The sequence below is a fragment of the Arctopsyche grandis genome, chromosome 9, assembly GCF_051622035.1.
Source record: "Arctopsyche grandis isolate Sample6627 chromosome 9, ASM5162203v2, whole genome shotgun sequence".
Classification (NCBI taxonomy): domain Eukaryota; kingdom Metazoa; phylum Arthropoda; class Insecta; order Trichoptera; family Hydropsychidae; genus Arctopsyche; species Arctopsyche grandis.
The window spans coordinates 6,248,110-6,309,057 of record NC_135363.1 but is presented as its reverse complement, the minus strand read 5'-3'; the positions used below and the strand labels follow the sequence as shown (position 1 = coordinate 6,309,057).

Below are 60,948 nucleotides of genomic sequence, written 5' to 3'. Positions count from 1 at the left end.
TACGTCGTCACTGGCAAAATGCATCGATCGAAGATCTTTTTCTTCAGGCGGAGTGACATTTTTGATTTAAAAACAACATTCATTCGTCCTAATTTCATGCGTCTCCTTATTTCTTCTTCTTTACTACCGGACATGTCTATTTTTTGACCTAAATATAAATAATTATTTACTACTATTTTATTACTATTTTATCATCTAATGAAATGTTATCAGGCATGCAATAACTATTGAACAATAGACTAAACCTATATAAAAATTTTATTCATTAGTCATTTGGTCTTCAATATAGATATGTATTTGAAAATACAACAAACAATGAATGTAAACATCCTCAAGTTAATTAGTTTCTTAAATTTAACAACAAATTTAAGTTCTTATTGGCAGATTATTATCATAATAATAAAAAATGAAAACAATATCTTTTCAAATAACAAGAAGATATATTACGTAACATTTTAATTAAAAAACAAACGGTACAATGGTTTTCATCGTGTTAATGTATCGCGATCATGATTATGGTCGTTGACAGAAAATTTAGAAAAAATATTATCCAAGTGCTACATTAAAACAACATGATAAAAATCATGTTCAAACACAATCTTGATATTTAAACGAATCCAATTGCATAAAAGAAACTATTTCGAAATTCGATTTATTTTAAAAATTAAATATTTATTACTTAAATATCTGGAAGACTGAGCTTCAAGATAATAATCGTAAGTGAAGCTAAAAGGAGGTTTATAAAAAGCAATTCATTGAGACGAGAGATAACACATTTAAGAGAGCAAGTTGATGTCCATAAAATCAATTAAAATACAAGATGTTCTAACTTTGTGTATAATCTCTTTATGTAAAACTATATTGATACATTGATATTTTGCGCGGTCATAAATCTGGAATTTTAACCCTACAGTGCATAGTGATTCATATATGAACAGCTGTGCATTTTTGCATATAACTTTGGCAAAGATTTCAATTGTGAACCATCCATTCGCCAGATTCTAAGTCATAAAAATAATCCCTTAACCTTTTCTGACCCTTTTGGTTCTATCTTTCCAATGGTCAACACGGGTAGTGACTTCATGCTACTTTGCAAATAAATAACCCTTTACGCCTTCAAGGTATGTCCAATTTTTTTAATTGTATATGTATATATAATATATCCTAGAGAATTATATCGTGATGTTCGATCTAGCGTTGAATTGTATTTATTTTTCTTATACCTCAAATACAGGATGATTAATTTATGAATCAGCATGCAATTGAATATGCTTATATTTAGTACTTTAGTTAGAATACAATTTTTAAATTTTAGACAAATTAGATAGTGATGCCTTATTCGAATTAATCGAAAACATAGCTGTAGGCAGTGATGACGAATTAGATGACTCAAGCGATGAAGAAGATAATCTTATTGTTTCGGAGACATTGTTAGATAATTATTTAGAAAACCATAATATTTCTGAATTTACAATTATTGTGCCTCCATTAAATACTCATTGACATTCAGCGAATGGACATACAAGTCAGCAAAACAATCTCAAAACAAATATGTAAGATTCTTATTTAGGAACCAAATTGACGAAAAAAATCTTTCTATTGATTTCGGGAGTGCACTCTAGATTCTGATTAGTACGCTGGTCGTTCGAAACTACTACGTAACTTAGAGGGAGCGTTGCTAATGACTACAATGTTCTATTTTAAAGTTGCACTACAGTAAACGGTTCGGTGATTATTGGTCACATAACACTCGCCCAAAAGTCACTAAAATCTCTATAACGGAACATTTGGCAGCCGAAAAGTCCATCACACTAACGATAACTATCATACTAACGAGAACTCGAGTGCCAAATATTCCGTATTCACGATTTTCATGGCAAAAATTGTCTTTTGGGCGAGCGCAATGTGACTAATAATCCAATTACCATTTTTTAAATTGTTTTTAATAAAAACATTTAGTATTATTTGTGATAACTTAACCCTTTGACTGCTACAACAACGATAAATCGTTGTTTTGAAATCGGCGAAGATTGCTACGACGATCGTTGTTGACGTCATTAATTGTCGTATTTCAATACTTTCTTTGAGCCACCAGCGCATCAGTGGCACGAAACATTTTTTTTATATACGTATTTATATTTATTTTTCAATCAAGCTTTATAAATATTTATCAATTTTTTAAATAAAAGCTCTTCAATTTCGGGTTCATCATCAAAGTAAATTTCGGGTTCGTTGTCAATGTCATATAAGGAGTTATTACTTGGGAATTGATTATTGTCGATAAATTCATTTTCAGAATCAGTAGAGCTGCTGATTTGTCGAGTTCCTCGGCGAGGAGCTATTATTTCGCTTTCATCACTTTCACTGTCCGATATCATTTTGCAGAGTTAAAATAAATGGCAAAAAACAATAGAAATCCGCTTTCAATTATATAGGTCACGAGACGTCACGAATTCATGCAATCAATCAAATGCAACTGAAATGCATACAAAATGTTTATGATACATGTTGAAAAATTATTTGATTATTAGAAACTTCGCATCCTTGTGTGTCTTGCTCACACGTACACAATTAAAACCAAGAAAGAAAGAGAGAGAGACCGCTACCTGTTTCGAATATATCGCATGTTGTAAGGATACATCGATATCTAAAAATAGATTATTGAAAAGAATAAAGCCTCGGAAAACAATCGTCAAAACTTATTTAGTGTATATATGTAGGTATCTCTTTCGCACGCACGCATGTAAAAGCAAGACAGAAAGAGAGAGCACGAGTCCACGACTGCTTCTTAAAAATGTATATAAAGTATTATAAAAATTACGAGTGTTCGGCGAAGTAAGTATGTAAAAAAAATATTATATTTTTTTTTTTTCAAAATAATTACAAATGTTAGCATTTTTCGCTTGGACATTGAAAAACCTCGTAGCAGCCAAAGGGTTAAATAAATCACACTTCAGATAAAATATTTACAACAGCATACATGTATATATATATATATATATATATATATATATATATATATATATATATATATATATATATATATATATATCAGTGGCGGACGGTGGGTGTTAATACCGGGTGTGCTGTGTATGCCGTAGGGCATAGGGTATAAAATTAGCAATTAAAAAAAAATACTCGTTTTGCATTACAAAAATGTTTAATTTATTAGTTATTTATACATAAGTTCAATGCGACGTTTCTGAGACATAAACTTTTCAATCACGTCTGCATAGAATGTGTCTTTCTGTTTTAATTCCACCAATAACTTTTTTTCTATTGAAATTAAGCTAAGGCCACATAATCTATCTTGACCTTGCGTACCTCTATAGCAAGTTTTTATTCTTTTCAGCGCCGAAAAAGAACGTTCTGCTGAAGCTGTACTGCTTGGTATCGTTAATATTAATTCTCCCAGCTTAAACACCTCTTTAAAACCAGATTCGAGGTTATTTTTTGTCATGAATTGTATTAATTCATGAACAGGTTTCTCTGAAAATTCAGAGCTGGAATATAGCACAATGAGTTCGTTTTTCAATCGAATATAATCAAACAGTGATCCATAAAAATCTTTTAATTTATTAATTAAAACATTTGGAAAATTTTCTTTATATTCGTCATATTTATCATTACAAAGAAGGTGAAAATATTCTAATTTGGAAAGTGAAGAATATCTACATTCGACTTGTGCGATTATGCTATCAACTATTTTGAAATATAATTGACGAAATGAAGTTTTATCTTCTACTTCTGAATAATTTTTTAATCTTTGTGGCCTACGATCATGATCATCATTTTTTTCATTTAAATAATTATTCCATAACATTTCAAAATTATTATCCCTTTCGTATTTCAGTTGCTGCAAAACATCATTAATTTTTTTACAACAATATAAAACGTCCGAAGATTTAGATTGAAGAATGTTATACAAAACATCAGTTATTCCAAACAGTTTTGAAAAAAATTGAAGAAGTTTAATTGTTTGAAAATCCTCTAAAAAGCCTAAAAACCCTCGTGCTTTTATAACAGTATCTGTGTCCCATAATTCACAATTTTCTATAACATGTCGAAAAAAATCTGTAAATTGACTTCTGTATTGTTGTACTGTGCTACTTAAACGAGATGTAAAATTCCACCTTGTGGGTGAATACTCTTTTGGAAGATTTTGAAAAGTATGTAGACAATCCATTTAAAGTTTGAAAAAATGATTTACTTTCTTTAATATCAGAAAGACCTTGCTGCAATACTAAATTCAATACATGAGCATAACAGTGTGTAAAAAGAGCAAAAGGATAAGCATTGAGGACTTTGGATTGCAAACCATTTACGTGTCCACTCATTACACTTGCTCCATCATAAGTCTGTCCAACCAATTTGTCTTGAATTTTAAATTCTTCAACTATGTTCACCACGTGACGGAATAGACCATTAGATGTTTTATCAGCACTAACGTCTGTAAAACTAATAAACCGTTCATGTACATTGCCTTTACATACAAAACGTAAAACTGTTGAGAGCTGTGATTTTGTCATTATATCTGAAGTTTCATCGAGAATAATAGCAACAAAACTTGCTGACTCTACTTCATTTTTTATATGAACTTTAATAACATGAGCGATTGCTTCGATTATGTCATTTTGTATACTTGGAGAAGTACCACGAAAGGTAGTAGCAGTATTTAAATGAGTATCTAAAACAGAATCATATTCTCGAAGAGCATTTAGATATTCAATGTAATTGCCTTTGTTTACGGAATTACATGACTCGTCGTGACCTCGCAGGGACAGTTCTTGTTTTCCTAGATAGATTATTGCGTTAATAATTCGTTTTAAAACATCTCTATTTTTATTTACTTGTTCATTATGTCGACTTATTTCGGCTTTACGTTGACTGTCAATTAATACGTCGATTCGTTGTTTGCCAAACATTTGTATGGAAAGAAATGATTGAACGTGTGCCTGCGATCCTTCGTGTTTCTTCAGTGCTGCTGTCAAATGGTTGAGATCAGCAAATCCTTCTTTGTTCCACACATTAATATCTTTGGAGAACAATAAACATGGCCAGCAGAAAAGTTTGGATCGAATTTCACAGCCTGTAATCCATTCGAATTTTTTATAATTTGAAACGCAAAAATGTCTAGTGTAAACTTTTGTTTTTTCTTTATGCAAACTGGATAAATTTGGAAGAGACGGACACGGTTTCCCATCTTTAATTATTTTTAATTTTATCTCAAAACTTCTATTTGAAAACGGAATAGTTAAAATGTCTTGAACACTGTTAGCCATTATTAGTTATTAGAGGTAATAATATGACCATAAAAATACGAATGTGCGAAAAAGTACGAGACCACGTGTCGCATCGCATTCGGTCAATTGCCGAGTGGTGCGGTGCGGTGCGCGGTGCTCTGAAGTCGTAGCACACCGTGCGTCTTAATATCGCGAACAAACCTATACAAGCGAATATCCGCCTGCACACTCCAACCAAACCCACCAATTTGCTGCACGGCATAGGTATTCTCTCGTCGCGGCGCACAAACTACATACACACATCACACAACACGCTGCAGACTGCACACCACACCATACACCACACCATACATTTAGCGCACGCGGTAAATACACCATACACATCAATGCCTGTTTATACAACAACACATTATTTTGTATTAAAATACTACTTTATGTGGTCTTTGGTTTTCACGGGTGTGCGCCGCACACCTAGCACACACCCAATATACGCCACTGATATATATATGTATATATATATTCAATAAAAAAATCATTTTATGGGCACACGTCGATCATGGTCACTATTTTAGCCAAATATGGCAACGATTCGAGTGGTATAACTGCGAGCTGTCAAACTGTCACACAAACCGGCCTCAAGATGATGGCACTTCGAGCTGCGGCTGGTGCGACCACGAAGAAATGGATAGCAGCCCAAGAGGTGTCCCTCCTGATGGGGCAATGTGTGCCAACTTCTAAATCCAACGCCTCAAAATTGCGCATCAAACGACTAGAGCTAGACACCAACTTACTCATGGTAACATAACCCCAAAATGAGACACATCAAACCCGTACTATTTATAAACCGTCGTTTCATTTCAGTATTTTCGAAAGGACGAATACATTTACATCACAGACCCCAACAAAAATTGCAAAACCGGAGACATAGTACTAGTGAAAAAACTACCGGAGAAACTCACCAAGCTGGTGACCCACGAGCTGGTCGAGATCGTACACAAACTCGGAGACGTGACGTGTCCGTTGACTAATAAGAAAGTCGTCGGTACCAATTATCGAGACGATATTGAATTTAAGAAAGAATTGTACGGCAAATCGCCGACGGCCTTCGACTATGGAAACGCCCCACCCAGGGGTTGGCAAGAAGGCAAGAGAGACTTCACAGACAAACCGACCTACAAAAAGTTCCACGTATTCCCCGAAGAAGATCCGTATACAGTGTATTAAACTAATCATAATCAAATAGTGTAGACCTCGAATAAATATTGTTAATTTTTATTGTTTATATATTTTTTACTTATAACAGTTTCCAAATTCCTTCCAATAGCAATAGCAATAATATATAATTTTGACTGCACCAGGGCTCCTTAGAACAAGCCACCCCTGCCCACATCCCTTCCATTTTTATATATATTATTTTATCTTATACTATAGTTTAAATACAATAAGCCTAATTGTATACAAATTTTAGCCCAAACATTAAATTGTTTACAAAACGAATAAAAGAACGTCAAAACGGCAAAGGTCATGCAATATAATAATAAACACGGCTTTTAAAAAAATATTCTTTTAATCGAGAAATACTTATTTTACTATTTATTACTTTTTTATTTAACTTAATAATTAACATCAATAATTAATACTATGTATTGTACAATTTATACAAACATCACTGGTTTCACATCAATTATTGCATTTTCTTTCTATTTATTAAAATAATGGAAAAACAAACATTCACTTATCGAGTCCCAAAAATTCTCTTTCTAAAGCGGCACCCATCATGTTCCACTCGCCGTCATCAATATCGTCCGGCGCTTCGGCAGAACCGTTAGTATCTGAATCGTTATGATCGGGACCGTCTGATGGGAGATCCCCACCCCTTCTAAACTTTTCACTAGGATATTCTTCACAAGTCGACTCTTCCATAGCATCGCTCTCGGTGATTTGCAACGAATCTATCTCCTTCGGCTGCTTAGGGGGGCTTACAGAATTTGTACTATCTTCGATTGTCAAAGGTGAACTAGAACGTCGTCTCTTACGATTCTCTTCTGGATTCCAACCGCGAGGATGATCACCTTAACAATAAATAACAACAAACACATTAAAATCAATAAGGCCACTATTCAACCGTTCAAAATACAATCGATTTTACCTCCAGATAAACTTTCTATTGATTCACTACTGCTAGATATATTCCCTAAATCATCGCTTAAATTATTTTCTTTAAGATTATCATCAGGAACAGTCTCCGGAAGTCTTTCTTCGCCTGCGTTACCATTTTTAGACACAATCGCATCGTCCGATTCACTTTCATCCGATTCGTTTATTATATCTTCGACCTGAAGTACGTGTATATATATATATGAAAAATTAACGACATCCTCAAAACGAAGAATAAATTACCACAAGATAAACAATCATTTACATGTATTACTTGCCTCCTTGTCCATATCGGCAATGTCGTCGCTTGAAAATGAAAGTAACGGATTGATCGTATCCATGAAGCGACCGCTGGGCGTCCGGCGTCGAGAAGTCGTCGTCGGATGATGAGGTATCCTAGGTGGAGATCCGCAATGCGGCGGAGGCCGACGAGGATACCGAGCGCCTCCTCGAAGCGGGAACAGAGTCTCTTCGACGTGTTGCCAACGCTCGGCGCAACACCACAACCAAGCTGGAGTGACAGTATGAGGACTCGGTCTCTCCGTACTAGAAGAGGCCTTTCGACACGCGTGAACTTTGGCAGTACCTGCAAACCGACCACGATTATACAAACACATAATGATTAAAATAATATGTCCTCCTCGCATCTGTCTGCCGTATAAAGCTCGATATATATCGGCAGTCATCAGAAGGAGTGTATGGTGTTCGGGTTAATAGTGGTCGGTAGTTTGATTCTTTGCAAACACCGACGAATCTGAAACCCGGATTATGTGTCGAGTATTACCTGGCCTGACGGCGACTAGGTGAGTCGTCCTCTCGGTGAAGTCTTGCGTGACTTCGGCGCCGAGGCTCTGCGCGACCATGTATGCACGAGAGTGCTCCAATTTTTGATGCGTGGGCACGAGACCGGAAAACACTAAGCTAGTTCCTGCTAGCACTTTGCTCTGTAAATTTATACGCAATTTTTAAACGCTACAAAATTGGGCAGTTAATAACATTACAATGACATATTCAGATATTTTACTTTGACTTCAGGTATAACCGTTTTCAGATCGGGCACCAGTCCGGCCTCCATCGAATCGTACATTTCGTAGAACGACTTGTGAATCCGCTGCAGAACCTCCTCCAAGTACAGTAAGTAGTCGTCGCTGTCTTCGACGTCGATCATTCCATCGTCGGTAATTTTCCACTGCGTGGAAGCATTTTTGGTGCCTTCTTCGGAATTGGATACAGGCGTCGTTGAATCGCATTCAATATTGCTAACTTTATCGGCGGGATCTTTGACTTTACTCAACGGGTCTGGTTCGCTTTTTTTTTCACTTATAGTCGAATCGGCATTTATAAAATTTTCCGTAACTTGAGTAACTACTTTTTCTATATCTTTTACTATTGCTTTTTCAGGAATTATTTCTACAGAATCACTATCTAGTTTAATTTCGTTGCTTTGGACATTCTCTACTTGACTCTCGACTTTTAACGTCGACTCTACCTCCATTACTTCTTCTTTCGGACTTTCTGCTGCATCTTTTTCGTTTTGCGTCGAGTCCGGTTTAGTCTCTAGCCCACTCGCATCAAGTGCAGGCAATTCTTCAGCCTTTGCACTCTGTTCCACTTCAGAATTTGCCTTTTTTTTTAATTTTAAATCTAAAACAATAAATTATAACTAAAAAAAACTGGGCCTGGTTTGGAAAACATTTTTTTGTACATACCTCGCAAGTTTAATTACAAAATATGTGGATGAATTTTCAATTTACAAGGCTTTCATATGTTTTTCACTATTTCAACAATGAAGTTTTGACAGATCTAATCTTCGACATGTGGGATTACAAAAACGAAATAGGATGACTTTAAATGATGATATAAAGTTATAAGCGTTTAAACAATCAAAATCTGACAACACGGATGGTTGGCGGAAAGTCAAACATATAAAACACAAATCCGTGCTCTACTAATACGAATTTTTTGCTCGCAATTTTACATATTTAAAATTCACCACACATCCAATTAAACGAAAACAAAAAATAGTGTGGCCAGAACACTATCCTAATAAAAATGTTTCACTAGAAAATACTCAATATATTAACAGTGGGAAAAAATCCCAAGTGAAAATACGTAATTTTGACTTTTGATTTGAACTGGACAACTACTTAGAGAGATTTAATAGAATAAGCTTATCTAAAACATATAAAAAAATTTATAGGTTGGAAATCGCTTCAAAACAAGTGAAACACGACCAAAATGCAGCCAATACGTTTTTCCCCATTTTTATACATTTCGCAAATAATTTCAATATTTCAATAAACACGTAGCAAAAATTCATAGTTTCTTCTGTTTTAATCTCCTTATGATCCTTATCATCGTTTAATAAATGTTTGTACTGAGAATATCGCCATATATAAGAGTAAAATCAAATTTCATAGAAAAACGCAAATGCGGCTTTTTTTTTTGTCGCTCACTGTATGTACTTTTGATTTGAACTGAACGACTATTTAGAGAGATTTTTAAGCTGAAAAGTACTACAAATGAAAGATAAAATACCTGACTATACCGAACATACCTGACTATACCGAAATCGACCGAACAACACCAAGATATAGAAAAATCGCGCGATTTAAATAACACGTATATCTCCGAATCTCGAGCCAATCAACACTTTTTATTACCAGATTCGTGTTCACTGGACATATATCTATAAGAAAAGTCATATCTATTTTCTGAACCAAAAAAAAAGTCGTCATTTGTCGAACAGTGTTATTTTTCGCCATCAAACTATCAGAGTCGATTTAAACTTCAATCGGTGACCAAACCGCGCAAAATAGCAAAGCTTCAAGAATGTGCGAGTATTGCCCGGATCATTAGCGAAGTGAAACATAGCATAGCCTTGTAAAAAAATCAAAACCACCGTGTGCACAACATTAAATACGCAAAGCAACTAAATTTTACCTTTCAAATGAACTCCTTGACCTTCTACGTCTCGCTCAGTTTTTCCTAGCCCCGGTGGGGCATTTATATCGCCGGTATGCTCAAAAAAATGATACGGTTTCACTTGAATAAGATTCGAAGCTCTATTCCAAACGTCCTCCCTATCGTCGATAATGCACACAAGATTGTCTCCGCACGGAAAGAGTGCTCTGAAATCATAACATCCTCCCATCACGAATCAACGACGACATAAAAACGACCAGTGAAAAAAAAAAATCCACGAAACCTAAGATTCGGCGTTTTGGTATGTATGTCGAAACATTCATCTCTAGAAAGGATCCTGTGCGAGAAGAGCTGACCGTGTGGATCCAACAGTTCGGCGACCTTGTGCGCGTAGGCTCTAGCTCCGAAAGTACAAATGTGCAACTCGTACGTGGCGGAGATCGATTTCAAGAATTTGATAGTCCCGGGACGTAAGCGAGTGTGATACCAACGGCCGCCCCCTCCCGGGCACCAGCTACGTAATTGAAAATGGTGCACGTCCTAAAACACACAAATACACAAGTCGTAAAAACACACATGTACTTCAGATCGTATCGTGCATGCGTCGTACCTTAAGATTTGGTGGGACGTGATCATTGGTGGTGTGGATTAAGGTCTGATCTAAATCTACGAGGAGAACGAGCTTTCGGTCTCTCAATAGGATCTCGCTGTCTTTTTTACCTAGTTCCTGGGCCAATTCCGCGTTCACCTAAACAGAACAAAATGGTGAGCAAAAAATCGTAATCGACACAATCGACGCACGTTTGATTGAAATAGTACTTTTAATTCAGGCACTGAATGAACCATCGGAATCGATGCAATATTAGTCGGAGCTATGTCGTCTCTGCTCAAATCCGTGCCGCAGTCTGCACACATGTCTTTCATTGCCGTGGGATGGGTACATTCTTCTATTTCTAATATGACTTGTCTGAAATTGAACAACAATTCTCATTAGTAATATGAATGTGTGCTACTCGTTGGTTATACGAGCGCACCGTGGAATCGTGTCATAGTGTATTTTTTTTTATAGGAACTGAATATTTTCATATTTTTAGTCGATTGTGTGATTTGTATAGAAAAAGTAGCCCCAAGTTTTATATTGTTCCCCTCCTGTAACAATTTTTTCCCACGGCAAGTATGAAATAAGGGGTTTGTGGATACATTGTTGTATGAAAAGGTTGGAATAGCTTTTGCTGAATCAAAAAATAAATATGCAGTACTACTGCTTTGCTGTAATAATAAAAAGAATTTCATTACAACGAATTATCCCTAAATAAAACTATTAAAAATTAGTTTTTAGTATATAATGAAATATATACTAGTGTTGTGCCCGATGAAATATCATCGCATAGGTTACCACATATTAAGCTATCAATTAAAAGAAATGTATCAATTCTGTATTTGATCGGCATGCGGTCGTATTTTTTTTAAATATATTTAATTTATTATTTATATTTAATTTTTTAATATGAAAAAAAAAATGGTAAAAACTACCTATGAACATATATACAATATAAAACACCAATAGAATAATGAATTAATTAAATAAATTTTCAATAGATGACGCTAAATGCTCAGAGACTTATTATCCTAGAAGAGACATTGGTAGCAAACAGTATATATATATATATATATATATATATATATATATAGAAGTTTTTTGTTGATCTGTTATTATGTTCGTACGTTTTGTTGGTAGTGTTTTAGCTGTGACGTACATATGTCGAATCGAAACGACTATTATACTACGGCGAGTGTTATCGCACATAGATTACCGCTATTATATATATATATATATATATATATATATATATATATATATATATATATATATATATATATATATATATATATATATATATATATATATATATATATATATATATATATATATATATATATATATATATATATATATATAATGAAACAATTTAATAGACAGTAATTGTAATGAAATTTGACTGTATTATTATTTGCACAACTAACAAAATAATACTGTTACGTACGCATCGGATTGAGCGAATTGCACTTAGACCAACGGATATCTGTTATCGGATTAACTAATTGCTTGCACTTACTTCCAAGGATTATATCTGGACTCTAAGTGCATTTAGACTAAACAATGACCGTTATTAGTTATTTCTCAGAATCGGTACGGGGAGACCCAATGTCGTGGAAACACATATCCGAATACGTGACTATACAACAGGTAAACAGATTAGGCGTCCTGAGAGATCTACCCTTTATAAGGCGGTACGTAGGCGATATCATGTCATTCTGGACGGGGAGCAGTGACAGTGCGTGTATCTCCTGAATCATCAATAAATGCTGTGAAACGACTGTTGGCCTTTTACTTGGATCCTCCACCCACCCCTACGCAACAATATACTATAAATAACATTAATATTAATAATTCACGATTTTCATAACAAAAATTGTCTTTTGGGCGATCACAAAGCGAATAATAATCCAATTACCTTCTACTACATGTAAAAATGATTCGATAAGTGGTTTGGGAGATAATTGAATTAAAAAACTAAAAAAAAAAAAAAGAGCACACCTATAAGGGGAGGTACCATTTCCGGTCAACTTAAAAATTTGAAAAAAATTCACGTCGTATTGATAAAAATTTCAGTAACCAATGCTAAATTTCAGTTCGATATGACTAAACGGTATTCAAAAAATACACAGACATTAAGAAAACGTGATTTCGAATCAGTCAAAATGTTCGCATGATCACAAAACTTCATCTATCGTACATAGATAAAGTAAATAGAAATACATAGCACGTAGTGTCAGTGTGTGTAGACAATGTAAACAAGACGTTGTGCAAAAGTGACAAGCGACGTAATAGTGGAGTGGAGTGTAGGTGTTATTGTTTGTAGGTTATGTGTGTACCCGGGCTGCAGTCGGTCGCCCTCGCTGACGCAGAGGCGCGCCACGCAGCCGGCCGCCAGCGCTCTGACGCGGAGGGGCGCCGCAACGGGGGGCGCAGGCGCGGGGGGCGCGGGCGGCAGGACGCGGCACTCGGCCACCACCTGGCCGGTCCTCACGGGCGCCCCCAGCTTCACCCGCCAGCGCGCCAACTCGCACTCGCCCTTCGAGGGGCACACCACCCCGCGCAGCTCGGCCCCCGCGCCCACCCCCTTGCCCCGGCCCTCCGCCCCGGCTCCAGCGGCCGCCACCGTCACCGCCACCGCCACTGCCCCCGCCGAGGACATGTCAACACTGAAAGCCACTGCCACTTCTGCCGCCGCTCCTCTCCCGCCTGCCGCTACACAAGCGCACGTCCACCAACGTCACCACGGCTGCCACACCACACCACACCACACCACACCACACACCGCTACTGCCATTTCAACCTGTCAAATACGGTAAACGGATTACTAGTCATATGTGAACTAGTCACAGGACAACCGGTCGCTCTAGATCGGTCACACCCTAAAATCGGTCAACCAGTTTTCTCGTGACCGATTTTAGGGTGTGTACAGTTTTAGTGTGACGGGTGATCACGTGTGACTGATCTAGAGCGACCGGTTGTACTGTGACCGGTTCACATTTGACTAGTAATCACCGAACCGTCAAATACTACATATTACACGGGTCTACCTCACGCCACCGAAAGTGGAAAGGCCTATAGAGGATGAACGAATGAGACGACTGGCATGTTAATGCACGTGTTTATTATATGACAGCTGAAGACAGAATGAATAGTGGCTCTCCGAACCCAGCCGGATTGGTCTCCACTCGCAGGAAGGCAACCAAACTCGACCATGTCATATAAGCGAGCCGCCACATCACTCCCCCCCCCCCCCCAGCATCAGCGATACCAAAATTACAAAGAAACAAATTTTATAATAGAAAAAAAATTATTGTTACACAAAGAAAGAGAAAAAAATTATTGAGTGGGGAGAAAAAAAATTGTTGACGTGGGTCATCCGCTGTGTAGGTGTACCGCCCTGAATGGTCGGTAGATTCGAGGGCGGTGACGTCGCGAGCAGGACGGTGGCTGGTCCGATGGTCGCGCCGATGCGATGCTGCGGCGGCGCCGCTCTTCCGAGGCTGATGTCGGTTGGTGGGGTGGCGGGGGCGGCAGGGGCATCGATGTGGTTGATGATACTCCGAGCTGGACTGTGAGTCGTTGTGGCTCGTGGAGGTGCTGTAGCGCTACCGCCCGTCTCGGCGTGACGACGCTCGTGGGGACGGACGGGGCCTTGATGATGATGTTGGTGCTGAGGTGGTGTATGTCTTGTGGTGCTGGATGACCGTTCTATGTGTAGTGGATCGCGCATGACTCCACATCCAGCTGTCAAGATCGTCGTCTCATTCGCTCCCCTATTTTTTTAAGCACCTGTCATCGACGTTGTGGCTGGACTCATGTCGATAGGTAGGTAGGTAGGTAGGTAGCCGTGTCTGCTCGTTTATTGTCACCCGCGGGCCGCGGCGTGCTGTGTTGATGGCGATGGGGGCGCGGCGGGCAGCTTTCCCGCCTGGCTCGGCGAGGCAGGGATGAGCGGCATGTTGAAATTGATCGAGGCTGCGTGGCTCGATGTCGGGGGTCACCAGTATAGAGGATGAACGAATGAGACGACTGGCATGTTAATGCACGTGTTTATTATATGACAGCTGAAGACAGAGTGAGTAGTGGCTCTCCGAACCCAGCCGGCTTGGTCCCCAACCAAACTCGACCATGTCATATAAGCGAGCCGCCACAGGCCTATAGAGGGGTTGAAGGTTTTGGACCGTTTCCCAGCCTATGGAAATTCAGTTGAATTTTGAAGAGGATCTTTATTACTCGATTAATACAGGTGTATTTGTATGTACAGCGAAGTAGGTAAAGGATTCACTGGAACGAGCTAGGTCGAGTTCCTGAAGCTCACTGGCATCTGGGGACGATGCACTGGTTTATAAATGTGTTGCTTGAGCAACGCGTAGCTGGGCTGGTGAGATCACGTTCTGGAAGATTCCGACGGGGTCGAGGTCTTCCTTTGTGTTCGATGTTTGATGCGTAGTTGCGTAGCTCCTTGGGATTTCCCGTGTACTCGTGATTGCGTATCTGGAGCGAGTCGAATCGCCTTTATGGGTAAGCTGGACGAAGTATTTCGGCCACGGCTAACTTTCGTGTACGAGAAGAGGACACGATGATGTTATGGAGGATGAACGAATGAGACGACTGGCATGTTAATGCACGTGTTTATTATATGACAGCTGAAGACAGAGTGAGTAGTAGCTCTCCGAACCCAGCCGGGTTGGTCCCCACTCGCAGGAAGGCAACCAAACTCGACCATGTCGTATAAGCGAGCTGCCACAATGTCATTTGTACAGATTAAGTTCGATGAGGGAAATAGGTGATATCACAAGTCGTGCTATATCTCTACAGGCCGAAAAAGCAAATATCCGAAGGCAAAGATCAGTGGTGTAGTGAAGGGGGGCCCTGGGGGGTCTGGACCACCCCCCCCTTGACGGATCGCAGTCGGCGGCAAGATATCCCACTCCTATCGCAATTGATCGGTCGATTGTATCATACAGTTCAGTTAGCAGTTAGCTTTACTTTATTTTTATATTTTGTGATTTTATATTAATTAAATATAAATTATATAAATTATCTTGCCTTTTTTCCAGTCAAACCCCCCCCCCCCCCTTTGAAAAAATCCTGGCTACGCCACTGAGTGGGATGTGGTGAAATTATCTCTAGTTTTGTCATACAGCCTTGTTTAATGTGCGCGCGCAGATACGGGAGGAAAAGCCTGTTCCTCTTGTTCCTGTTGTATCCTGCTCGCGCAAATTAAGTGAGGATGTACGAAAGGGAGAGAGAGACTTTTACCGCACGCCACTGATATATATATATATATATATATATATATATATATATATATATATATATATATATATATATATATATATATATATATATATATATATATATATATATATATATATATATACTAACCGTTTTTCATATGTATGCATGATAAACGAGTATTTTCGACTTTTTCACGGTCACCCATATTACACCTACTGTTACAATTCGTCGCTTCGTTACAACAATTAGGAGAGTCTCGTGGTACAGCACCTGGAAACTTTGTACAATAGCAAGAACGCCATTTCAGCTTTTTTCAGAAGGGGGCAAAATCTAGCCAGTTTGTTGTTTATTTATTTATTTACATTTAGAACATTTAATGTCTGACCGCATCAAGCGAACTGTCGAGTCTGCGTCAACCGAACTATCCGACACTTCACAACAATACGCGACCAAATATTGTTTGTATGAAATTGTATGAGACATGATGCACCGCGCGACAGTCACATGACGTAGAACGACATCGTGCGTCAAAGTTGACTTTCCGACCAACTTTGACGCAAGGTGTCGTTCGCAACGTGACGCAGTGTCGTCGAGGCGGGTTGCCTTGCGACAATTATTCTCCTTCTTCATATTATGACTTTGAAATAGCATGTAGCCATAATCTTTTGACTTTTCTCAACTGTTCTTCTTCCTCGCATATGAAAAATACTATAATAGCGTGCGTTTCGTCCATCTTGCTCCACGGTACCGAACGAATGATTGACACAATTTACTACGTAGTGTCACATCGCTGTCGTTCAAGTGCGGTTTACCTAATATTGTCGTACACTGTTGTGAAGTGTTGTGTCATTCGATTGACGTTATGGAGGATGAACGAATGAGACGACTGGCATGTTAATGCACGTGTTTATTATATGACAGCTGAAGACAGAGTGAGTAGTAGCTCTCCGAACCCAGCCGAGTTGGTTCCCACTCGCAGGAAGGCAACCAAACTCGACCATGTCGTATAAGCGAGCCGCCACATCACTCCCCCCCCAGCATCAGCGATACCAAAATTACAAAGAAACAAATTTTACAAAAGAAAAAAATTATTGTTACACAAAGAGAAAAAATTATTACGTGGGGAGAAAAAAAATTGTTGACGTGGGTCATCCGCTGTGTACATAGGTGTACCGCCCTGAATGGTCGGTAGATTCGAGGGCGGTGACGTCGCGAGCAGGACGGTGGCTGGTCCGATGGTCGCGCCGATGCGATGCGATGCTGCGGCGGCGCCGCTCTTCCGAGGCTGATGTCGGTTGGTGGGGCGGCGGGGGCGGCAGGGGCATCGATGTGGTTGATGATACTCCGAGCTGGACTGTGAGTCGTTGTGGCTCGTGGAGGTGTTGTAGCGCTACCGCCCGTCTCGGCGTGACGACGCTCGTGGGGACGGACGGGGCCTTGATGATGATGATGATGATGGTGCTGAGGTGGTGTATGTCTTGTGGTGCTGGATGACCGTTCTATGTGTAGTGGATCGCGCATGACTCCACATCCAGCTGTCAAGATCGTCATCTCATTCGCTACCCCATTTTATTAAAGCACCTGTCGTCGACGTTGTGGCTGGACGTCGGTAGGTAGGTAGCCGTGTCTGCTCGTTTATTGTCACCCGCGGGCCGCGGCGTGCTGTGTTGATGGCGATGAGGGCGCGGCGGGTAGCTTTCCCGCCTGGCTCGGCGAGGCAGGGATGAGCGGCATGTTGAAATTGATCGAGGCTGCGTGGCTCGATGTCGGGGGTCACCAGTATTGGAGGATGAACGAATGAGACGACTGGCATGTTAATGCACGTGTTTATTATATGACAGCTGAAGACAGAGTGAGTAGTAGCTCTCCGAACCCAGCCGATTTGGTTCCCACTCGCAGGAAGGCAACCAAACTCGACCATGTCGTATAAGCGAGCCGCCACAACGTATAGTGCGGTCAGACCTTTAGGAGAGCCTCGTTGTAGAACACCATGAAATTTTGTATAATAGCAGGGAAGTCATTTCAGTTTTTTTCCAGATGGGGGCAAAATCTAGCCAGTTTGTTGTTTATTTATTCATTTACATTTAGAACATTTAGGGTGCGGGAAGATTTTATGACCAGTGATCCGGCCTATAGAAACTCAGTCGAGTTTTCGTTAGTACAATATTTCACATGGGTGAATTTCGATTGATGGAATTTTTGGATGCCAGATGTTTCGTGATCGAGATTTTAGTGTCTTGCGCGAGATCACTTTTTGTGGAATAAATAATCACCGAACTATTTGTAAATAAAGTCATATACGCTAAAATTTGATTTGACGAGTTTTTAACATGGATTAATATCTTACAAATTTACTTTTATGATATCTAACAATAATAATTAATCAATATCAACATGAATTAATAAAAAATAGACACAAAATTATTTCGTCAAATTACGACTGAACGGTAAACGGACTACTGTAAACCAGTCACAGGACAACCGGTCGCTCTAGATCGGTCACATGTGATCACCCGTCACACTAAAACTGGTCACGAGAAAACTGGTCACACCCTAAAATCGGTCAACCAGTTTTCTCGTGACCGATTTTAGGGTGTGACCAGTTTTCTCGTAACCAGTTTTAGTGTGACCAGTTTTAGTGTGACGGGTGATCACGTGTGACAGATCTAGAGCAACCGGTTGTCCTGTGACCGGTTCACATTTGACTAGTAATCACCGAACCGGCGAAGGCACTGCCTGACGTTTAATTATTTTCTACACGGGCAACACCGAGTAACGGTCGTTTGTTTGCGAGTAGCTCGCGTCACTTCGTTTGTATTGACTTGATATATCTATTGAGAAACATTATTGGTGAATAAAACCATTCCACAATGTATTTGCACTGAAAATTAAATTTCTCACTGTTCTTATTACTCGACAACTTAACAATTTCAAATTAAAAGATATATTATTCGTTTCAGAACATTATAAAATATGGCGAAAAAGCCTAGATTAACAATACCAGAGATCGACTGCACCACAACCCGTCTGTCCAGTTTTCGATGTTCCACTCAAAGAACCAGGACTTCCATCATCCCCCAATATTCAATAAGCATAAACGGAAACGTAAACGACTCCCAAGTAGACGACGAGGATCAAAACGACGCTCTGACAGGTCTCAATCCAATTCACAATTTCGCGCAAATTTCCAAATATGTGCACACACTAATCAATTGTTTTCAGCCTTCATATTGAAACCGATGTGGAACATATGCAGAGTATCGCCGCTACACAACATGCACTACAATCAAACCAAGTTCAAACAGTACGCACTGAAATTGAAACAAAATTTAGCGGCCAATGTCAAAAGCAGTTCCACAGTAAAGTACAAAGTCGATTTTAAAGTTATTAAAAATCTCAAACTAGAAGTAAATCATTCCGATGCCGTACAGGTACACATTCTTACTAATACACAATGTAACAATAAATTCAATTGCCGTGACAATAAACGATTTCATTCTCAGGTTAAAGTATCATCTTCCGATGACACTAAAGAGAACGATGCCAGAATAGTCTACGAGGGGATTTTGTTCTCGTGGGGCAAGTTCGCCGCTCACGAGGATGTCAACGTCACCCACCTCCCCTTGTTGATGGACAATGGTCGTGCTAATATTGCCGTTTCCGTCAGACAGTGTCTGATGAAATTGTTCGATTGTGTCATTACTCCGTTGACGTTTACGCAGGTTGATTTTAATCGCCGATGGTGAATTTAAATATGTATTTTTCGATTTTTTTATGTGAGTTTTTGTTTCAGAGTGACCTATTATTCTTCAGTGCGCTTTTAAGCAGCTTCATGCCGACCGAAGGCAGTAAACTAGTCAATTTTTTATATAATGTACCCGTTACGAGGAACGCAACAACGATTGATATATCAATGACGGCAAAAGATGTTCACAATATATGGTTGAGGTAGTTTTCACAAATTTATATACTACATGTAATACAATGTTGAACTGATAGTTTAATAATAGCATCCTAATAATGCCAATTCATACTAATACAACTCTTTCAATAAGCTTTTAACCGTTTGCCCGCGGCCGTCTTCTATGGAAGCTTTGGGCGACAAGTCTGTAGCGCGGCTGTCTTCCATTGAATTTCTGAACTTTGCACGGGATTTTGAGGCTTATATGCGCCTGTTTCAACTGTTTTAAGGTTCAAAATTGGTTGGATATATTACTGAGTTGAATGCCATCTATTCAATTTGCTTAAAATGAATATATACCAGTCAAAAATTAGTTTTTTGTGGAACCATACTGAAACCTCGTTTATGTGACGTCACGTCTTCATACAATTATGAAGAATGATTATTTGACAATTATTCCAAAACTACGAGATATATTATGTATTTTATTGTTTAAAATAATACTTTATGTGTTAATTAACATATCTGGTTACTTGAGTAAATATTAAAATCTGTATTTAAGGTCGAAAACTCGATTGCCAAATTCGCGAAAAAGGTGCCGCCGCGTACAAGGCTTGTTCGCTATATTTATTGCCGCGGGCAAAGGGTTAAAATGCACCAGCCGAAGAATTTTTTACTTTGATGAAGAATATATAGTCTAGTTATAAAATGAAATTGAATGTTGAAACCTTAAAATGTTTGCTAATCACTCAGTATAATGTTAACCAGTCTTGTGTAGAATTTTATAAGAGCATTCAAGAAAATGAATTCATTATTTTTTACATACCTCCTTTATTCATTAATCCATGCGTCCATGATTCTTTAATCTTCGTTTTTACCCTTTGAATGCTGACCAACGCCGATCGGCGTTTTGCCAACAAGCTCTTGGTCCTGTAAAACATCGATAGGCTTTGTATTTTGCTATCCTTTCCAGATAGCATTGAAAAAACATAGATAAAGTAAAAAATGCATTGATCATGGGTCGTGCAACCCGTGTCATTCATTTGTCAACGTTTATAAAGACTGGTTTACATTAGAATTTCTGAATTTCTAATCTGCTTCCACTCCTCCAGGTCCTGTGCCAAGTTGAAAGCAGTGCTTAGGGACGATCTCGTCAGTTTTTTAATTTGATCTGACCATATTATGGAAGTCCATCCTCTCACTTGCCTTCCCTCTAGGGTTCCGGTGACTAACAGCTTCTCTAGACTCTCCACATCTATCCTGGCAATATGGCCAAAGTTTGAAAGAATCCTTTTTTTCTCTGAAACTGCAAAATCTTTCATGATGGAGATATTGCGCAGCATCCGCTTCCAGTATCACATTTCGAAGGCATCAAATATATCCCTTTCTCTCTTTTTACTAGCTTAGATTCTATACAATGCAATCGAGATCACCAGAGATCACACCAGACGAATTTTCGTTTCGGCTATCATAGAATGGTTTTCCATAACTTTGTCAGACTGTTTATCGCCGATTTCGCCATTACTAATCTTCTGCAAATTTATGATTTGCCTCCTTCTCTTGAGATCAAGGCGCCTAGCCAAGTGTAATCGTTGACTTCCTCATAGTTCATAAATTGAGTCATTTTTGAGCGTCCATGTCTTTACTCCATATGGGGATCACCAGATACTGAGTTTCACTTTCGTCATTACAAAACGGTTTTTCCATATCTTTGTCACACTGATCGTCATTTTCGCCATTCGTATTCTTCTGTGGATTTCTGATTGGCATACTCCTCATTGGCTTCCTCACATTCTTTTAGGAATGCAATACAGCTTTTACGATCTCGAATCAAGATCGGTGATCTCATATTTTATTCCAAAGCCGCACGATTGCATTTCTGTACGAGCATGCAGAGCCAATCTTAGCCAAAATATTTTGTTCACGTCAAAGGCAAATACACAATTCAACTCGTTCCAGATTAACAACCTCGAGTCCACAGGAGCCCCTGAGAGCATGATCTCATCCTACAGCTAAGAACCAAGCAACCTTGAGGCACAGCTACTCAAAGAATGTCCAACCCGTAGGAACTCCCGAAAGCATAATCACTCAATCAATATATAAAATATCGCACCAGCCCCATAGACCAGGATACAGTCAAAACATAACCACCCATCCTATAGGCTTTTAACCCTTTGCCTGCGGCAATAAATATAGCGAACAAGCCTTGTATGCGGTACCTTTTTCGCGTATTTGGCAATCGAGTTTTCGACATTAAATACAGATTTTAATATTTACTCAAGTAACCAGATATGTTAATTAACACAAAGTATTATTTTAAACAATAAAATACATAATATATCTCGTAGTTTTGGCTTAATTGTCAAATAATCATTCTTCATACAATTGAGACGTATCGTCACCATTGTTCAACAGACGTGACGTCACATAAACGAGGTTTCAGTATGGTTCCACAAAAAACTAATTTTGACTGGTATATATTCATTTTAAGCAAATTGAATAGATGGCATTCAACTCTCAGTAATATATTCAACCAATTTTGAAACTTAAAACAGTTGAAATGGGCGTATATAAGCCTCAAAATCTCGTGCAAAGTTCAGAAATTCTATGGAAGACAGCCGCGCTACAGACTTGTCGCCCAAAGCTTCCATAGAAGACGGCCGCGGGCAAACAGTTAAAGCACTAGGCTTTATGAGAGACTCTGCCGCCTATTGCTACGCAACCTTAAAATCCGTCCAGTACTCTTCTCATTATGTATTCCTCAAATATATGAAAAAGATCAGGAGGAATTATGTACTGTGTATTTATCATTCTATTGTAAATAACAATAGAATGAAATTTGTATGTAATTAGACATTTTGTTTATTTTTCAAACTTTCAACAGTTGCTTTCCGAACGGAGAAGGGCCCAAAAACATCCTCGTCGAGCAAAGTTCCGTGTATTTCTTCAACGCGTTTCAAAAATTTATCGAATACGTGTACGAGTTCAACGTGGGCCGCCTAGAGCTGATCAACGTGAAGTACCCGAGCGTCACCATCCACAACAAAGGCAAGATTCAGCTGAAGGACCCCGTCACCGCCAAATACACGCTACGAATACTATGCGAAATGGCCGTCATACTCAAAGGACCCATACCTAAATTGGCATCAGACTATGATTGAATCTCGTGTAAAATATTATTAATTATTTGTAATGCATTAGTCGACGTGATATTTATATGTGTTTTAATTATTTTTTTTGTACCATTTTTACATAACAAGCAATTGACTTGTTTGCGATTAAATATGAAATGGAAATGTGGATGTTTGTTTGACCAGGGATTGGAGGATTAATAAAACTAACAGTCTCTTGCACATTTACTGTATGAAATACTGTCAATATATTTAAAACTTTCTTACATATTGATTATAATAATATAATTGATGGTTCCGATATCAGCGACCCCTCCCTTCTGCCCCCCCATTAAAATGCACGTATATTAAGATAATATTACTGAGAAAAAAAATTGTTTAAATTTATACGTTTAAGTTTATAGAGCCGTTTTAAATTACAGAAATGAATCGTCGAAATTATAATGCAAATCATACCGAAAGCTACACTAATAACGTTCTACGATTATTACTGGAAAAAATTTCAAAGTAGTGTTCATTATAAGTATGTTTTTTTTTATATAAGTGTAAAAAAAATGATAGTTATAATGATACAAAAATATTAATTTCACGACTGATATTTGAAAGGTGTAGATTTTCAGATCAAAAGGTGCATACAAAATATATATATATATGGATTATTATATATTTATAAAAACATAACATTCAACACAACAAACTTAACTTTACGCTATGTACAAATCATAGTAAGTAATTTTTTTAAATTTTTTCACTGTAAACTCGTATCACATCGTTTCAGATTTGGTGATCTATCACAAGGTTGTGGGATTTCATCTTAAGTATTTGACACTGACTGATGATTGTGTAACCCGTAATACTCAAAGCACGAATACAGTTTGAATGGTATCGTAGACTATTTTGTAATGATTTAAAGAATTATAAACACACCGATCGAACTGTTTCAATACAGAGAAATAAAATAATGTTACGACTTAACTAATTATAAGTAAGGTATAGGTATCGTTTATATATATTATAATTATTAGCAGTGGATCTTCTTTGTATACATTTGTGCTGTGATTATTTAGGAATTTGATTAAAAAATTATTGAAAAGTAGTCCGTGTAGAAATTTATATAAGTATTCCTCACACAAATGCACGCTACGGCCGTTTTAACGGCTACCGGCGAATATGACGTAATATTCCCTACATATTACACACAATGAATGGTTTTCTTTTACTTAATCAAATATAAATTAAATATATATACTTAAAAGGGACATGACAAAATAACACAGTTATCACTAATGTTTTTTTTTTTTCAACATATTGTACACAATAGTCGAGGGATCATATTTTTTTTAGGTTCAATTCAAATCATTGTTCGTTAATAATAAAAACCTAAGTTAAAAAAAAATAAATATATATTCTTTTAATTAATCGTAGAAGTTGACAAGCTACATATTTATAACTTATTTGTTTTCAAGATCTTATATGACATGTTTTCATATTTAAATACCATTCAATAATTAATATTTAGCTATATATATGTATAATGTTTGACATGTTCCACGTGCCTGACCACAGGCAATCTAAAATTTCAGTCAATCGGTTTCCCTCGTATTATATATATATGTATATATATTGTACTTTTTTTTTCCTTGAAGGTTTTCGATCTTCAGTTTTCACTTAAATCTAAAAACATAAAAAATATATTATATATACCGTATAAAATTTTCATATGTATATAAATTAAATATAGGATCTTACTTATTATGTGGTCATTAGTAGAAGGAACGGCACGTGGTTGGGGCGGCCTAACAGCAACCACCCCCAGCAGCCCCTCCTGCGCCCGAAGCACCCCCTGCACCAGGACTTCCTGCCAGAGAGTGCTGCGCTCCGATCTTGATACCATTTGCCTTTAAAAAAAAAAATCAGTCACATCAATTTATATGAAATATCAGGAAGACCAAACTTTGCTCGGTATTATTATAGAGTGATTTGTTTGTAACAGTCTAATGGTAAGAACACACAAAAGTGGGGCACGGCACGTCTAGGTAGACTCCTCAATGTCTATTCATACTATCCAGCACTGCAAGACGACCTCACGACAAATCACTCACGGACTTAACACTCAACGGCGAACAGCAGTGCACATTCAGACTTGTTTTGGCGTAGCGCAAGGCAGAATCGGCTTGCATGTACATTACAAGTCTGTTACTGAGAGTTGGCGCGTTCTCATACTAACGCACATGCACGCAAAAGAGAGAGCATCTTTTTATTATTGAATGCAGTATGACAACGTGCTATACACCTATTCACAGACACTACAAAAGCGCATTTTTTCGCGCCAACTCTCCGTAACCTATACAGAGCACGACAATATGGCGCAATATTGTTTGCTTCGTATCGTCAAGTCAATATTCATATGCGCATGCGCTCTTTAGTTAGAATGTGAGCACTCGCTACTGTGACGTCACGTGCATGAATATTTGCAGTGACCAAATAAAACCGGTTTTGCTTTATACGTTATGGTTATAATATGCTGCCTTAATTCGTACGACTTATTATTTCGAAAAGTTTGTTCTACATCTCTTCAAATACCGATCACTATCAAACCTATGTTAATATATGTATAAAATTACACCGAAAACAGTCCAGAGAGTGAGTTTTGGAAAGGATCGCGTCGGTATGGATTAGGCATGCCAGCGTTTTTTTTTTGCATGTTTAAAACTACCTAAAAAACACGTACCACATGCCGATCTGGACATCTTCAACTTTATGGTTGATAAGGTTCTTGTATAAACGTGGCTGTCATCATAAATTTTGTTCAGATATATGTATACAAGGTGCGCAGCTTGCATTCCACTAGCGCACGGAACTACTTACGTGCGTGCGAGCAGGATGCAAGGCTGCAGTTATGTCGAAATGACACCGGTTACAAAGATAATTTAACTCTCTGAATGTGTACTTACAAGTTCGAAACCTTTTCTATTAGAAATTTTAGGCTAGAAATAGGGGACATGAAGAATTTCGGTAAAATCGTTTGAAAAAAATTGATAAGATTAAAAAATATGCTATGTTATATAAGATTAGCTCGTTTTAAATAATAATATATGTATAATAAATCGTAGCATTTGACAAATCTAGATTATGCTTGAATGACACCGTCCAATTCGATTCATAGTAAGTTCGTTTATTTAAATATTGTCAAACTAAATAAAATTGGGTACAAGCAGTGATGTACTGCTATCATACAAGCTCGATAGAGACGGATGCTAAAAAAAATTTAGTCCATACAACCGGCTCCACGCTATGAAAGTAGGTGTTCCCCAAACTGCATTCCGGTGTAGTTGCACGTGCAGAGTGCATATTTTTCTCCTACATTTCTTCAAATATAGGACCGTTATTGATCACTGTCAAGAGAGGATAAAATATCACCGAAAACACTCCAGGGGGTGATTTTTGGTATTGTGTACCATGAATATGGTCTAGGGATGCTGCGTTTTTTCGCATGTTTAAAAGTATCTTAAAAAAAAACACATACCACGTACCACTCGGTGTGTTTTTGCCCTAAATTATTTCAGGCTCAGATTATTAATAGACTCGCTTTTTATAATTGAATAAATTGAGGATGAATAAAAAATTGAAAACAAAGATGTGAATTACTTCATTGTTAATATCGAAGACGCCTTCTTGTATCTTTCCATAGATTTCTTTAGCCGTGTCGATGAACGCTTCTTCGACATTAGCAGCGGTCTTCGCCGAAGTTTCCATGAATACAAGTCCGTGTTCTCGCGCGAAAGCCTCGCCTTCTTCCTTTTTAACTTCCCGTCTAGATTCCAAATCACTGAAAACAACACATGTATTAATTGACTCGGGTGAACCAACTTCGCTTGAAAGCTTATCACTAATTAACCTCAAAACTACACACATACGGGCGATAAGATCGAGAGCGCAATCGCGTACAATTTACCTTTTGTTGCCGATTAGCATAATGACCATATTTGAGTTTGAATGCTGACGAGCGTCTTCTAACCAAGTAGACAGGTGATTGAATGTGTCCCGTCGGGTGATGTCGTATACGAGGAGAGCACCTGCAGCACCTCGATAGTAGGAACGAGTGATTGATCTAAAGAATAATGGTCACAATAAATAAAAATTGCAAATTCGACTATGTATTCCATAGCTATGCTCATTCGTAAAACTTATACCTGAAAGCCTCTTGACCGGCAGTGTCCCATATTTGAAGTTTGATCTGTTTACCGTCGATTGTAATCATACGAGCGCCGAATTCGACTCCTATAGTTAAATCATGTACTGGCTGGAAGCGTTTGTCGGTAAATTGCAGCAAAACGCATGATTTGCCTACCCCTGAAATCAAAAAGTGGAAGAGTTTAAGTGGCGATGTTTTTGAAAGTGCCGGTAGGGGAAGTTTAGGGGGACCTTCAGATTGGCGTCGGGCCGATGATAAAACTATGCATATGAATAAATTTACGATAGCCGGCTTGATAAGATAATACATTTCTCCCCGTGTAACGTTAATGCTTTACATGCAAGGTGTGATTAACAAATGTGGTGAACGTATTATAAAAGAGGTATTACAAAAAAAAAAAAAACACTATCAGGAGTTCATAAGAATAATGCAGGAGATTGCTTCGTGAACACTGACAAGGGCATATAAACGAAGGCATATACTCATTTATATGTAGACGGCCAGGCGAGTCGCAGGAGTTTATAAGAATGATACATACTCATGCTTATTAGTACGCGGACGGCTGGGCGAGCGTGTGGGGATGGAATGAGGGGCAGCGCGAGGGCTGTGCATGTTGAAACCGCTAGCGACAATAGCCTCTAGCGTGGTTTATGTATCAACGGGCACAATACTAGTAAATGATTTAATCTTTTTAGTTTAAGCAATCATAATTAAACATTGGATGGTCATTAGGGCAATACCAAAGTACAATACACTAATTAAAAAAGATTTTTTTACGAAGTTAGCAGTAGCCATAATGGCTCAAAAGCAACAGCGTAGTGCACTGATAGAGCTGTTGCATACTAGTAGAGGTCGTGGGTTCAATTCCCGGCGAGATACGCTGCTGGCGAGATCTTGTGGTTACTAAGCCCGCTTTGAAGGTTAAGGAATTTGACCCTTAAAGCCCTCAACAAGAGGCCCCCCAACGAATACAGTCTAAGAGACCCTTTCGTCGGAGAAGGAGACGGTTGTTCATGAATATCGCACAAGAACAACTGCACATCACTGTTCAAATAAAAAAAACCACACTGTACATGACCAAGTACAAAATAAACAACAACACATGAACACATAAAGCGCGCATGCGTTAGGAAATAATACCTGAAATGTGCCGTGCGAATGCACTCACACCTCAAGTAAACAGATCTTGTGGTTATAAAAAACACAGATCGACCGTCTGCTGTTAGAATTTTCCGATTTTTCTAGCTTAACTGTTGAGGCGAATCCAACAAATCAGTATCCTCCCCTTAGTTTCGAGTTATTAGAATCTTGAATTTTATAAATATATACATAAAGTATCAAAAAATTTGTTGATTGTCCATAGATGTCTCTATTGTCTTCTATGTACTGTTGTATTTGAAAATTTGTATGTTCAAAAATAATCTAACCATAGATATATACATAAAGTATCAAAAAATTTGTTGATTGTCCATAGATGTCTCTATTGTCTTCTATGTATTTGAAAATTTGTATGTTCAAAAATAATCTAACCATAGATATATACATAAAGTATCAAAAAATTTGTTGATTGTCCATAGATGTCTCTATTGTCTTCTATGTACTGTTGTATTTGAAAATTTGTATGTTCAAAAATAATCTAACCATAGATGTCGCCTTGGGATAATTCCTGTCATGGCACATATATATTTTATCCAATAAAATCACGAAAAATATTATATTTTTATCTTTGAATTATTCATGGAACTACATACATATGAAAAGATATACAAGAACAAGAAAATAGAATAAAAATTACATTATAATATTGTCTAAATATCCCGGGCAACCTGATTTTTTTAATGGACGATTAATGCTCAAAGATGCAATTGAATCCATGAGGTTTAATTTCTCACAAGTTTACTGTACAAATCGTTTCAAGCATACTAAATAATTTTTTTTTTTAAGCGTATTCCAATTACTTCTAAATCACATTGCTGGAGCATGCGAAAGTTTAATTTTTTTTAAACCAGGAAGGCTAACAGATAACTCCAATGTGCCTTCCTGACCAGAAACATTGTACATTTGATACAAGTATTATACAAAGTAAATACATATCAATTAACATCCACAGAGATATCTATGGTGAAATTTTTAAATTGTAGCATTTTATACAATTCATCGAAATTCGAGATTGCTGAAAACTCGAGATTTGCGAGAAAATGGGTAAGATTGCCAATTTATTGGAACCGTTTCAGTGAAAATCAGATAAATTGACTAACTCTGATAGGAAACGATCGACCTTGAGTCACAAATTCAAGGTCTGGCCAGCAGAAACCAGTGGGATTTGAACCCGTGACCACTTTTTTCAAAGCATTATATTGTTACGTATACTAAAAAGAGCTGCCGAGTAATTGTGATCGGATTAGGCCGGGTAGCGTCCTGAGAGACCGTGTGACCGGTGTAAGTGGTTTTAAGGATTAGCGACAAGCTAAGTGCATGTAGGCTAAACAATGGCGACCGAGTTGGCTGGTATTGGTCCTTTCGCAGAGTTGACCTGTACCGTGGGAGCGAATGTCGGGGGAAGACATATCCGTACGTGACCATAACAATAGGTAAACAAATTAGACGTCGAAGATGTCCTGAGAGACCTATCGCTTATAAGGCGATACTTAGGCGATATCAGGTCATTCTGGACTGAGCACTGCCAGAGCGTGTATCTCCTTAATCATCAATAAATGCTGTGAGACGACTGTTGGCCTTTTACTTGGATCCTCCACCCACCCCTACGCAACAATATGATAACCACTAGTTTATTCTGCTGGTTAAAGAGCTTCCAGAAATTATTTGGATGATCGTTAATTTCACCCATATTTTCCTTCAATCTGAATGTCTAATTAAAATTTTCGACCAATATGTAGAAGATTCACCACGAATATGTCCACATAAGACCTGGGTTACCATTACAATACTGGGTGATGAACATATGTCACGCTCGTTCGCATTTTAGTACAGCACAAATGCCACAATAAAACGTAATATATAATCATAACGCTTTCACTAATTCTTTTCTCGTACAATCATTGATCCGTATACGTCAACGGCGACTTCAAAACAAAAACGTAGTAAAGTGACAGTGTGAATCGTACAAACAAAATTAATCGCAATACAATATTTACATACATAAACACTGCGCCGAAAGTTATCGGCAAATGCGTTTAGGTTTTTTTCAATTTATGTAATTCCAGACAAACATTTTGCGTCTGTGGTTTAACCGAAATCGGTCAACGTTCGTTGTATTGCAGATATCAATGTGAATGGTTATATGTATTTATATATGAATCATCCGTATGAAAGAAACCATTTGAATCCAGAACATTCGATTCATATATTAATAACCAACCATTGAGAACCAATCAAAATAATATAACATGTGTAGGGCTGTGAAGGCGTTAAAAAAAACACGACTGCAACATTTTCCACAAAATTCGACTCCAATTTCAAAATTTTTAAATATCTAATCGATTTTTTCACATTAGTTTAATTTTCAAATATTTCTGCAGTACTAATACAGTGTACCGTATATGTATATAGTCAACTGATTATTAATTTTAATTAAAAAAAATAATTCCTTCAATATACATGAAACTGTAAGGCAGTGTTCGCCAAGTGAGCCGTTTTAGGGCGTAGTTTATATTTTGGGTGTGAACCTTTTTTTTCGACTAATAGAGGACGAATACTAGTCAAAAATTTATATTGTTCTCGCATCTTTTGAAGGGAAATAAATGCAATGAATACTTTTCATTGCATTTATTTCATGATATTTTAAAACCGGCTCTACCCAGTCTTTGAGACTATTTTTGTATGAAATTACCGTAAACTAAATGCTTTTTTCTCTAAGCGAGACATTATTTAGCTGCCAGCAGGGATGTTCATTTTATTTAAAAATAATACTTTCAAAGGAGCCGAATGCCAGTGCTGTAATACTGTAATGTGACTCTACAACATGGTCGAATTTAGGCCAGCATCCTGCGAGTTGGGACCAACTCGATCATGTTGGTAGCTACTACTTTACTTCCTCCCCACCCGTCATATTTAACAGTGTGTTTACAAGATCATCGTCATTTCATACCTTTCCCCCCCTATAAAACTTATAAAATGTACGCATTTGGCATAACGGATTTATCAAATATCAACCCTCTCCTCAAGTTGACCTAAACACGAGAGACAAGACAAAGATAAAAGAAACACTGTGTTTCAGATCTGCATATTTTGGGTATCTTAAATCATATACATATAGATCTAAAATTTGCTTACAACAAATGAATTCGGGGTATGGTCTGAAAATATGAAAATCATATAAAGTATTTTAATGTAAGTAAGCGTGTTAAAATTAGCATATTTTCCTTTAAGTTGAAAATTGATTATTTTAAGCATATGGATACCTGTAAGATAATCATGACACATATTGCAGTACTCATCTTTTAGGCATTTACAGAATTGTCATATGATTTATAAATAGCTTGGTGACATACTTATATAATATAGGAAATTAATTAATTAAAGGACATGAAGATAATTATTTTCTATTGAATTCCAACAATGATTATTTATAAAAAAGATACACTATTTTCTTATTCATTATTTGTTGCTGTGAAAAGATAATACGCATTAAAAAATAAATAAACAAGTTCATATGCATACTATATATGTATGAAATTCTGAATTTGTTGCCATATGTGTCACGTCACGCCTTTCATGAATTATTTTCGAGTGGCAATAATTAGTGCAACAAATGAATCGCATAATTTTGACGTTTGCGCCAAAAACAAAATAATTAATTGATTTAAATAATAATTAATAAACATTCATTCAAAATAGGCGTGACGCGATCGGCCGTCAGAGGCTGGCGATGCGAAAATCGCCCCTAAAGCGATGCGCATTTGGGTCGATTTTCGAAAACCAACGAGTCGCGAATTTCGAGCGTGACGAAAGCGAGCAGTGGTGCCAACGGCCGTCGCCGAATGCAAAACGTCAATAATCAATAGGGCCAACGACAACACCTCGTGCATTGCACCACACGTTCTTCGGTGCCAAAACAAAGGGCTTTGTTGGTGGAGCGTGCGAGTGACACATTTGGTGGAGTTGAACAAAGGCCTCGCCGTCGGTAATGCGTAGTGGTGGTGGTGGTGGTCTCACCTGTGTCGCCGATGATGATGTATTTGAACAGGTAGGCGTAAGACATGGCGATGGAGTCGACGGGACTGGCGTGGCGATGGTGCTGTTGATGATATCGACGATAGTTCGGTCGGCTGAAACGCTCGTATCGCGAACCGAATATCGAGTGGCAGAGCGACGGCGAGCGAGCGACGAGCGACGAGCGACGAGTAACGACTGAGCGACAGCTCGAGATCTAGTGGACTCCGAGCTTGGCCGACGATTGCCGAATGCTGCCGAACGCCCACATCAAAACACTACGCTGCTTCCCAATCAACGCGTTTCTATTTCGATTTGCAATGCTAATGATTATTTCCTAAATAAATATCTTGACTTGTTGTTGTTGTCTTTTCGACGACGGAATAGACGTCTAGTTGGTAAACAGTCAAAATTAAAACTGCAAGGTAAATACAAGCAGAATAAGTTTATATTTAGTGTATACTAAACACTGTATACTAGTTGAGCTTTATTTACACTGAAGATGAGATGAATTTATTTACCAAATTTTCCGAAATCTCTATGAGAGTTCGCTATTATTCGCAAAGTACATAACCATAGAAGTAGAATGCATAGAATCGCTCTCAGCCTCCAAAAATGTTGCTACAAAAACTCTGCGCGGCAGAGTTTGTTCATTGTTTGCTAAACTTCGTCTCTCTTTCTCTTGTCTCTCTTCTGACTTTCCGTCTCTCTCTTCGATGGCTCGCTTTTAGACGGTACTTTTGTTAACAATGACCATTCTATACATTCTACTTCTATGTACATAGCGGTATAAAAACTGTTCGGTGATTACTGGTCACAAAGTCACTAAAATCTCTATAACGGAACATCTGGCAGACGAAAAGTCGATCATACTAACGAGAACTTGAATGCCAAATATTTTGTATTCGCGATTTTCATGGCAAAAGTTGTCTTTGTGACCACCGCAATGTGACGAATAGTCCAGTTACCATAAAAAATAATGGTAAACGGATTATTCCGCAAAAAGCGATCTCGCGCAAGTCACTAAAATCTCGATCACGGTATTTCTGGCAATCGAGTTCTCGTTAGTACAATATTTCGCGCGATTGATGGAGTTTTTCGGTGCCAGATATTCCGTAATCGAAATTTTAGTGACTTGCGTGAGATCGCTTTTTGCGGAATAATCACCGAACCAAAAATAATCGGTTTTGTAAATTAAACATACATAACTCCTAAACCTAATAAAGTTTAAAAGGCAGTTGCGGCTTGAATTCAGTGGAGTCGATATAAGTAAAAGTTTTTAATAACAACAGCAGCAATGTCACTGTCTGCTTTTTTTTAAATGTAAGTAATTCAACAAACGAACAATGCTTGCTGATTGCGTTAGCAGCAGTGACAGATTAAGAAAAAAGGGGGCCCAGGCGCATTTGTAAAAAATGTTATCATCGTTTTTTGCTATGCTTTTCAGTATATGATTTTACAAAACATATTTATTTATTTACTATATGTACTTGAAACACTAAGTTTTTGGAATAAAATAGGTACTATTTTAAAATACTGTTACGTACACCGCCGAGTAGTTGTAATAGGATTAGGCCGAGTAGCATCCCAAAGACTGTGTGACCGTTATAATTGGTTTCAAGGATTATATCTAGACTCTAAGTCCATGTAGGCTAAACAATGGCCGTTATTGGTCCGTTCTCAGAAGTGACCGATACCTTGGTACCGTGGACCGAATGTCGTGGGAATACATATCCGAGTACGTGACCATAACAATAGGTAAACAAATCAGACGTCGAAGATGTCCTGAGAGACCTGCCCCTTATAAGGCGGTACTTGGGCGATATCAAAACATTCTGGACTGAGCACTGCCAGTGTGTGTATCTCCTTAATCACCAATAAATGCTGTGAAACGACTTTGGCCTTTTATTTGGATCCTCCACCCACCCCTACGCAACAATACTATGTAAATTTGATATTAATTTCATTTATTATTAGCTTACGAACGTATTTTGGACAATGATTATAATTTGTAAATTGTAAATTTTAGTAGCAAAGGCCCATTTCGGAGGCCCGAAGCGCGAGCTTATTTACAATGTATGATAAGCCACCGTTGGTTAGCAGGCTGTATCTTTTTCTCACTCGTAAAAAATGAAATGTACATATACGCGTTTCTCAATTTAACTTATGGGGACTGATCTAGTTGTGAAGGTGTTCTTCACCACTAGTCCACCATGGGTTTATAGACAGGTTCGTCTGTGTTTTAGTAGTTATTAATGCTGTTTGGGTAAAGTATTTTATTGTTTGAATATACAAGTGTATAAATATGTTCTTGAAGTTTCTCGAAGCGGCTGGAATCGTAGTGTTCTCGAGACGACTATTGGCTGCTGACTGGTGTCGTGCGGACGCTGGATCTTGTAATGTGTCGTTGCTCTGGATCCGGCTGAGTTGCAAACGTTCTTCCATTGTAGGGTAGTTGGCTCGGCATTTGGCTATGTTCAGGCGTCTCTGGATGTGGCAGAGTGTTGCTGGCTCGGCAGTCGGCTATGTTCAGATGTCTCTGGATATTGTAGAGTGTTTCTGGCTCAGCATTCGGCTATGTTCAGAAGGTCTCTGGCTCATTTGCTGGTTGATCCTCCAGGTCAGCGTAGTGTAGTAGTGGCTGGTCAGAAGCGGTATGTTGACTGAAGTTTTCTTTTCAAAACTCCCTTTTATACGCTTTTGGCGTAAGCGAGTTGGTCGCAGGTGGCCTTGCAGCTGTGCGCACACGTGGTCAAGTAAGCGAGCTTTGTTGCCGGTGCCTTGCAGCTGTGTGCACACGTGGTCAAGTAGGCGAGCTTTGTTTCAGGCTTGCAGCTGTGTGCACACGTGTTCAAGTAAGCGAGCTTTGTTGCAGGTGGCCTTGCAGCTGTGTGCACACGTGGTCAAGTAGAGTGAGTGCGTGGTGCGTTGGCACTTGTTAATTAATTATTAATTGTTTTAATCTCCAGTTGTTAGTGCATTGGGATTCCCACAAACTCCCCTTGGTTTCTATCATCGTGTAGGCGGGGTAGGTAAGTGTTGACCGTATCCCAGCCTAACGAAACACTGTTGTGCTAGTTTTATAAAGTTTTATTGTTTGCCTATGGTTGTACAAAGGTATTATATTTGTGGGCAAAAGTATGTCGTTCAGCGGTCTCTGGATATGGTAGAGTGTCGCTGGCTCGGCATTCAGCTATGTTCAGAAGGTCTCTGGATGCGGCAGTGTGTTGCTGGCTCGGTGTTCGGCTATGTTCGGAAGGTCTCTGGATACGGCAGTGTGTTGCTGGCTCGTCCGGCTGGTTGATCTTCCAAGTCCGCGTAGTGTAGTGGTGGCTGGTCAGGAGCTGTATGTCGACTGGTCTGCTGTTGTGTGTCGACACTTGCTGCTGTGGGTCGACTGGCGTTGTTTGGGTTGTACCTCCTTTTATAGTGTTTCTGGAATCACCGGATCGATGGAAGTGGTTGTTGATACGTAAGAGAGGAATTTGCTTTTGTCGAGGCGTAGAATTTTCTGGAATGATTGATGGAAGTGGTTGTTGATGCGTAAGCGCATGTGGTTGTTGATGCGTAAACGAGGAATTTGCTTTTGTCGAGGCGTAGAATTTTCTGGAATGATTGGCGCCGTTCCGCTCGATGTAGTTTAATGGTGGCGGCGTGTTTCGACCGTCTTGGTTCCACTCGACTGGTAGGGGCGTTCCGCTTGAGTTTAATATAATGGTTGCAGGTGTGCGACGTCTGGTTTTCGGGAATGTATTCTGCGTCGCAGTTACTGCTTTGATGAATGTGACGAGATTCCCACAATCGATTTAAATAAACTCATGCAGTTCATCACGGCTAGTAAGGTTCAGTTTCAGTCAAGTTTTATTTTTTTCTCGAAAGTTTAATTTCTATCTTGCATTGCTTTAGTTTATTTCTTTTAATTTTTTGCGTATGCGAGTGGTAATATACGTTCACTTTGATAGATATTAATTAGATTTATCGCAAAAATATTAATTTCAACGTGTGCACCAGACGAGCATGTGGGTGCGCAACAGTAACAGAGGAGAAGGCAGTGATTTGGAGCGTTGTGGCCACAGCTGTCAGTGGTTTGTTTTGGCGGCGCAGGTGTGAGGCCGCGCGACGCGCCATGGACGGAGCGTGGCGCGGCCTAACTGGTCCGGGGGGCGCCGAGGGTGGAGGCGCCGGAAGCAGCAACGGCGACAACGACGGACAGGGCCCCAGTCGAGGCGGAGGCGCACCCTCCCGACGACTCCCCAGCTGCGAGGAAAACGACCGAGTGTCAGAGACCGGGGGCCCCTCGGGGCGGAGGCGCACCAGACGCACTGGAGGAAGAGCCAAACGCGCCCATTCGCCCGAGGGAGACGGGGGCGGCTCCTCCAGCGACACGGGCAACGATGACTATTCCGTGGGGTCTGATGAGTGCTGCATATACACCTACCGTGGTGGAGAACATTTGGCCGATTTGCACAGTTCCTTCTTCAGTTTGGACGTGGGGCCTGCGGCAGAGCCTCATCTGCCTGCGCCGCCCCTGTTCGGACCCCGGCAGGAGCCGAGGCCGGAGCCCCGACACGAGCCTCAACACGAAGAGCGCGCACCTTCTAGCCCAGATATGGACTATCTCGAAATGGACTTCGATCCGGGACCGTACTGCGAGGTGGACTCGGACGAGGAATCTAGCTCGGACGCCGAACTAGACGTCGCTTCCAACAGCAAAGAGAACGGCGTCAACCGAAGTCCCGTCTTCGACGAGCCCGTCAAGAAAGAGTCCAATTTAGACATCAAGGCCGATCCGAGTCCTAGCAAATTAAGTAATAGTGACGCGCCGGCGTTGAATTCCTTCTCGAACGAAACTCAAGACAATTCGCCGTCGGTTAAGTTGTGTAATGGGCGAGGCCCTTACGATTTAGATATTTGTAACCAGCCGTCGACGAGTAAGATGAATCTTCCCAGTACGTCGAAGGCGGACCAGTGCGAGCCGGCGCCGTTTACAGACGTGAATGAAACTAACCTTTCGACTAATGCGTGCGTGAAAAAAGTTATAAAGAGAGACTTGCCGAATAGTCAACCATACGGAGCGTTGATACCACACGTTACCGTGTTTGGTGATGTTATATACGTGAGACGCACCAGTCTCAGTTGGCCGACTAGAGAAATTCAAGGACACCATAACAGCAGTGGAGATCTCATTTCTCCTGGCGAAGCTTGTGAAGGTCTGAAATTTATCATGTTCAAATACAAATATAATTATATTAGCTCTTCAAGCCGAGTCCGTTAATCTTATTATTACGTCATTAATATTATTATATATTTATATACTAGTTTATAAAAGTAGACTTTTTCCTTATATATACCTACATAACTGTGACAATAGAATCAACAATTATCAATTTAAGTGTTTTAAACAGCGTCAATTAGGACAAAATTTCAGGTCTGACGTTTGATAAAAACATATGGCCAATTAAACTATACCAGTGGACTATTTCCCAGTACGTCTTTCATATACTGTTATCAGTGGTGTAGTCGGGGCAGTTTGCTGCCCTGGTACTTCTTTTTGAGCCAGGTCGCCGCTCTGGCACTTTGATTGATATGAAAATTGTATTATGAGTAAAATTAGAAAATATTTTGGTTAATATTAATAGCACTTGAGACGAGAAGAAAAAGAGCCGACTTAATTGAAGTCTTTAAAATAATAAATAATCATCATAATTGTCCAAATATGTCCAAACTCATTACGTTCAATGAAAACACTCATCTTAGAGGTCACACTCTTGGACTCCAAAAAGAAAAATCGAACAAATTGATCAGAGATTCTATAATTTTAAACAGACTGGTTAAAGTTTGGAACAATGTAGTAAGTTCTGAAAATCTTAATTTTTTTTAAAACAAGCTAGAAGTCTTTCTAATCTTTTGTAATTCTTTTTTTCCAAATCTTTTCTATACATATATATATATATATTTTTTTTTTAGTTTCATATTATGTTACCATCCCAGATGTTTTTATACGTTTTTATCTTTTAAACTTAACTTAAAAGACGTTTTGATGAAATTGATGGGCTTTATTATCTAAAAACACCCAAAACTTCGAAAGAAAACAATATTTGAACTATTAACCATATGCACTCGAGGATAGATAAAATAAGGGAACCCGGCTTAAATAAATAGTCATTTCTAAATTCACATGTTAAAATAAAATAAGAGAACTCGGCTTAAATAAATTCATTTCTAAATTCACATGTTAAAATTTCATAGTTTTTTGTTAATATATATATGGTTTTGGCATTGCAAAAAGCAAAATTTTTCTATTTTTTATAAATATTTTAACTACCAATATTAGGATACATATTTTTAAGTTATGAAATAAGAGGGGGGGGGTCATAAAAATTAAACACAGCCCTGGTTCTTTTTTATTTAGCACTACACCACTGACTATTATGATAAGTTTGAGTCCAATTTTTCTATAAACTATTGTAACGTGGGAACATGAGAGAGGGTATCCACTGTCTAAGTGCCGTAGTGGGTGAAAAATAGAGACCCCGGACTAGGCTAACGGGACTTAGCAAGTACTCGTACAAAGAATACGCTGGAGTTCTCATAGATCTAGGTGAGTGCGTGCATAAACAATGCACTCACCACGGTAGACCTTTACGTGCCTAGACAATAGATACATAAATGGATCGGGGAAGCTGTGCAGATTATTCTGGGGTGAGCGGTGCATCCGTGTGGACCTTTTGAATAGTTGAATAAATGCTGTGAAGCGACTTTGGCCTTTCATTTTGATCCTGAACCCACCCCTACGCAACATTATCTAACGACGTTTCTAGAAGCAGACTAGTTTTATAAATAAACAACAGTGCCTGTTGATGTCATGTGTTTCTATAATATTTTCAGGTGATTCAACTGATACCTTTTCGGGGGCTAATATCGGACTCATGTCACCCGAGCAGGCATGCTTGCTGGAAGCGAGTCGGGTGAACCACTCTTCAGCGTTGTTTCACTGCACGATGGCGAAGAAACTCGTCATCGAGAAGCAAGCTGTTAAATTTCTTCAAGAACACGACACTTCAAACATTGTCAGTATTGCCTAATTAAATCGATACAATTCCATACATACATGCATGCATTCAGTGTTTAATATATAATTTACTCAACCGATAGGACGGAGCTGGCTCGGACGGAGCCGCTGAACTTCCGATCGTTTCCAAATGTATGGTATGGAGTGAGCAGGAGGCTTGTTCGAGACAAATCACTCAAATTGGAACGTCTGCCTGTGGAGCGACAGCCGTTATTAATGTTTTAGTAAGATATATTTAACATCATATCGACGATATACTAATAACACATCTCGTTTTTTACTTACCGGAGAGGAGACTAAGTTTGACTCACTGAATTCGAATATGACAGTATGACTTATGTTGGTTTCTTTTTGTTGAAATATGAGCGTTTTAAAAAATGCGCAATTTTACCATATTTTTGGCTTTTGTTGTCTTTAACTCAAAATTTAGTATTGCTCTGCTAAAAGTGAGTATTGGAATTAATAGTCGGATGTTTTTTCTATTGATTGTGATTTTTTATTGCTATAAAATACGTATAATTAATTACACTGTTCGACACGAAAAATGGTTCAGAGATGAAATATGACTTCTTATAGATCTATGCCCAGTAAACACGAATCTGGTAATAAAAAATGTTGATTGGCTCGAGATTCAGAGATATGTGTTTTTTAAATCGCGCGATTTTTTAATATCTTGGTGTTGTTCGGTCGATGTCTCAAAATCCGTTAATTTACTGTTCAAAATGTATATTGAAATCTATAGTCGGGTATTTTATCTTTCATTTGTAGTACTTTTCAGCTTTCAAATCTCTCTAAGTAGTCGTCCAGTTCAAATCAAAAGTCAAAATTACGTATTTTCACTTGCGATTTTTTCCCACTGTTAATACTATATTATATTGAGTATTTTCTATTGAAACATGTTTATTGGGATAGTGTTCTGGCTAGACTATTTTTTGTTTTCGTTTAAAAGGGTTAATTGGAAGTGTGCTGAATTTTAAATCGGCAAAAATTGCGATCTAAAAACTCGTAATATTATTTACTCTTATTTACAGGAATCTGAATTGAATTAATAGGTATAATATATTAAGTTGTCTTTATATGAGAATTAAATAAAATTCCACTTAGAAAAATCATATTTCGACTATTCTTGTGGATTAATAACAAAAATTCTGTTGATAACTGGCTTACCTCGATAAAATAAATTTTTACAAGGATTGGCTTTCAATTTCCATGTTTTTTATTTATTTTATCTGAACGTACTAATTCCAGCAGTAAATGATTTTAAATTAAAATATGAAATGTTCCAGGCTCAACGCTCATACGTACGTATCATCAACTACAGCATTTTTAACCTGAATTTAAAATCATTTACCGCTTGAATTAGTACATTTAGATAATAAAAAAATATTGAGATAAAAATCCAATCCTTTCAACTGTGGTTAAGTGAAAAATTGGCGAAATAAGCTTATAATATTGCGGGGGGGGGGGTAGGTTGTAAAAAAAAGTATAGTATTGATTTTTAAAATTCGCTAGATAATTAATTATAAGTATTTCAAAGCAATGAAAAATCAATAGAAAAAACATGACTTGATTACATCACTACTCACTTTTAGCTCAGCAATACTATATTTTTTGAGTTTAAGGCTGCAAAAGCCAAAAATCTGTAAAAATTCCGCATTTTTTAAACGCTCATATCTCACAAACGAGATCAAACCTACAAAAATCATTGTCATATTCGAAGTCACTGGGTCAAATTTAGTAAAGATTAGTAAGTCTTCCCTGTAGTAATTTTTTTTGTTGCTTGCCTTTGAAAATGTAATTGATTAAAAAAACCATAACAAAAATCTAACGCTTTTGTATATTTTCTTTGATATAATAGCTAGCATTAAAGCAATTCGTTGACTTGGAACGCATCACTTCAGCCGTCGGCACTAGATTAAGAGCAAACAACGCTCCATTGAGTCGATATTTAATATCGAGAGCAATAGCAGGATCCAGTGTCGAACCTTTAGCTGCTGGTTTGCACACTGGATCAGGCGGAGCCGTTTCGTCTAGACATTTTTCAACGTGGCCTGAAAGAGCAGTTTCTTTATCGCATTGGTTGGCTTATTGGATTGAATTAGGTGCGTTTTATATATACATATTTTTTTGTGCCAATATAGCATTGGAACTGTTTCATTGTTGATTTTTTGACTATAGGCGGTGTTCCGATTGCTACGTTGAACCTTCAAGCTGATGTAGTCGATCTGGCTCGCATCCCCGACTCTTGGCATCATCAGATGATATTCGGCGTCGGACCTAGAGGAATATATATGACGAACCCCGTTGAATGTATCGAAGAAGGTGCACTTTGGCATCAATTGTGCTCGGATTCGGTATGATTATTTATTATTAATTATAAAATGTACTATATTTTAAATTAGAGATTTATTCTTGTATTGATTTGAGAATATCAGCTTGTGGATTTTAAAGCTTTATCGATTTAGTCATTCTGGGTGACTTCTTCTTTCTCGTCTTGTTCAATTCTGAGCATTTGCTGTTATCTGGGATCCGGTGGACGATTCATCTCCACTCCTCCCAGTCCTGTGCCAAGTTGAATGCAGTGCTTAGAGACAGTCCTGTCAGTTCTTTGATTTGATCTGATCATCTTGTGGGAGACTGTCCTAGAGCTCGTCTTCTCGGTGACTACCGACTTCTCAAGATTCTCCACTTTCTTCCTGGCAACATGGCCAAAATAGGAAAGAATCTTTCTCCTGCATGTTGTGGAGTGTCTCTGAAACTGCCAGCTCTTTGAAGATGGAGACACACTCCACAACATGTAGGAAATGCATGCAGCACCACATTTCAAAGGCATTTAAAGTGTCCCTTTCTCTCTTTTTTAGCGTCCATGTCTCGACTCCATACAATTCAATGGTGATCACCGGAAATCACACCAGACGGATTTTCGCTTTTGGCATTATAGAACGGTTTTTTCACATCTTTGTCAGACTGATCATCGCCGTTTTCGCTATTCCTATTCTTCTACAGATTTCTGATTGGCATCCTCACTTTCTTGAGATTATGGGGGCGAAAGGAATGAAATGACAGCGTGGTTTATTGCACGACTATTTAATATGATGGCCGAGAAGGAAGTAAAGTGGTGGCCACCAATATTGTCGAACCGGTCTCAACTCACAGGATGGCGACCCAAACTCGACCAGAGTAGAGCACCTACAAGATCAAGGCACCTAAGTAAATAAAATCGTTGACTTCCTCATAGAAAGCATTGGACTTTGTGAGAGACTGAAATTTGTCAACAATGAGAATTTTTGTTTTTTTTTTACTATCTATAGCCAGGTGTTTACTTATTATTTCTATTCTACGAAGTAGTTCAGCCATTTATGTCCCATTGCTGGCTATTAACATTGTGTCGTCCACGAATCTTATATTAGAAATCTTTCTGCCACCACCTTTCCACCTGTCTAGTACTCTTCTTATGATGTATTCCTCATATACGCGTAGGTAAGATTTTCGAACGTGCTTAATGGATAGTACGAAGCGTGTATTGGAGCACTTGCCGTAAGGCTTGCCCGACGTTAAGACGTATAAATAAACACTGTCCATGTGTATCGTTTGGAACCCCCTGCATCCAAGATCCTACATACATATTTATTAAAAATATCTGGAGAGAGTATGGATCCCTGTTGAACGCCTTTTTTAACTTGAATTTTTTCCAAAAGAAAATCATCTATGTATTCTCAATATTATTGCATTCTGTATATATGAATTATAAATGAATGTTATTATTTGTTTTGAAATACCCATCTCTTCTAGAACCTTTCAATGGGCAGTTCCAATTGAACACAATCAAAAGCTTTTGTGTATTCTATGAAACAGTTTTAATACCAAAGCTGGTCTTTTCCCCGATGTTACTCATTAATTTCAAATTTAATACTGTAGTATTATACTATTGTTGTGTAGGGGTGGGTTCAGTATCCTAATTAAAGGCCAAAGTCGCTTCACAGCATTTATTCAACGATTCAAGAGATCCACCGCTCACTTCAGAATAATCTAATCTACCGTGTGTACCTCCTTATAAAGGACGAGTTGTACACCACAGCTTCCCCGATCCATTTATCTATCTATCGTCTAGGCACGTAATGGTCTACTGTGGTGAGTCTATTGTTTACGCACGCACTTTCCCGTGTCTGAGAACTCCAGCATATCCTTTGTTCGGGCACTTACTGAATCCCGTTAGCCTAACCCGGGGTCTCTATTGGTCACTCTCGAATGCACTTAGACAGTGGATACTCTCTCTCGTGTTCCCACGTTACACTATACTAATGGAAAATCTTTGTAAATGATTAAACAATAATTTTGAATCAATTTAATTTTATTAACGTACTTACACAGGTACTGCTTATAAAGCGAAAAGACATACTAAGCCGATGGAATCGAGACACGGATCTGACGCCGTTGATGAACGTTCCAGGTGATGATCGATGGAAAACCATGAACGTCTTAGGTAAATATCACACGTACATTCCAATTGTATTTGAATATATGTAGTTGTTACATTTTGAAATTATGTCCAGGTCAAGTTGTGAACATGATCAGAGAGTCACAGAACACGAACGGCACGATCTGCACCACTCACATAAGAATTCCGGCATGTTATAGTGCCGGAATCACCATAGCCGTCTTGACCGGAACCGAAGCTCACAAGAGACTCGTGCAGGCTCCCGAGTTGCCTTTGCTTATACCTGAAGACGAGTAGAGATCGTTCGCTTAAATGTTGTAAATGTATAATCAAAGATGACACCTCTTATTATTTGACAACAACGCTTCGTACAACAATATTGTGTTATGCGTCACTCAACAATACATTCTTTTACAATAAATAAATAAATACAATACGTATGTGTATACAATTTGACGATACGTAGATATACTTTTTGCCATTTAATATTTAACACCGTAATCGATGTTAGCTACTGCACGATAAAGCAGAATAGTCAAAATGAAACAATGTATAATTTAAAATGATACTTTTAAGTGAGCTATTTTAAATGACCCCATATGAATATGTATATGTGTATATTATATTATACATGCAAAATTTTGCAATATATTTTTATAGAAATCCTTGAGTGTCATTCGATGTAATAAATAGTCGGTGTTGATTATGAATTGTGTAAATCCCTGAAAGCTTCACAATTTTTCTGCATACATGATATCGATTTATGTATTCAATTCCATTCGCTATCAAAGCGTTAATGTAGAGTTACTATATTCTTGTTAAAAAAATATTTAGGCTCCCAAAGAACTGGTGGGTCACAAGTTCAAAACAAAAATGTCGTGTTTTATGCAAAATACGTGTTCGAATAAAGCAAAATCTTCAAAAATAGTAACCTTAATTAACATCTACGTGTTTCTTCATATCGTCGATGCAAAATGAATTTCAATAAAGCTTTATACAATGTATGTATGTAATACTGATCTAATTTTATATTTATTTTTGACTACTCTGTTGATATTTGTAAGCGTAATAATATTCAGACTGACGATTTTATGTACATATGTTTTTTGTACGTTACTGATTCAAGATTTGTTTTACAGTTGCGAGCTTTAATGTTAGATTTACCGTCTATTTTACCCAAAGAAAACTACTAAAAGGCCTCGTTTGAATCTTGCGTGTGAATCTCTGCACTCCAAATGGTTATTAATTAAATTATAGTGTACGCTTCTAGCATCGAAGCGTCGAATTCAATTCAAAACCTTGGATTTGTATATATGTAGTTCGGACTCGTCGACCGGCCGAATTTAATCTCAATCTTATAAATCTCAATGAACGTCGTGTTCGAGACTGATCCATGTTTATTGCAAAATCATCTAGTCATAGCTTGTTTATAAATACTTCTTTAGCTTATTTTAATATAATACTTAAACATTTTATATATCAAATAAAATCTAACTCAAGTTTGATTAATGAAATATGTATTATATATAAAAACAATTATTTTTTTCTTTCTTTTGTTTCATGTTTGAATAACATATGAAAAATATTATATTTTTCTGCACTTACATATAAACAAAAAAAAAAAACAAAGGAATTTCTAGCATAAATTTGAATCTTTTTTTTAAATGAACCGATTGAAGTAATATTAACCATTTTTTTGAACGATAAGGTTTCAGCAAATGGATATCATTTCTATATACATATATTATACAAACTGATCCGATTAAGTTTCAAATTTCAGTTGAATTCTACTCTAGAGGCATTGTGGCGTGAATACCGTGCATAAAAATATGAAATGAAATGTATGATTATTAACGTAGTGGTGCTCAAAAGTTTTTTAAATCACGCCCTCGGAGAATGAGGTGAAAATTATAAACCGCAAATATATATCTTTTTAGATCTACGTCAGTGTAAAGTATGAAGAGAGGTGCGGTTGAAATGATGTATTATATATTTAAAGAAAAAATGAAGTAAATATACCCCCCGTTGATTTGATGACTCACTTGCCTTCCAAAAGCTTTTTACATATATTGTTTTTGGATTGCATTATTTTATACGACTGTGTATAAAAAATTTAACATGTAAATACATATACATATACGCATAATTTCTTCTATTTTATATTTTAAGTATTAAGTTTAACAGTAATGTGAATTGATTGTTATTGTTTTTATTATAGCTTTTAAAGTATGAAATCTACTTGGAAAATATTGCAAATATATTATTTTTCACTCGCATAAAATTATATATCAATGTCTATTTTTTATTTTATGTATTAATATTATTACAACAAAATATTTTGCATTTTTTTTTGTTGGTACTTGATATTGTTTTTTTTTTAATATATTATGCATAGATAGTGAAACCTTCGATGAAATTTGCCACAATTTATTTCACATATCTTAAAATGAAGCAATCCTGTACTTGACACAAAAAAATTGTATCCACAAAATCATGAAAATAAATAGTCATTGACACTTTTGTTTTTTTATCATTATAAATTTCCTTTATTTTTCCTTATTCGTTTTCAATTGCATGCTATTTTACATAATTAACTTAAAAACCTTATTATGAGTAATTTCGTGAATCAGACAATTAAATATAAACTATGGGAGCTATTGTATTTTTTTCATGAGCTTGATTTTATATTGTATAAAGATAATTCATAAACTTGTAGATGACAAAAAAAATAGCATAATATTGAAAGTCAAACCTTTTTTCCAAATACCAGCAAAATGGGACTTATATATTCAGCGCCGGCCTTACAACCAATGGCGCCCTCGGGCAATTTTTTTCTTAACACCCTAAGAAAAAGATTTCGCCTTTATTTTGTATAGTCTAAATTTTTTGTTTGGCTTTTGGCGCTCTAATTTTAAATTTTAAAGCGCCTTTGACGCATCAAGCGGCGCCCCAACTTATTTGGCGCCGCCCGACCCAGCCCCCCCCTAAAACCGGCACTGTAAATATTGCAACGTGGGAACGTGAGAGATAGTATCCACTGTCTAAGTGCATTTGTAGGTGAAAAATATAGACCCCGAATTAGGCTACGGGACATAGTAAGTAAGGTCATAAAAATTAAACACAGCCCTGGTTCTTTTTTATTTAGCACTACACCACTGACTATTATGATAAGTTTGAGTCCCATTTTCCATAAACTATTGTAACGTGGGAATATGAGAGGGTATCCATTGTGTAAGTGCCGTCGTGGGTGAAAAACAGAGACCCCGGACTAGGCTAAAGTTTGGAATAGTCTTCCCAACAATGTAGTAAGTTCTGAAAATCTTAATTTTTTTAAAAACAAGCTAGAAGTCTTTCTAATCTTTTGTAATTCTTTTTTTCCAAATCTTTTCTATACATATATATATATATATATATATATATATATATATATATATATATATATATATATATATATTTTAGTTTCATATTATGTTACCGTCCCAGATGTTTTTATTCTTTTTTATCTTTTAAACTTAACTTAAAAGACGTTTTGATGAAATTGATGGGCTTTATTATCTAAAAACACCCAAAACTTCGAAAGAAAACATTATTTGAACTATTAACCACATGCGCTTGAGGATAGATAAAATAAGGGAACTCGGCTTAAATAAATAGTCATTTCTAAATTCACATGTTAAAATAAAATAATGGAACTCGGCTTAAATAAATTCATTTCTAAATTCACATGTTAAAATTTCATAGTTTTTTGTTAATATATATATGGTTTTGGCATTGCAAAAAGCAAAATTTTTCTATTTTTTATAAATATTTTAACTACCAATATTAGGATACATATTTTTAAGTAGTGAAAAAAGAGGGGGGGGGTCATAAAAATTAAACACAGCCCTGGTTCTTTTTTATTTAGCACTACACCACTGACTATTATGATAAGTTTGAGTCCCATTTTCCATAAACTATTGTAACGTGGGAACATGAGAGGGTATCCACTGTGTAAGTGCCGTCGTGGGTGAAAAACAGAGACCCCGGACTAGGCTAACGGGACTTAGCAAGTACCCTTACAAAGAATACGCTGGAGTTCTCATAGACCTAGGTGAGTGCGTGCATAAACAATGCACTCACCACGGTAGACCTTTACGTGCCTAGACAATAGATACATTAATGGATCGGGGAAGCTGTCCAGATTATTCTGGGGTGAGCGGTGCATCCGTGTGGACCTTTTGAATAGTCGAATAAATGCTGTGAAGCGACTTTGAGTAAGTGCCCGAACAAAGGATACGCTGGAGTTCCCACAGACCTGGGCGAGTGCGTGCGTAAACAAAAGACTCACCACGGTAGACCATTACGTGCCTAGACAATAGATGGGTCTACGTGACGAGCCAGAATGTTAAATTACAGAAAATACAAATATCGGAAGGCAAAGATAAAAAATGGGTGCATGGTAAACGGTACATACTCACGTATGTACTCTACATAAATATTGATATTTGAGAAATATTTGAATATAAAATAAGATTTATTAATTAAAAAAAAATATTTGATTTTAAATTTTAGTATTTAAAAAAAAAATATAATAATTTAATAGAAAAATAGTAAGTAAAATAAAAAAAAATAATTATTGAAATTATAAAAAAAAAATTATTTAATTAAATTAAAACAAAATTAAATTTATAATATAAATTTCAAATGATTTAAAACTTAATATTAAATTTTAGTAAAGATCTATAGGGTCTTCTCGTCTATTTATTAAATCTCTATTTTTTAATAGAAGGGTATAATTAACGAGCAGGGTACAACAGGAACAAGAGGAACAGGCTTTTCCTCCCGTATTCTGCGCGCGCACATTAGTTTACCATGCACCCTTTTTTTTGATCTTCCGATTTTCGATCTTTGCCTTCCGATATTTGCGTTTTCTGTAATTTAACATTCTGGCTCGTCACGGAGACCAACAATATACATGAGTGGATCAGGGAAGCTGTGGTGCGCAATTTGTCCTCTATAAGGATGTACACACGGTAGATCAGATTATACGTTGAATAAATTCTGGAATAAGTAGGCTCAGGATCCAAATTGGCCTTTCATTTGGATCCTGAGCCTACCCCTATGCAACAATATGTAATAAATAGACTATGGATAGTCATTAGGGCAATCCCAAATAGCAATACACGTACCAACAGCGCTGAATGTTAACAATAGCCAAAACCCCAAAAGCATTTAACCATAATGAGTATTCGTCTCTTAGTTCTTAACACACCCCAAGCGGGTCACGTAGTACTACGTTTCATATGAGCTTGACGAGAAATGCGGGATTCGTAGTATTACGTTTGATATTGGTTCATCGCGAAGGCTGGATACGTAGTACTACGTTTATTCCAATAGTATATGGAGTTTTTTTTATATTAGTTTGAATGTTGAGCGATTTTTATAATCTATTGTATTTAGTCGCGCAGCCTTGAGATTTTGACCGCTACCGCTAGTCGCCGCAAAAAAAATCGTGTGTTAAGTAAATAAATAAATAAGAGTCAGATGGTAATTAGGGGATAAATCGAAAATGGTCACTAGAGGTCGAACTGGGTAATTGCTTTATGATTTTCATGGGATTATTATAATTTATAAAATTAAAATGTCTTTAAGCAAAAAGGTAACAATGATATTGATTGTAATTATTGCATAGTACTAAATCAATGGCATAGTACCAATATTGGCGTCGAATATTTTCTATGAACCATAAGGAGCAAAATTTTTCCTCCAAATAATTAAAAAAAAATAGTGCATGTGTCAAAAACATGTTTAGGTTAATAGTGGAAGAAGAGAATGTAATTTTTATATTTTCGCTAGCTTTTAGACATTTAATTTATTACCAATGTGTTACCAATAAGGCCCATCGTCAACTTACCCCGCCCCAAAAGGAGACCATTTCCATTTCTCAAATTATCATAATTTGATATTTGCTCTTATGTAGTACATATGTTTATGGAATTTTATGAAATAAAAATACCTCATCGTATAAAAACATATATTTTACAATGAAAAATCAGCAAACACGATTTAAAATTGATTTTTAAATCAGATTAATACAATAGTACATTGTACAAAACTTTTATTGTCGAACTACATACATACATTTCTCGTTAACAAAATGGAATGACCGTTGGCATTAATACAACTCTTAAATTTAATTAATCAAGAACAAAAAAAAAATCATATGCACTGTTCAAGTGACTTGTCAAAGCGAAGAGCGGACTTCTTGTAGGAATTTCACCTTAAAAAACTAAATTGCTTTTCCAATATTTATTTGGTTTTAAAAACACAGTTGATCATACTGCACACCGTAAAAACAATTTTATAAAAAATATCTTTCAAATAGTAATGTAATATGTATGACATTTTGAAAATATTCATTTATAAACTATCACAAAATATGAAAAATACATACATACATACATGCACCTTACATTTGAATTTTTGTAAAAAGAAAAAAAGTTTAGACACGTCAATCTTTTAACACTCCCTTCTGTAAATCTTCTCCATTATATTTAAGAATAAAGCGTGAGGTAAGCCTCGAGAGATTTGTTGGATGTGGGTTTTGATGAGATTATAACTAGTTTCTTCGTACGTCGCATACGTGTTCGGTATGCCCAACTCCTCGTAGAGAGCTTTGATCTTTTCAACGCTATCGTCGCTTTTGCCTCCGTAGTGCTCCTGCATGACTTTTTTCTGTTGAGGATTTGCACGTTGCAAAGCTACGACAGCTAACCAGGAGCACGTTCCCGTTTGGATATCAGATCCCAGCTTTCCGGTCACCGATGGGTCTCCGAAACAATCCAAGAAGTCATCCTGTCATCGAATTAAATCAAACATACAATCGACATTCGTCTATAAATTAAACGGATACGTTAAAATATTTCTCAATTTACTTGGATTTGGAAGAATTGACCCATTTCTAGCAGAATTGTCTTCGCCTGACGATGCATTTCGGGATCGTCGATGCCGCTCATCAGCATTGCTAAGCTGACTGGCATTTGGAAGGTGTAATAAGCCGTCTTATATTTTACTATAGCGTTATACAATTTCATTGTGAATTTCGACAGGTCTGGTTTGCCTTCTTGAGACGTGTGATAATCTAAGTGTTGACCGATCGTAGTTTTCAGCGTCATCTAAAAAATAGTTACACGTTTATAAATCGACTATTAGTCGCGTAGTTTTGTATTACAGTGTGATATTTACCTCATTGAACATTTCCAGAACGTTTTTGTAATACGGTTCGTTGTGGAAATATTTTTTCAGTACTGAAAACATGGCCGATTGTATGAGAAGGCCATCGTTGATAGCACCTAATCCGACATTTGGTTGCTTATACCAGCACGGCATTCCTCGACGTGTACTCGATTCATCCATAATATCATCCAACACCAACAAGAAGGCTTGGAACTGCAAAAAAAAGCACGTCAATGCAATTATAATTCCTCAGAGATATAATTATATATATAGTGAATCGGAAACAATTAGACGATTAATAGCTTGAAAATGAACAGTCTATTCATACTATCCAGCACTGCAAGACAACACACCGGCACAGCAGTAACTAATTCTATTCATACTATACAGCAGTGCACGCTTCGGCACTTTCAGACATGTTTTAGTCGAGTGCAAGGCAAAATCGGCTTAAATATACATTACAGAGGCGACGGGTATGGTCAGTAGCGGATCAAGTAAAAGGTGAGCCCTAGGTGCATTTGAAATTTGAGGCCCCCACTTGCTATTATCGTTTTTTATCATGCTTTTCAGTATATGGTATTTCATTAGGATTTTACAAAACCATATTTTTTTTATTTATTTACTATATGTAATTGAAACACAGTTTTTAAATACTATGTAAAATAAGTATAAATTTAATTTATTATTGGCTTACGAACGTATTGTGGATGATGCTAATAATTTATAAGTTGTAAATTTTGGTAGAAAAGGCCCATTCCGGGGGGGCCCCGGATGGTATAGTTAATATTGTCACAATATATTTCTGAAAATATTAAAATGCGCATGCGCACTTTCGTTTCGCCACTATGACGTCACGTTGTGCGTGAATATTTCCACAGTGGTCATACAAAACCAGTTTTGCTTGATACGTTAAGGTGAAATGTGCTGCTGTATAATATGAATTGATTGTGTGGGCTTATACTGTCAAGTCTACGCCACGTACAAATTACGGAACATAAAGAATGTACCAAAGAATATTCATACTTCTAAATAATAAAGAATTTTTAAATAAAAATGACTGACATAGTGCTATACAAACTGTATAGTTTGTTCTTTTTTTAATTAAAGTGTTCATTTTCAAGACACTAATTGGTTTCATTGTTTTCGCCTCATTCTGTATAATATGATAATTATACATAATAAACGCTTTGAGAGCTTATTGCATTTACAATATATTTTATCACAATTTTATCTTTAAAAATACAATTTAAAGTCATATATAATGTAAACAGCTGAAACGTTATCTTGATAATACGCACAGTAGCTAATAATTTCACTTGAGTTTACTTTCGCACATGATAAAATTGACCATAAACATTGTGATAAAATGTATATTCATACGATTAAAATTTCCTCACCATTTCTACACACCAGCCCATGATGACGGCCAATTTGATGTTTTCCGGCGTTAAATTTTTCGGATCTTGCAATTGTTTGTACGACACGACTAAAGCCAAGCCTCTATTCTTTTTTCCGCCGGGAACATTGTATTGAAGTACCTGAAAATTTTATCGAATAAATGATGTAAGCTCGGCTGTAGCAACCAGATTCACTTTGACTGAAGGTACTGTAGCAAATGATATTCCGTTAATCTGGTTAAAATTTAATACGGAACATATTCCATTCGATGGGTACCTTGGCCAGCCATTTGGAAGCTTCAGGGACGTCCATGTGTTTCCCTGCTTCCGTGAGATCACGGACAATGTCGGGAAACACAGCCATGAATTCCCTAGACTGATCTTTAGATGTAGCCGTGCCGCTAGCTGCTAGCGGCACCGACTTCGAATTCAGTGTTGACAAAGACCTGTTGGCAACACCAAAATTCAACACTTCATCGCGAAAAGATATAAAAAAAATGATTATAATATGAAACTTACATATCCTCTTTGGTATACGATATATACATATATATGTTACTAAAGCGACTCTTTCCAAGAATGAGAGCGACCCAACAAAACTCTGAACTATATATACCAAAGATGACAATGGAAATCGTAACGTGACAATGAATAGTTTATTTTTCTACGACCCGTAGATATGTATCAAATAACCCTGTAAGCTGAATCTTTAGAAATATTCTGTGTCAATAACATATAGTCCAATTGTTATACTATTATTCAGTCATGAAAGATAATATACAATGTGTAGGTTCGAATAGAATATTTGAACGCTTCAAATTGAATGGTATTATGTTGCTTGCTTTTCAAATATAATGGAATTGAGAAAATGTAAATTTGTGCTAATGTAATAAATATTGCATGGTACTAAATCGAAGATTTACATACATTGCTTGGATTATGTGAACATTTTCAATTTTTTTTTTTTTCAGTTTAATCTAACTATATTTGGCTAGGTTTATGTAGGTATTTTTAAAACGTAGAAAATATAATATACAATATGTATTTTTATTTTTTGAAAGTTTTATGAAAGAAAAATATTACATAGATAATATAAAAGGGTTTAATTTAAACAAATTTATTATTTGTATAGTTTAAGGAAAAAATGGATTAAGACTCTTAAAAAAAACTTTGAGGATTAAGACAATGCGACAAATTAAAAAAAAATTCCGGAAAGTGATAACTAGGTTCGAAAAACGTATAACGAAAGCGTCCAATTGATGAATGAAAGATTTGAAAACGGCTAAAATATATTTTCTTGTTGTATTAGAATTAATGTAACTTGTCCTATTAATAAATATACTCTATAATGTGTAATAATGTAATAAAAATAAACATATAAAAATAAACGAATTGAGAGTCTCACAAAATGGGAAACGCCAAGGTTATTTTTTTTCCAAGTCGTTTTTGTATATACATACATATTTATTGCAAAATTAAAAATAATAAGATTCTTTGATTTTCGGTATATATTATTTGATGAATTTGATAAAAAAAACTTAGATTATTAATAATTTTGAAAATACATACTGAAATAATAATGTTTAATTTTTACAGGAGTTATTTGATAATTTACATATATTATTAGATAATGAAAATGAAAAACATTGAAAGTTGTTGGCCTCAAAGTTATTACATTATGTGAACAATATAACATGGTAATATTAAAACTCATTTTCTTAGAATACGCATATTTTACGATAGCATTATACTGATCACAAATTATGCAACTTTAATATTAAAAAAAATATATTAAATATGGGGAGAGAACCGGTAATAATAAAGCTGACTTCATCGTCATCATCATCATTTACAGCCGCTCACCATCCACTGTTGGATGAAAGTCTCTCCAATACGCTTCCACTCGTCTCTGTTTAGCGCAACTCTCATCCATCTCACCCCACACATTTTCTTAATTTCGTCTACCCATCTTCCCTGCGGTCTTCATTTTACCCTTTTGCCTTGTCTCAGGTACCATTCTAGCACTTCTTTTGTCCAGCTTTCATTCATTATTCTAGCCAAGTGGCCCGTCCATTGGCATTTCAATCCCTTTACTCTATGTACTATGTCCACTACCCTTGTCATACTTCTCACCCACGTATTCCACTTCCTTATACATATAGGAATGATTTTAGGGTAATTGGACTATTCGTCACATTGCGATGGTCACAAAGACACTTTTTACCATGAAAATCGCGAATACACAATATTTAGCACTCAAGTTCTCGTTAGTATGATGGACTTTTCAGCCGCTAGATGTTCCGTTATAGAGATTTTAGTGACTTTGTGACCAGTAATCACCGAACCGATTTTCGACCGTGCTTAATGTCTGGTTGGTTAACCTGCAGGCTAGCCCGAAGTAAATACGCACTAATAAACACTGTTTAAGCTACTCCATGTGTATCATTTGGAACCTCCTGCATCCAGGATCATACATAAATGTGTAATAGGGTTCGATGATTACATCACAAATGTGAATCGCTACCAGGATAACCCGCCGCTACGAAAATCACTCGCGCGGTCTCCTGCCGCACGAAAATTCGCGGCACAGGGAAATTGCCGTACAGAAAACTGCCCAAATCTCGTACAAAAAAGCATATGCCGTGCAGTATTTGGGCAGTTTGTGGACAGGCGACAGGAGAAACGCGCGAGCGATTTTCGTAGCGGCGGTTGTCCTGGTAGCGATTCACATTTGGGATGTAACCCGTTTACCGTGTAATAGTAACTACTTGGATAGTAAAAACTTTTTAATATACTGTAGTCACTCCCCTGTGCATAAAAATTATTATTTTGAATAAAAATACCAATAATTTTATTTTACAACCGCCATCTATGAATAAAACTAAATACTGCATAGACGTCACCCAGATTTAAAATTTGAAAACTTCAAACGCGACTTAAACGATATTTTATCTCTATCGTAATGGCGGAGGATCCATTTACTTATATTGATGACCAAAATGAGCACGAATGAAGTATGAAAACGAACGGATAAGAGGCAAATCTTTTCCTAAATTGTAATCGTAAGTGAAACGTAAAGGAGGTTTGTAAAAATGATAAAATATATGAATTAAATAAAATGAAAGGTCAACTTTTGCGCACAATGTCAACAATATGTTGCGCTTTTCAAATAAGTCTGAGTAACTGAAAGAGTCAACATTATACAATCAATACGATGTTTGAATTCGAACAACAGTCCATAACCTTAAATAAGCACGTATTTACACAAGTATTACTGAAACTTAAAAAAACAATTCCCCTTGAAGAGCATGGCCGTTTATGGTAGCGCCAAGACCCGAAATGGCAGTCGGCAACCGTCGTTCGGGCTGTCAAAATGGCGCACGTTCAAAACAAAAACACGTCCGTCAATTCAAAAGTTTTACGCACGAATTTAAAACTGAAACCGACACAAACGGTTCGACGACACGGAACAACAATCAAGTAAGACATATTCGATGAGCACGTGCGTCGAATTCTAAATTTAAATAACGCCACTTTCTAACTAACCGGTCCCATATATACATATATGTATATAATATATTACACACATTCGTATTGTATACATTAGTGTAAAAGGATTAGCATTAGGCGGGTGGAATATCAACCTGTGGTAGCGTTTGAAGTTGAGCAATTTCTGGTCGGGCAGCGGCTCGTCGGATCGCTGGTCGGCCGCCAGGGGGGCGGAGGCCGAGAGCGTGCGCCCCCCGCCTCTCAGGGCCGCTCCAATCCGACAGGCGCCCCGCACACTCCATGACATGGCCATGTTGCGTTCGGTATTGGTGCGTGGATTGACTCGGGTGGATAGTCTCAGTGATGGGAGCTTCTTCGTGTGCGTGTTATGAGAGGGAAATTCGAACGACAAGCCCCTCACGCACGTCTATCCGGCACCGAAGTCGGGCCGGTTATGCCGCGTCGCACCCATCGCCTTGTCACGTACTCTTATCAGGGCTGCCACTACTCGCTGCTCGCCTCTCTACTCTTTTGTGCAATTTTATTCGCACATTTATTCCAACTAGAATTCTGCGGCTAGGCCGCTTAGATTCCAGTAAGAATTATTAATTCGGATGTAACGTGGCACTGTGTATCTATATATATATATAAATGAATGTCTGTGTGTGTGTGTGTGTCTCGAATAGGCTCCTAAGCCACTGAAGCGATTACCATAGAACTTTCAGGATTTGTTGTATGCATGTCCGGGAAGATTACTGTGAAAAAAAAATGGGAAAAAACGGGAACGGAAACGGGAAAAACGGGAATGAGTGTCATTCGCTATAATTTCAAATGTTTTCGCGTCGCGACCAGGGTGTTCACTGCTTGCGTTGTTCCGAAAAATGGGAACGGGAAAGGGAACGGGAATTGCATGCGTTATTGTGGCATTGCAACGCATGCAGGGTTCAGCTAGTAATAATATACAATACACGCCGTTAAATAATCTCAAGGTCATCGGGTGAAATTAAAGCCAACACTCTTGGTATATTGTATAAGGTGACTATTTTTTCAAATTCAAAACCAGGACATTTTTTTCTGAATACTTCAATTTTTTAACCCTTTGAGTGCCGACGTCTTTTCTGTTGAGAGCCCACCATGCTGAAAATTTCGCCAACAATTCCAACTAGATTTTTTTTAGAAATCCAATAGAAAGCAGGTATAAAAATTGTAGCAAATCCCAAACAAACCCTAGATTACTACCCTAGATAACTACCACCAAGGATTTCGAGTTTTGTAAAGGTGTGTTTAGACTCTCTTAATTACTAAAAGATTATAAAATAAACAAAATAAGACTATTAATGAATGTATTTTTCCAAAACTAGTTCCATCTTCTTCATTGTTGTTTAAATGTAATGCTCACAATCTAAATGCCAAGACACAATATAAAATACTCAGCAGTTAGGGATTTCCATCGAGTAATTCTGCTATGGTTATAAATTCAGAAATTCTGGTGTTAACAAGTCTTTATAAACGTTTACAAATGAGACACGGATTACGCGACCCATGTTCAATGCATTATTTTTCAATGCTACCTAGAAAGGCTTAGCGGGTAGTATTCTTGTTTACTTTGTAAATGCTAAAAATTTTGCTCAGTTTTTCAGGCCTATGGACTTATTGGCAAAAGGCCGATCGGCGTTAGTCAGTATTCAAAGGGTAAAAACGAAGATTAAAGAATCATGGACGCATGGATTAATGAAAAAAATAGTTAATTAATTTTCTTGAATGCTCTTATAAAATTCTACACAAGATTGGTTAAAATTATACTAAGTGATTAGCAAACATTTTAAGGTTTCAACATTCAATTTCGTTTTATAACTGGACTATATATTCTTCATCAAAGTAAAAAATTTTTCGGCCGGTGCATTTTTCCTGATAAATGGAAACAACATTTGTCTAATTTGCCAATATTTTTGTAGGAGACATCATTTTTGGCGAAGACTTTGGCGAACCATTTGTAGCGTGCATGCTGTATGCGTCTTTGGTGTGCGGTCAGGCTTACACTTTTCACTGAGATCACTGCTATAATCAGTGATCTGAATCTATAATAGATTCAGATCACTGATTATAGGTCTGTTACTGATAGTTAGCGCGTTCTCGTACTCACACATAAGCGCACGAAAGGGAGAGATCGTCTTTTTTATTATTTAATGCAGTTTGACAGCATTCTATACGGTGATCGGATAAATGCACTCAAGAGGGCCGCACTCTCAAGACATCCAAACTTTCAAAGATGCTCAAGAAGAATTAACGTAATACAATTCCACAAGAAAGTGTCAAGGGGCATTTGTATGCTATCCGAGGGTGCTCACCCCTTTTTATGGAATTCCATTGCGTAAGTTCTTCTTGAGCGCCTTTGAAAATTTAGATTTTTCTAAACTGCGCCATTATTTAGTGCAATTCATGTTCAATTAATGCAAAGGCATTCTTCCGGGAACCATACAATATACCAGCAACCAGCAGCGTGGTCTAGTGGTGAATGTAGAATTATTTCGTACTTGATGTTACGAGTTCGATTCCCCGCTAAGTCTCGTTGCTGGCCAGACCTTGATTTGTCTAGGTCGATCGTTTCTTATCAGAATTTGCCAATTTTTCTGATTTTCATTGAAACGATTCCTGTAAAATTGGCGTTTCCTTCCCAATTTTCTGTTGCGAACCTTTAGTTATTGTTATATCTTAGGTTTCGCCATATTGCTCACCATAGATGTCTCTGTGGTTGTTTATCGAATATAAAATTCGTATTGTTACATGAAAGTTATTCATCGTTATTTATCGTATTAATACGATGTTTGTAATATATGTATACTGACCATAGATGTCAGATATTTAGATTTACATGTATCTATGTAATAATTATGTGGACCAGGAAGGTGCATTTGGGGTTTACCTGTTAAGCCTTCCTGGTATATTTGTATATATGTATGTGAAAATATGTATGTAAAATAAAATAAATAAATAAATACCTATTCACTGACACTACACAAGCGCATTTGTTCGCGCCAACTCTAGGTAACAGATCTATACCATAAATCGCTAATTTTTAATAAGAATAGCGCCCATTTAAATTATAATTTATACTTGAACTGAAACCAGCCCAGAAATAAAAATCAATCTTATTCAGTTAATACCGGACCAAGTCATAATTTACAATATTGATATACAAAAAAACCACTAAACGAGATTGCACAATTCAATGTTACTGTTCGAATTGTCGAATAATGCTTTATCTCAATTACAACTTTGATTATATGTAGTCGAGTATGTTTTTATATACGTTTATAATAACGAACATAGCTATAATCGGATTTAGCATAACCCTAACAATCAACGGCTTTGCAAACATGTAAACAACCGGTCACCACTTCAGTGGTAAACAATTGTAAATTTTATTTGTTTAATCTGCATTAATTCCGATTATTAATTTTTTAATTGATTTCTATTGTATTTTTAGGGGATTTGCACGTCGACAGGGCTCTGAAGATTAGCGAATTCAATTGAAAATATACAGCTAGAAAGTCAACAATTTAATTCCATTAAGACACTGGCGACATTTTCACTGTGGTGAAACGGCTCGAGTGTATATTTTGAATTATGGCATAGGAAAATCAAAGGTCAACATAACATGATGACGAGCGGAATTCAAAAATATTCTCAAAATCATTATATGTATGTGTGCATGGATGTAGGAAGTGTTTCGCACGCATCGTCATACGTAACTCTGAATTGGTTCAATTAATCAGCTACTGCGCGTACATTCTCATAGGTATTCAAATTATCTTATTTGTTTACGGTGTTTTAACCATTTTAAATAAAGTAGAAAGAAAAAAAACATAGCACCACGTCCTCAACACGTGATGTGCAATTCTAAATTTCAAGGTTTTAATTGGATGCCTGTTTTGCACAAACACTAGTGGGTTGACGTGTCGAGTATCGCATTATATCATATACATAGGTACATACGAGTAACTCGGAAATATCACTAACTAGCTGTATTACCCGACTTCGCTCGGTATTTGTAATATAAACCGTTTAAACATGACTAATCTAATAGTGAACATTTTATTAAATTTATTTGAATAGTTTTATTTTATATAAATTTATTTGAATACTCATTTGTTTTTTTTTTATTAAATTGACTTTCACGAACAAACAAACATATATAGTAAGTCTCTTATAAAAATTATATGTATACGAAATTATATGTATACCAGAATCCGGTGCCTGCGCCCCATAGGGGTCCACCCCCGGCGTCTGCGTTCCCGGAGGCTCCGCCTTCTAGAGCTTCGCCCTCGGCGCCTTTGCCCCCGGGGACTTCAAATCCTTTGAATCGAAAAAAATCGAATCGGCACCTATGAATCGAAAAAAAAAATCGAATTTGTCGTCTACGAACGAAGGTTACGTACGTACGTACATACATAGATACATACAAAGTCTCTTTCCAAATTATATATTAGATGAGATGTTCAATTCGTTACATATATATATATATATATATATATATATATATATATATATATATATATATATATATATATATATATATATATATATATATATATATATATATATATATATATATATATATATATATATATATATATATATATATATATATATATATATATATATATATATATATATATATATATATATATATATATATATATATATATATATATATATATATATATATATATATATATATATATATATGCTTTAGTGCAATGTTTTCGTC

The 60,948-nt window shown here is 37.1% G+C and overlaps 6 protein-coding genes across 10 annotated transcripts; 3 read left to right on the top strand and 3 right to left on the bottom strand.

Annotated features, from left to right (window-relative positions):
• The first annotated feature begins 5,835 nt into the window (after positions 1-5,835).
• Positions 5,836-6,795, top strand: mRpS17 (mitochondrial ribosomal protein S17). Of its 2 annotated transcripts, XM_077439032.1 has the most exons (3): positions 5,887-5,908; positions 5,942-6,039; positions 6,105-6,492. In XM_077439032.1, the coding sequence occupies exons 1-3, from the start codon at positions 5,887-5,889 to the stop codon at positions 6,465-6,467; spliced, it is 483 nt and encodes a 160-aa protein (XP_077295158.1). In that variant the 3' UTR covers positions 6,468-6,492. The 2 variants fall into 2 exon arrangements, with proteins under 2 accessions (XP_077295157.1, XP_077295158.1); XM_077439031.1 differs by having other exon boundaries at positions 5,836-6,039; positions 6,105-6,795.
• Positions 6,796-13,585, bottom strand: Fcp1 (RNA polymerase II subunit A C-terminal domain phosphatase Fcp1). Its single transcript, XM_077438730.1, has 10 exons — positions 13,263-13,585; positions 11,145-11,292; positions 10,936-11,073; positions 10,609-10,865; positions 10,344-10,531; positions 8,425-9,044; positions 8,185-8,344; positions 7,679-7,986; positions 7,393-7,579; positions 6,796-7,315 (listed from the first exon to the last, which is right to left on the bottom strand). The coding sequence occupies exons 1-10, from the start codon at positions 13,583-13,585 to the stop codon at positions 6,975-6,977; spliced, it is 2,670 nt and encodes an 889-aa protein (XP_077294856.1). The 3' UTR covers positions 6,796-6,974.
• A 5,074-nt stretch (positions 13,586-18,659) lies between these two features.
• LOC143916490 (centromere protein L-like) lies at positions 18,660-23,466 on the top strand. 3 transcript variants are annotated; one of them, XM_077437621.1, is made up of 6 exons: positions 18,660-19,017; positions 19,128-19,321; positions 19,390-19,598; positions 19,671-19,889; positions 19,961-20,115; positions 22,953-23,466. In XM_077437621.1, the coding sequence occupies exons 2-6, from the start codon at positions 19,141-19,143 to the stop codon at positions 23,227-23,229; spliced, it is 1,041 nt and encodes a 346-aa protein (XP_077293747.1). In that variant the 5' UTR covers positions 18,660-19,017; positions 19,128-19,140; the 3' UTR covers positions 23,230-23,466. The 3 variants fall into 3 exon arrangements, with proteins under 3 accessions (XP_077293747.1, XP_077293746.1, XP_077293748.1); XM_077437620.1 differs by having other exon boundaries at positions 18,878-19,039; XM_077437622.1 differs by lacking the exon at positions 18,660-19,017 and having other exon boundaries at positions 19,115-19,321; positions 22,953-23,453.
• Rab2 (RAS oncogene family member Rab2) lies at positions 23,414-32,822 on the bottom strand. The gene is made up of 6 exons (XM_077437623.1): positions 32,570-32,822; positions 27,393-27,552; positions 27,155-27,310; positions 26,848-27,028; positions 24,949-25,097; positions 23,414-24,873 (listed from the first exon to the last, which is right to left on the bottom strand). The coding sequence occupies exons 1-5, from the start codon at positions 32,613-32,615 to the stop codon at positions 24,996-24,998; spliced, it is 645 nt and encodes a 214-aa protein (XP_077293749.1). The 5' UTR covers positions 32,616-32,822; the 3' UTR covers positions 23,414-24,873; positions 24,949-24,995.
• A 3,785-nt stretch (positions 32,823-36,607) lies between these two features.
• Positions 36,608-46,596, top strand: LOC143916775 (uncharacterized). Its single transcript, XM_077438022.1, has 7 exons — positions 36,608-37,776; positions 39,455-39,636; positions 39,722-39,862; positions 41,497-41,740; positions 41,817-41,992; positions 44,010-44,121; positions 44,192-46,596. Exons 1-7 carry the CDS (start codon positions 36,693-36,695, stop codon positions 44,371-44,373), a joined length of 2,121 nt encoding a protein of 706 aa, XP_077294148.1. The 5' UTR covers positions 36,608-36,692; the 3' UTR covers positions 44,374-46,596.
• A 3,477-nt stretch (positions 46,597-50,073) lies between these two features.
• Fpps (Farnesyl pyrophosphate synthase) lies at positions 50,074-56,714 on the bottom strand. 2 transcript variants are annotated; one of them, XM_077438386.1, is made up of 6 exons: positions 56,333-56,714; positions 52,966-53,134; positions 52,689-52,829; positions 51,301-51,504; positions 50,991-51,230; positions 50,074-50,910 (listed from the first exon to the last, which is right to left on the bottom strand). In XM_077438386.1, the coding sequence occupies exons 1-6, from the start codon at positions 56,488-56,490 to the stop codon at positions 50,575-50,577; spliced, it is 1,248 nt and encodes a 415-aa protein (XP_077294512.1). In that variant the 5' UTR covers positions 56,491-56,714; the 3' UTR covers positions 50,074-50,574. The 2 variants fall into 2 exon arrangements, with proteins under 2 accessions (XP_077294512.1, XP_077294514.1); XM_077438388.1 differs by lacking the exon at positions 56,333-56,714 and adding an exon at positions 53,208-53,524.
• Positions 56,715-60,948: the final 4,234 nt, after the last annotated feature.

What these genes read in the sequence shown, in the direction of transcription:
- Fcp1 (XM_077438730.1), bottom strand. Translation starts at nt 13,585, where the DNA reads ATGTCCTCGGCGGGGGCAGTGGCGGTGGCGGTGACGGTGGCGGCCGCT. An exon ending in CGGTTATACCTGAAGTCAAA is followed by an intron (nt 8,345 to 8,424) that starts GTAAAATATCTG and finishes ATAAATTTACAG; the next exon opens with AGCAAAGTGCTAGCAGGAAC. An exon ending in CCTAGTCGCCGTCAGGCCAG is followed by an intron (nt 7,987 to 8,184) that starts GTAATACTCGAC and finishes GTCGGTTTGCAG; the next exon opens with GTACTGCCAAAGTTCACGCG.
- Rab2 (XM_077437623.1), bottom strand. Translation starts at nt 32,615, where the DNA reads ATGTCTTACGCCTACCTGTTCAAATACATCATCATCGGCGACACAG. An exon ending in CATCATCATCGGCGACACAG is followed by an intron (nt 27,553 to 32,569) that starts GTGAGACCACCA and finishes TTTTGATTTCAG; the next exon opens with GGGTAGGCAAATCATGCGTT. An exon ending in ATGCTAATCGGCAACAAAAG is followed by an intron (nt 27,029 to 27,154) that starts GTAAATTGTACG and finishes TGTTGTTTTCAG; the next exon opens with TGATTTGGAATCTAGACGGG.
- LOC143916490 (XM_077437621.1), top strand. Translation starts at nt 19,141, where the DNA reads ATGGCGAAAAAGCCTAGATTAACAATACCAGAGATCGACTGCACCACA. An exon ending in ATCATTCCGATGCCGTACAG is followed by an intron (nt 19,599 to 19,670) that starts GTACACATTCTT and finishes TTTCATTCTCAG; the next exon opens with GTTAAAGTATCATCTTCCGA. An exon ending in CTCCGTTGACGTTTACGCAG is followed by an intron (nt 19,890 to 19,960) that starts GTTGATTTTAAT and finishes TTTTTGTTTCAG; the next exon opens with AGTGACCTATTATTCTTCAG.
- mRpS17 (XM_077439031.1), top strand. Translation starts at nt 5,884, where the DNA reads ATGATGGCACTTCGAGCTGCGGCTGGTGCGACCACGAAGAAATGGATA. An exon ending in TAGACACCAACTTACTCATG is followed by an intron (nt 6,040 to 6,104) that starts GTAACATAACCC and finishes GTTTCATTTCAG; the next exon opens with TATTTTCGAAAGGACGAATA.
- LOC143916775 (XM_077438022.1), top strand. Translation starts at nt 36,693, where the DNA reads ATGGACGGAGCGTGGCGCGGCCTAACTGGTCCGGGGGGCGCCGAGGGT. An exon ending in CAGCCGTTATTAATGTTTTA is followed by an intron (nt 39,863 to 41,496) that starts GTAAGATATATT and finishes TTGATATAATAG; the next exon opens with CTAGCATTAAAGCAATTCGT. An exon ending in ATCAATTGTGCTCGGATTCG is followed by an intron (nt 41,993 to 44,009) that starts GTATGATTATTT and finishes GTACTTACACAG; the next exon opens with GTACTGCTTATAAAGCGAAA.
- Fpps (XM_077438386.1), bottom strand. Translation starts at nt 56,490, where the DNA reads ATGGCCATGTCATGGAGTGTGCGGGGCGCCTGTCGGATTGGAGCGGCC. An exon ending in TTCTGGAAATGTTCAATGAG is followed by an intron (nt 51,231 to 51,300) that starts GTAAATATCACA and finishes ACTATTTTTTAG; the next exon opens with ATGACGCTGAAAACTACGAT. An exon ending in GTCAATTCTTCCAAATCCAA is followed by an intron (nt 50,911 to 50,990) that starts GTAAATTGAGAA and finishes ATTCGATGACAG; the next exon opens with GATGACTTCTTGGATTGTTT.